This window comes from Lolium perenne, chromosome 3 (assembly GCF_019359855.2).
Source record: "Lolium perenne isolate Kyuss_39 chromosome 3, Kyuss_2.0, whole genome shotgun sequence".
Classification (NCBI taxonomy): domain Eukaryota; kingdom Viridiplantae; phylum Streptophyta; class Magnoliopsida; order Poales; family Poaceae; genus Lolium; species Lolium perenne.
In genome coordinates this window covers 319,729,532-319,801,162 of record NC_067246.2, presented here as the reverse complement: position 1 = coordinate 319,801,162, position 71,631 = coordinate 319,729,532, and the positions used below count along the sequence as shown (strand labels likewise).

At 44.7% G+C, this 71,631-nt stretch overlaps 4 protein-coding genes and 2 long non-coding RNA genes across 7 annotated transcripts in view; all 6 read left to right on the top strand.

Annotated features, from left to right (window-relative positions):
- Positions 1 to 5,988, top strand: part of LOC127345615 (poly [ADP-ribose] polymerase 1) — a 14,153-nt gene extending 8,165 nt beyond the window's left edge. The window contains exons 8-20 of the mRNA XM_051372104.2: positions 214 to 274; positions 927 to 990; positions 1,103 to 1,360; positions 2,428 to 2,665; positions 2,753 to 2,865; positions 2,955 to 3,031; positions 3,122 to 3,285; positions 3,945 to 4,136; positions 4,264 to 4,372; positions 4,665 to 4,747; positions 4,838 to 4,975; positions 5,419 to 5,601; positions 5,694 to 5,988. Coding sequence (XP_051228064.1) covers positions 214 to 274; positions 927 to 990; positions 1,103 to 1,360; positions 2,428 to 2,665; positions 2,753 to 2,865; positions 2,955 to 3,031; positions 3,122 to 3,285; positions 3,945 to 4,136; positions 4,264 to 4,372; positions 4,665 to 4,747; positions 4,838 to 4,975; positions 5,419 to 5,601; positions 5,694 to 5,741 — 1,728 coding nt within the window. The 3' untranslated portion in view covers positions 5,742 to 5,988. The remainder of the gene's footprint in view (positions 1 to 213; positions 275 to 926; positions 991 to 1,102; positions 1,361 to 2,427; positions 2,666 to 2,752; positions 2,866 to 2,954; positions 3,032 to 3,121; positions 3,286 to 3,944; positions 4,137 to 4,263; positions 4,373 to 4,664; positions 4,748 to 4,837; positions 4,976 to 5,418; positions 5,602 to 5,693) is intronic.
- A 1,548-nt stretch (positions 5,989 to 7,536) lies between these two features.
- On the top strand, positions 7,537 to 9,108 carry LOC127345617 (chitinase CLP-like). The gene is made up of 2 exons (XM_051372106.2): positions 7,537 to 8,484; positions 8,558 to 9,108. The coding sequence occupies exons 1-2, from the start codon at positions 7,547 to 7,549 to the stop codon at positions 8,940 to 8,942; spliced, it is 1,323 nt and encodes a 440-aa protein (XP_051228066.1). The 5' UTR covers positions 7,537 to 7,546; the 3' UTR covers positions 8,943 to 9,108.
- Positions 9,109 to 31,687: 22,579 nt separating this feature from the next.
- On the top strand, positions 31,688 to 33,066 carry LOC127345618 (chitinase CLP-like). The gene has a single exon (XM_051372107.2). It carries the CDS (start codon positions 31,745 to 31,747, stop codon positions 33,020 to 33,022), a length of 1,278 nt encoding a protein of 425 aa, XP_051228067.1. The 5' UTR covers positions 31,688 to 31,744; the 3' UTR covers positions 33,023 to 33,066.
- Positions 33,067 to 35,139: 2,073 nt separating this feature from the next.
- Positions 35,140 to 36,741, top strand: LOC139838265 (uncharacterized). The gene is made up of 3 exons (XM_071827659.1): positions 35,140 to 35,802; positions 36,571 to 36,626; positions 36,730 to 36,741. The coding sequence occupies exons 1-3, from the start codon at positions 35,304 to 35,306 to the stop codon at positions 36,739 to 36,741; spliced, it is 567 nt and encodes a 188-aa protein (XP_071683760.1). The 5' UTR covers positions 35,140 to 35,303.
- A 1,883-nt stretch (positions 36,742 to 38,624) lies between these two features.
- Positions 38,625 to 51,834, top strand: LOC139837718 (uncharacterized). Its single transcript, XR_011754360.1, has 3 exons — positions 38,625 to 38,658; positions 51,361 to 51,504; positions 51,617 to 51,834. It is a non-coding gene; the product is annotated as an uncharacterized lncRNA (long non-coding RNA).
- Positions 51,835 to 58,799: 6,965 nt separating this feature from the next.
- Positions 58,800 to 60,039, top strand: LOC139837717 (uncharacterized). Of its 2 annotated transcripts, none has more exons than XR_011754359.1 (2): positions 58,800 to 58,942; positions 59,504 to 60,039. It is a non-coding gene; the product is annotated as an uncharacterized lncRNA (long non-coding RNA). The 2 variants fall into 2 exon arrangements; XR_011754358.1 differs by having other exon boundaries at positions 58,800 to 58,947.
- The last annotated feature ends 11,592 nt before the right edge of the window (positions 60,040 to 71,631 follow it).

The window sequence follows — 71,631 nt, the reverse complement described above, 5'->3', positions numbered from 1 at the left end:
GCTCTTTTATTTTGGACCAGATTGCTATCAGAGGTTCAGATCCACATGTAATATCCTGTTTTTCTGTTTTATTCTCTGCGACTCTGCGTACATTTTATAATATGTAGTTAGGTAATTAGTGCTTGACTGCTTGTTTCAAATGTTGAGAATCCATGCAACTTTTCCCCTCCTTTTGTAAGTTTTATATTCATTTGACCAACTTAACTCTTGTAGGATGAGTGGAAAGAAAAGCTTAAACTTGCCGGTGCCATCTTCAATGCGAGGGTTACCAAAGGTTTTTGTTTTGTACTCTAGAACTGTTTTATTTTCTGCTCGCGTATTTGAACTTCTTGTACAATTTTTGTATAGCATTGGAACCTAGATAACCTTTGTGTACATATATCAGTAACTGAGGTAATTGTTTTATGGAGTAGCAGTAAAGGGAAGATGGTATCTTAGTTTTTCTTGTTATGGAATTATGATGCCGCCCTGTCTGCTGTACCACCCTTAGGATCTAACGTCGGTTCCTGCCTTGAGATTTGCAATTTTCTTCATCTTCACTGTTGCACACCCTCATTTCACACCTTAATAAAGATAATTCTACATTATGGTCTTGGTTTGGCACTTTAAATACCATTTATTCATTAGTTCATTTTCAGTGCCTAGCATGAATAGAGATGGATAGTATAAACTAAATATGGATTAGTTCATCACGGAGTAGAATGCTTTTGCGAAATAAAATATGCAAACCTCAGAGCACAAAGTCAGGGTCTGGGTCCAACTACCGCTTAATTCCCAGTCCATTTCAGTACCTAGCATGCATAGTACAAGCTATGGATTGGTTCATCACAGAGAGTACAATGATGTATCTTGTGTAGACATAAAATGACTTGCGAACCTTAAAGCACGATGTTATTGCACTATGCTTATTTTCACCTGCATTGCAGATATTAATTGTCTAGTTTCTTGTGGTGGGCTTGATAATGAGAATCCTGAAGTCAGGAAAGCAAGGTATCATATTTTCCACTTTCTACTGATTTCGAGTATAATTTGAATTAATTATTTTTGCTATGTATTATTGATGTTGAATTATCACTTTATATACATATGAATTTGTTTGCAGGAGGCTGAAGATACCAATCGTAAGAGGAGATTACCTTGGAGAATGCATTAGGAAAAATAGAGTGCTTCCATTTGATTTATATAAAGTAGAGACTACCTTGGAATCATCAAAAGGTAGCACAGTTACTGTTAAAGTTAAGGGCCGAAGTGCTGTTCATGAGGCCTCCGGTTTGCAAGATACGGGCCATATTCTGGAAGATGCTAAAAGCATATACAATACAACCCTAAACATGTCTGACATGACTCAAGGAGTTAACAGGCAAGGATTTTGCTCACTATCTTTTGTGAAATTCGTGACATACATTGTGAGTTAGAGTAATGGTGTATAGTGTCTACTAGTTACATGTTACGGCGCATTTCATTTTTTTCGATAAAGGGAATATATTAATATCGCGAAAATACGGCACATTTCATTAACAGTTTTAGTAAGTCATGCAGGTAGTTTTTTCTTATCGTTTACCCCCTATGAGCCCATTCCAAATATCCTCCTTTGACTGTATTATTACTTTCCATTCCAACTTCCGGATTTCTACCTGAACTTTATTTGTTAGGAGAAAATATATGGTACAGTGAAGCAATGATCTAATTTGCTGGTGTCTAGGCTAATTTAGATGCCATTAATGTAAAAAGGGCAATCATTTTGGTTACTATTCACATTCTTTTTGTTTCTCAGACTCGATTTGGGTTTATCTAAAATTTATAAGGATGGTTTAATACTCTACTCCCTACACTATCTCCTTCGTCTATTGAGGGTTAATCGTAGAGGGGTCAATTTAGTAGGACAGACTAACTGAGCCTGAACAAGCTCAAAATCAGACTGGAGGCGCATCCAAGTCAAAGATGCAATATGTATGCGCACGGCAGCGAGAGCTTGTACATAACTACATCGTACATAGTTATGGCATGTTTTGACATCCATTGGATCAAGCTGGCACCAGATGGTATAGAATTTATGGCAGAAAATATCCACTGAGGCATCATGTTGCTGGAGCATTAGGTGCTGCGACATGGAGCAGCTAATCTCAGTTTATTAATAATTAAAATAGAAAAAGGATACTTTCCTGCCGTATCTGACATTGCGTGCAGAAAATCCCTACAAATTAACTAAACCAAATATATGAGTGTAATACTAGCAATTTCCAGAATGAAACAAATGCGTGAATTTTACCTTGTTTTGTTTTCTTTCCTGTCGGAGATTGATTGTCAGGAACAGAAGCACTATTGCAGTGGGGAAATAACTAGAACACTAATTCTTCTATTGCTTAGTTACACAGGTTATTGCTCACCCTACTCTATCTCTTACAGTTTTTGTTTTTGTTTGCGAAGCTACTATATACTTCAGGTAATCGAAGAGGATGATGGAAGTGAATGCTATGTATTTCGAAAGTGGGGACGAGTTGGCAGCGAAAAAATTGGTGGAACAAAACTGGAGGAGATGTCAAAAACTGACGCAATACAACAATTTAAAAGATTATTTCTTGAAAAGACTGGAAACCCCTGGGAAGCATGGATACAAAAAACAAATTTCCAGAAGCAGCCTGGGAGATTTTATCCGCTTGATATTGTAAGTTGTTGGAAAAAAGTTTATTCACATAGTTTTATTCCTCCATTTTTTTTATTCTACCGGATGTTCGAATATACATTGGTGTAGGATTATGGTGTTAGGCAAGCACCAAAACGTAAAGACATCAGCAAAGCAAAAAGTTCACTTGCTCCTCAGTTGCTGGAACTCATGATGATGCTTTTCAATGTTGAAACATATAGGTAATGCCTTGCTTTTCTTATTCAAGGAATTGCTTCCATGTATGCCTTTTTTTTAAAAAATCAAGTCGTTACTCACTATTTTGTTCCAGGGCTGCTATGATGGAATTTGAAATCAATATGTCAGAAATGCCCCTTGGGAAATTAAGCAAGGACAATATACAGAAAGGTGTGCTATTTTGATCCTTGTGGCAGCTATTTATTTGTGTTATGTACAAACAAATTATGACTTGAAGATTCTTACCTGCATTTTGTGCAGGATTTGAAGCCTTAACTGAGATACAGAATCTATTGGATAACACTGGCAACCAAGAACTGGCTCTTAGAGAGAGCTTGATTATTGCTGCAAGCAATCGTTTTTTCACTCTCATTCCTTCTGTTCATCCACATATCATACGTGATAAGGATGATTTGACGATGAAAGTATGTGCCTATTGCCTTGCATTTTATTCTGTCAGTTTGCAAAAGTATCCTATGCATAGTCACACTTTCTACGTTGTGCCGACTTATTCATATGTATTTGATGTATAATTGTTTGTGTTTGCAAAAAAACTCCTATGATAGCAATGCAACGAGGAGTTGATTGCTGAATAGTCAGACTTGTTCCTTGAGGGCTTGTTCAGTTTGGTGGGGATTGAAAAGTCAAAATCCCCCCAAATCCACTCCGGTCCTCTTCGACCCACCTGAAGAGGGGATTAACCAAACAAGCCCTGAAAAATAGATGAAGTAAAACAAACAAAATATGGTGCTGACAGAGCCAGAAATAAAGCACAACTCTTTTAGGTGAAAAACTGAAAACAAAACTGACGCTCATATGGTGCTGCTACTCATGGTGCAAATTCTCAACATTTCTCACGGTTTGCTTGATCTCTGGCTCACACTTGCAAGGAAATTATAACATGCTATAGTACAATGCAGAATCTTTTTTCCTTTTACACATTTCTTCTTTGGCCTTAAAGTTTTCGTTGGATTTTACCAATTTTATCTGTGATCTTGATTCTTGAGGTTCTTCTGATGTCCATGTTTTTCTTGATTATAATTTTAGTTATGTTATACCTAGCTGATTTGTAGGTTTTGTACAGGTGAAAATGCTTGAAGCTCTGCAAGATATTGAAATTGCTTCTAGACTTGTAGGCTTCGATGGTGACAATGATGAATCTCTTGATGAGAAGTACAAGAAACTTCACTGTGACATTACCCCGCTAGCTCATGACAGTGAAGATTACAAGCTAGTCAAGAAATATCTCCTCAACACGCATGCTCCCACTCACAAGGTACGGTGCAAATTCTTATTCATAGAAAATAATTTGTTTATGTGTAGATTGAACTATACAGATGATTTACTTTGTGTCTTGGCTTTCATATACATGTTGACCCATGTTTTGTTTTGCTATTTTGAAGGATTGGTCATTAGAATTAGAGGAAGTTTATGTGCTCGATCGGGATGGAGAATCCAACAAGTACTCGAAATATAGAAACAATCTCCATAACAAGATGCTATTGTGGCATGGTAAGCAATACTTACAATTCCGCGATCATATTAGTTATAGCAGTATGTCAAAAGGTATCTTTCAAAAGTCAGAAGGTTCTGTCCCTGCTGCTTTTCTGCTCATAAGTGAACTGGGAAAGTTGGGATTCTTGTCAGTGTGCAGTGTAGCGTGGTTGTGCCTTTTTTATTTTATTTTGAGCAGTTCACTTATCTGACTGCGTTGTCTCAGGTGTTCAATTTGTTTGCTTGCCTTCTCAGAATTCCTTTTTTTTTTCTCCTCTACCATTTCATGACTTTAAAACTCAATTTGTAGGTTCAAGGTTGACAAATTTTATTGGAATTCTTAGCCAAGGACTAAGAATAGCACCTCCTGAAGCTCCTGTGACAGGCTATATGGTTTGCTCTTTAATCATTTTATACATGCTCTAACTGAGCTAAATTATTTGTTGAATATTTTAAGGTGATGTTTCTTTCACATGTTGACAGTTTGGCAAAGGACTCTACTTTGCAGATTTAGTAAGCAAGAGTGCACAGTATTGCTATGTGGATAAAAACAATCCAACTGGTTTGATGCTTCTTTCCGAGGTTGCTCTAGGAGACATGCATGAACTAAAAAAAGCCACGGTGAGATATAAAATATCTTGGTATTGAAAGGGCAAATCTAATTGCCAATGTTAATTTTTATCATTGCATTTTATGCACCAGATGAAACCTGTGTGATTTGGTTTGCCCTGTCAGCTATTTTTCTAGAACTTGTTAATCAAGCTTTCTATTTTATTTCTCATTGCGGTGCTATATTTCAGTGCTTGTCAACAATTCTAGCAAAAGGTCCAATGAGATAGCAGTTAGGTCTACATTGTTCCACTATTGTCCACAGCGCTCAACCTAAAAGATTTCCTAATCTTGCACCTTCCGTGAAGTGGTAGTCATGCTTTTACACTTTTAGATGTTCACATCTTCATGAGCATGTATCCAAATGTGTGTCTTCCAGTACTCAACTTTAGTGTTGCCATTAGTTTTTCATTTCTCATGTTTATCCTGGCTTAGCACCCATACTTATCCTGCAGCCGATGGACAAACCTCCAAGAGGGAAGCATTCAACCAAGGGCTTAGGAAAAACTGTGCCGCAGGAGTCGGAATTTGTGAAATGGAGGGAGGATGTGGTAGTGCCTTGCGGTAAGCCAGTTCCAGCATCTGTCAGGGCATCTGAGCTTCTGTACAACGAGTATATAGTCTACAATACATCCCAGGTTCGGACACGTTATTGGACATACTTACTGTTTCGCTATTGCAGCTACTGAAAATTGCTTCTGATCTTGCAATGAAACCTTCTCTTTGGCAGGTAAAGATGCAGTTCTTGTTGAAGGTCAGATTCCATCACAAGAGGTGACTGGAATACTAGGGAGAAATTAGTTAGATTCCAACTAAGGTTATGTCGCGACCACATCTGATCCATTTTGGGAAATATAGCATGGGCATCAGTGTGATTGGCGCAAGTAATCCCCAGCATTGTCTTCTGTTGATGATGATTGCTAAATCGTTTGAAACTACTTTGTCTGTTGTTGTCTTTGACATGTCAATTGTGCTGCATTACACTTGCACGTATTTAGATTTGAACCTGATGTAGTGAATTTGAAGTACCAGCGTGCTATGTGCCTTGTCCTCCAAAGTATATGCAAAACTGAGGTAGGTATCTCCCTCGACCAGGGAGCATGCGTAGAAGAAGTTTCTCTTCCACTGTGCTCCCTTCTAGGGAAGAATTCTGCAGAAAAAGCTCTCCTGGATGAAAGTCGCATGTACGGCTTTGACCCTACAAAAGAGATGCACAAAAAACCTTGACCCTTAACAAAAGAAAGCAGATTCTTGATCCTCTAATTCCCGTATCTCCCATCTCATTTGCCGCTTGGTAGACTGGCATGTATTATTCCCAATTTCATCTAAAAAATGTATTATCCCCCATTTGCTCTGTTTGGTGCTGTTGGACGGAGCCGATGTGTTGATTCGGTGCTGGCGGTTCCCATCTCACCACCTGCTGAGGTGTACTGAAAGAATCTCTAGATATGTAGCCAGAGTTGAGGTAATTACATAGAATTACAATCTCAAGGACACTTGTTACACACTTGCACATCAATAATTTTGTGTCCTCATTGGGAGCTCGGAGGTATTGGGCACCAAAAAGCGGGATCAAACAAGTGCACACACTTGATTGTGGTATCTTTGCCAATGCACTTTTGCAAACAAGCCCACACACTTGATCGAGGTATCTTGCGAAGATACTCATCAGTGTAATCATCCGGAATTATGTATACTAACATGTTGCATGCAAGTATGCAACATCCAGGAGTGTTGTATGCTAGTATGCTCATTGCGCTGGATTACACCGATGATTACAATTTGATTTACTACTGATCTACTGACATTTTACTACCAATGGTATGCAAGAACATAAGGCATATTAAGTATGTTAGTATGCAATGTATTGTCAGTGGTATGCAACAACACTGACATCCATCTCTAACGGGTATTAAGTAGTCGCTTGTCGGAGATGACGACCGTCAGAGAAGGCTTGCTCAATGGGCCACAAGAAGGTTTATGTTGACGCGAAAAGAAGGACCTATTAGTCCTGACACCGCAAACGGATTTCTTAGAGTCCGTCAAAGACAGCCCTCAGCGACAATGATTTTCGTGCTAGTGGCACTCCATTATTTTCTTGGTATTGAAGTCAAGAAGGTGCATGATGGTATCATTCTATCTCGGAGAAATATGCCAATGACTTGCTTAGCCGTGTGAATATTTAGATATGCAAAACTGTTGATACTCCTTCGATAGTGTCCGACATGCAAAACTGGTGAAGCCTTGGGTAGTGAAGACCCTACCGCATTTTGCCATAATATCACGATATCAGCACATAGTATCACGATACGAAGAGCGAGCCAAGGTTTAGAAATCTTGACTTTCCGCATTGTCAACTCTTCGGTATCAGTAAACAACTGCCACTTCGACTCTACAAAAATGGATGATCTGCGAGTGCCAATCCACGCCGCGCAAATCCAAAAGTACTCCGTAGTATAAATACATTGGTCACCTGAGCCATTTCTGTAACCATCCAAAGTTCCAAACCATCTTAATTTCCAAATCCCAAGCAATTAGAGATGTCTGCCCAAGCCAAGCCTAGCCACAACGCTCGCACGAACTATGTGTTCCACCGTGTCATCCTCTCGTCACTCGTCTTGCTGCTGTCATGCTCATGCACGGTGGCGAACAGTGACCGGCAACCACCAAATGATCTCAAAGATCGCCAAGGACCCCGTCACCTCCCTCTACACCATCTCCATCAAGGCCGATCAGTCGCCGCTCGTCGTCGACCTCGCCGGCTCGCTCGTTTGGTCGACGTGCCCGCCGTCAGCGGCAGCGCATAGCACCGTTCAGTGCGAGTCCGCCACCTGCGCCATGGCCAAAGAGCAGTCCCCGCCTCGCTGCCGGTACGTGGACGGCGGCCGGTTCTGGGAAAACCGGCAGCCGGGGTCGACGGAGTGCGCGTGCACCGTCCACCCGCTCAACCCGGTCACTGGCGAGTGCTCCACCGGCGACCTCACGAGCCTCGCCATGTCGGCCAACACCACCAACGGGACCATGGAGCTGCGTCCGGAGGAGTCATTTGCGGTCCTCGGCGCGTGCGCACCGAGCCGCCTGCTGACGTCGCTCCCCGTGGGCGCCACCGGCGTCGCGGGGCTCTCCCGCGGGCCGCTTTCGCTACCGTCGCAGCTCACCGCGCAGCGCGGTTTCGGCAACAAGTTCGCGCTGTGCCTCCCCGACTTCGCGATCTTCGGCGACACGCCGGTGTACCTGTCGGTGCCGGACCCTCGGATCTACATCGACTACACGACAACCATTCCATACACCCCGCTCGTCACCAACCCGGCGAACACCGGCGGGCACTACATCCCTGTGAAGGGCATCTCCGTGTCGTGGCACGCGGCAGACGCGACGGCGGCCCTGCCCCGCGGCGGGCTCGACATCGACGTCCGAACTGGCCGCGGCGGCGTCGTGCTCAGCACCACCACGCCGTACACGATCATGCGGCCCGACGTGTTCCGCGCATTTGCCATGGCCTTCGACGACGCCATAATGAGGTACACATGTATGCTTTCGCCATGAACCATGCCACGGCATCACCTGCGAAACTAAGCTCGATCGGCCGTGCAGAGGGAAGATTCCGATGACCACCATGCGGAGGGTACAGGCAACGAAGCCGTTCGAGCTGTGCTACAACGGCGCGTTCCCGATGCTGAAGCGGAGCGGCTACGACATGCCGTACATCAAGCTTGAGCTGGGCAACGGCGCCACGCGGAACTGGACTCTGTTCAACAGCAACTACATGGTGCAGGTGGAAGGGGCAATGTGTGTCGGGATACTGCCGATGGGGCCACGCGGCATGCCGGTGGCCGGCGAGCCGGCGGTAGTGATCGGCGGGAAGCAGCTGGAGGACAACCTGCTGGTGTTCGACCTGGAGAAGCAGCGGCTCGGGTTCAGCATGCTGCTCCCCTACCAGTTGTCCAGTTGCAGAAGCAGCAATTTCTTCAGAAACTGAACATCGGTGCACTTGACGGCCGCCGGCTCCATGGCATTAATAAACCGAGAGTTAGTTCTTTTCACTTGTAATTTGTACCGGCTAGAACTTTCACTATGACTGTGCAGTTGTAATAAACCTACTCCGTACTTCTTTTGTATTTCAAGTTATCTCTGCTCGTTCTAAGCCATCCTATTAAACACTGACATTTTAATATACTCCTAGTTCATTTGTCATGACGCCTAACATATATTACGTTCGACACATTTTACAATATGACAACATCATCAAAATAAAGTTAGGGCAACCACGGAGGATAAAAAAAAGATGAGAATTTAACCTCTCTAAATAAGACAAGCCAAAAAACCTCCAAAATCAAAACCACAATATCTTGAGCATGCAAATTCAGATTAAGTGAAACAATTTTGTTGAAAAGATAATGACAACTAGTATCCAAACAAAAGGTAACCGGAATGGAAGAAAATACCAAGTAGAGAGGTCTGCAGCCTCCCTCACCGAAGAACTGATAAAAACTCCAACATAAAAATGCAACAAGAATTTCATACAAAATCTGTTCTTGAATAACTAGAGTTTGTCATGAAAATAACCATGAGCTCTAAAACACCATGTGGATAAAACCAAATAACAACCAAGAAATATGATGCCAAATATGTAAATATTTGAGCTCTGTACAACATGTATGATCAGTTTACTCATATCAAAGCTCCTTTTGGTAGTATGGCTATCTATCGTATAACTCGGTCTTCAGAAAATAACATGATACAAGTAAAATGAAAACCTTTCAAGGTTATATTCTGCCTTGCGTATGTTCAACTTGAGTTTGATGATGATGATATTATCCATCTTAAGATGGAATGTCTTTCTTGATTACACTTGCTTGGTGAAGTCTTGCGAATAGCTAGCCATACTCCACTATGTGAGAGCCTTTCCTTAGGAAAATATTCACATGTCCATTATCACTAAATAGAGGGAACACTTCAACCATATTATCTCGTATACATGATCATCTTGAGCTTTCACTTCAAAATTGATCAACCTCTAACCATTTCTTCTCTCTTCATAATGATGATGTCTTGAAGGTACACATGAAATGCTCACATCTTCTTCAAGTTATGCTTGTCATTGTCTCAAGTCTCACATAGACAATCTTTGGATCCCTACTAATATAACACCTTGGCCATCATTTGATCTTCCTCACTTTATTCTGCTTTCAACCATGAAGAAAATCAATGATTCAAGCATTGTCTATGGATAAAAAACCTCAAATATCTTAATGCAAACATTTGGTTCATAGGGGTTGCTGTCAATTACCAAGGCCACACATGTGATCTCCATGCACTTTTATGGAGTACGTATGGGCAAGGTTTAACATTCCTTTTTCATATTATTTTTGGCATCTCACAGAGATTCGTTGTTCTTTCGAGAGTTAGTAGAAAATCTCAACATTTTGGCAAAATTTCAAATCTAGAATTCAACTTTTTTTAAATAGAATAAAATTAGGAGATGAGAGTCAAACTCACGAGCTATCAAATAAGCCCACAACCAATCCACTCCAGCCAAGCTAATTTCATGAACATGCTCTATTTCATTTAGAAGGATAAATGTGTCAGATTTATTTAACTTTGAAATAAATTCTGGACAGAGATTATTTTTTTCTAGTCCTTACAGAAAGTCGCTTATTTCGTGACATGCCTTAGAAATTTCAACAATATTTCCATGGGTATGGGAGCCCACCACCACTAACCACTAAGCCTAGAACCTGGCGTATCGACTAAGAAAAACTCATAAAAGGAAGAAACTAATCTGTATATGACTCGAATAACGTGGTACCTGAGACTTGGCCTCCTATACAAAAGCCAGGAGGGGCCTCCGAGTAAGGACTAAGCAATCTAGAAACTCGTACACACTAGGCACCAAACCCTAGCTACTCCACCATAGCCAATCTTGACGGCTCTTGTAATCTCATCAATTGATACAAGAACAAGCGTAACGTAGGGTTTCTCCTTCGGAAGCCTGAAGCTGGGTAAATCGTGTGTGTTCTCTATGTGTTGCGCTTGGCTGCAGTCGAAAACCACTACCACGTCTTCTTCCCTAAACCCAAGTCCATAAAGTATGGGCATTGTCGTGGTTACCCCACGTCACTGCCACCTTAAGAACCGGTACTACTGTCCAGAGGCTAGCACTGAGAGTCTCGTCCACGCCAACCAATGGACACCCCGTACTACCAGACCTCAACTCCCGTACTATCGCTACCAGCCTACCACTCGAGGGCCGGTACTATCGGACCTAACTCCAGCACCGGAAGATGCCACTCAAATCTCACCAATGCCTTATTATGCGCGACGCCGACCGGACACATCGGGACTAATGACCGATACTACTGAGCCGCTACCAGGCAAGTCTAGTACGGAGATTGAAAGAGTTTTGTGGAGTTGGCTAAAATTTTCTTAGGACGTGGCATGAACCTGATAGGAACAATATTTTTTTTGACGGTTAAAGACAGGAGCTCTGTCATTTCATTTCAGTAGAGGGAAAACTGTACAAGACAGAAAAAACTGCCTAGGAGAGAAACACACGGCAAGGCTACACCTTACTGCCTAACTCAAAGAATTTTATTAAATCCAGAGGTGCCACAACACGTGACCCTTGGTCATCTTACCCGAGCTCAGCAGCTTTCCACTTCTAGGATTGTTCTTCGCTGACACGGTATCAAGCCGCGGCAACAACCGGCGAGGTTGTCGACTGAGATCTGGTTGCTTGTCGAGGCCTGGTAACCTAAACTAGCTCCTCCACCGCTTGGACGAAGGCCAAAGGAATTGGCTTCTTGTAAACCTGCCTGTACTTGCTCAACCCGCTGATGCTAGTTGGCTCCTCCTTCAGAATTGCACCGCTCTTCTTCAGCATCACCATCTTGGCTTTCTCTAATGCAGTCAACCCTGAGGAGGACTTCGCCGCAAGGCGCCTACTAGAGCGCGCAACCTCGTCCTTGGCACTATGGCTGGAGATGGTGCAGTCCGGCGGAGCAGCACGGGTATCACTAGAGTGAAGCGGCGCAGCAACCTGAAGTAGAGGAGGGCAGGGGCTGGTGAAGACAGAGGCGAGGAACCTGTCTTGGCCACCCAATGCCTCATCACACGCTTGGTCATCAGCAAACAAAGTGTCATCCTGGGCCAGATCCAACACCGGTCCAGAACCACCATTGAGCCGACCTGAGCCCACCTGGCCTAATTCCTCGCTTGTCCCGACCCCCTCGGGGGTAGAGGCCACATCCTTCAAACTTGCCTCCAGCAGGTCCATTTCCTCAACACCATCCTTATCCTGATCCACCAACACGTGTGATGTCTACGGGTGCTTCTATTCTTGTAGACAGTGTTGGGCCTCCAAGAGCAGAGGTTTGTAGAACAGCAGCAAGTTTCCCTTAAGTGGATCACCCAAGGTTTATCGAACTCAGGGAGGAAGAGGTCAAAGATATCCCTCTCATGCAACCCTGCAACCACAAAGCAAGAAGTCTCTTGTGTCCCCAACACACCTAATAGGTGCACTAGTTCGGCGAAGAGATAGTGAAATACAAGTGGTATGAATGAATATGAGCAGTAGTAACGGCGCTTTAAAAGTGCTTGTCATGCGTGCAGTTGATGGTAGTAATATTGCAGGAAGTAAAGATGCAGTAAAACAGTAAACAAGCAGCGATAGCAGTATTTAGGAACAAGGCCTAGGGATCATACTTTCACTAGTGGACACTCTCAATATTGATCACATAATAGAATAAATAGATAGATGCTAGACTCTACACCCTCTTGTTGGATGATGAACACCACTAACTGTGTAGGATTACACGAACCCTCAATGCCGGAGTTAATAAGCTCCACAATATTCAATGTTCATATTTAAGTAACCTTAGAGTGCATGACAGATCAACATAACCAAACCAAGTACTAACATAGCATGCACACTGTCACCTTCACACTACGAAAGGAGGAATAGATCACATCAATACTATCATAGCAATAGTTAACTTCATAATCTACAAGAGATCACAATCATAGCCTACGCCAAGTACTACACGATGCACACACTGTCACCATTACACCGTGCAGGAGGAATAAACTACTTTAATAACATCACTAGAGTAGCACGCAGATATATTGTGATACAAAACACATTGCAATCATAAAGAGATATAAATAAGCACTTCACTATGCCATTCATAACAGTGAATAAGTATTCTGTGAAATATAGCCTAAGAGACCCACACGGTGCATACACTGTCACCTTTACACACGTGGGACAAGGAGTCTCTGAAGGAGATATGCCCTAGAGGCAATAATAAAGTGGTTATTATTTATCTTTATGTTTATGATAAATGTTTATATATCATGCTATAATTGTATTAACCGAAACATTAGTACATGTGTGATATGTAGACAAACAAGAAGTCCCTAGTATGCCTCTTAAACTAGCTTGTTGATTAATGGATGATTAGTTTCATAATCATGAACATTGGATGTTATTAATAACAAGGTTATATCATTATATGAATGATGTAATGGACACACCCAATTAAGCGTAGCATAAGATCTCGTCATTAAGTTATTTGCTATAAGCTTTCGATACATAGTTACCTAGTCCTTATGACCATGAGATCATATAAATCACTTATACCGGAAAGGTACTTTGATTACATCAAACACCACTGCGTAAATGAGTGGCTATAAAGGTGGGATTAAGTATCCGGAAAGTATGAGTTGAAGCATATGGATCAACAGTGGGATTTGTCCATCCCGATGACGGATAGATATACTCTGGGCCCTCTCGGTAGAATGTCGTCTAATGTCTTGCAAGCATATGAATAAGTTCATAAGAGACCACATACCACGGTACGAGTAAAGAGTACTTGTCAGAGACGAGGTTGAACAAAGTATAAAGTGATACCGAAGATCAAACCTCGGACAAGTAAAATATCGCGTGACAAAGGGAATTGGTATTATATGTGAATGGTTCATTCGATCACTAAAGTCATCGTTGAATATGTGGGAGCCATTATGGATCTCCAGATCCCGCTATTGGTTATTGGTCGGAGTGAGTACTCAACCATGTCCGCATAGTTCACGAACCGTAGGGTGACACACTTAAAGTTGGATGTTGAAATGGTAGAAATTGAATATGGAATGGAGTTCGAATATTTGTTCGGAGTCCCGGATGAGATCCAGGACATCACGAGGAGTTCCGGAATGGTCCGGAGAATAAGATTCATATATAGGATGTCATTTTATGTGAATTAAAATGTCGCGGAAGGTTCTATGGAAGGTTCTAGAAGGTTCTAGAAAAGTCCGGAAGAAACCACCAAGGAAGGTGCAGTCCACATGGGACTCCACCTCCATGGCCGGCCAACCCTAGTGGGGGAGGAGTCCCAAGTGGACTCCCCCTTAGGGGGCCGGCCACACCCCCATATGGGAGGTGGAAATCCCACCTTTGGTGGGAGTCCTAGCTTGGCTAGGTTTCCCCTTCTTATGGGAAGTTTTTTGGTTCGGGTCTTATTCGAAGACTTGGAGACCAACTCTTGGGAATCCACCTATATAATGAGGGGCCAAGGGAGGGGGCCGGCCACCCCCAAGACCACAAGCTGGCCGCCCCCCGTGAAGTGGCCGGCCCCCCCCGCCCCAACCCAAGCCCCCCTCTCCTCCATATCTCCCGCGTAGCTTAGCGAAGCTCCGCCGGACTTCTCCACCGCCACCGACACCACGCCGTCGTGCTGTCGGATTCAAGAGGAGCTACTACTTCCGCTGCCCGCTGGAACGGGGAGGTGGACGTCGTCTTCATCAACAACCGAACGTGTGACCGAGTACGGAGGTGCTGCCCGTTCATGGCGCCGGAACCGATCGTGATCAAGATCTTCTACGCGCTTTTGCAAGCGGCAAGTGAACGTCTACCGCAGCAACAAGAGCCTCCTCTTGTAGGCTTTGGAATCTCTTCAAGGGTGAGACTCGATAATCCCCTCGTTGCTACCGTCTTCTAGATTGCATCTTGGCTTGGATTTCGTGTTCGCGGTAGGAAATTTTTTGTTTTCTATGCTACGTTATGCTACAGTGGTATCAGAGCCGTGTCTATGCATAGATGGTTGCACGAGTAGAACACAATGGTTTGTGGGCGTTGATGCTTTTGTTATCTTTAGTTGAGTACTTTGCATCTTTGTGGCATAGTGGGATGAAGCGGCTCGGGCTAACTTTACATGACCGCGTTCATGAGATTTGCTCCACGCTCGACATGCAACTTGTATTGCATAAGTGGCTTTGCGGGTGTCTGTCTCTCCTACTATAGTGAAGATTCAATTTACTCTTCTATTGACAACACTAGTATCACCGTTGTGGTTCATGTTCGTAGGTAGATTGGATCTTACTCGAAAACCCTAAACCACGTAAAATATGCAAACCAAATTAGAGAACGTCTAACTTGTTTTTGCAGGGTTTGGTGATGTGATATGGCCATAATGTGATGATGACTATGTATGAGATGATCATTATTGTATTGTGGCAACCGGCAGGAGCCTTATGGTTGTCTTTAAATTTCATGTTGAGTAGTATTTCAAAGTAGTTGTAATAGTTGCTACATGGAGGACAATCATGAGACGGCGCCATTGACCTTGGTGCTTCGCCGACGATGATGGAGATCATGCCCGTTGATGATGGAGATCATGTCCGTGCTTTGGAGATGAAGATCAAAGGCGCAAAGACAAAAAAAAGGGCCATATCATATCACATATGAACTGCATGCGATGTTAATCCTTTTATGCATCTTATTTTGCTTAGATCGCGACGGTAGCATTATAAGATGACCCCTCTCACTAAAATCTCAAGATAATAAAGTGTTCATCCTTAGTAGCACCGTTGCCAAGACTTGTCGTTTCGAAGCATCCCGTGATGATCGGGTGTGATAGAATCAACAAGTGCAAACAACGGGTGCAAGCCAGTTTTGCACATGCGGATACTAAGGTGGCCTTGACGAGCCTAGCATGTACAGACATGGTCTCGGAACACGTGATACCGAAAGGTAGAGCATGAATCATATGATTGATATGATGAACACTTTGAATGTTCGCCATTGAAATCACACCTTGTCTCGTGATGATCGGACTTAGGTGCGGTGGATTTGGTTCATGTGATCACTAAGACAATGCGAGGGATATTGTTTTGAGTGGGAGTTCACCTAGTTTTTAATTAAGTTGAATTAAAATTTGAACTCAATTTGTCATAAACTTAGTCTAAACTATTGCAAATATATGTTGTAGATATGGCGTCCTCAATCAATTTTAACCAGTTCCTAGAGAAAGAAAAGCTTAAGAGCAACGGTAGCAACTTCACCGACTGGTTCCGTCATGTGAGGATTTTCCTCAATGGCGGAAATCTGCAATATGTGCTTGATGCACCGCTAGGTGACCCTCCTGCAGAAACTGAAACCGATGAAGTAAAAGCTGTTTACGCAACTCGGAAAACTCGGTACTCTCAAGTTCAGTGTGCCATCTTATGCAGTCTGGAAGCCGATCTTCAAAAACGTTTTGAGCACCACGATCCACATGAGTTGATAAATGAGTTGAAGACTATATTTGAGACTCATGCGGCCGTGGAATGCTATGAAGCATCGAAACACTTCTTCAGCTGCATGATGGAAGAAGGCAGCTCCGTTAGTGAGCACATGCTCTCCATGACCGGGCATGCGAAGAAACTCAGTGACTTGGGAATAGTGATTCCTAATAGATCGGGATTAATCGTGTCCTTCAATCACCGCCACCTAGTTACAAGAACTTTGTGATGAACTACAATATGCGTAACATGAACAAAGAGTTACCCGAACTCTTCTCCATGCTAAAATCACTGAGATTGAGATCAAGAAAGAGCACCAAGTGTTGATGGTCAACAAGACCACCAAATTCAAGAAACAGGGCAAGTCTAAAGGCAAGAACAGGAAGAGTGGCAAGAAAGCTGCCACGCCTCCCGTGAAACCTAAGACCGGCCCTAAGCCCGATGCTGAGTGCTATTACCGCAAGGAGAAGGGACACCGGAAGCGTAATTGCTCCAAGTATTTGGCGGATCTCGAAGAGCGGCCTTGTCAAGAAGAAGAAAGAAGGTATATCTGATATACATGTTATAGATGTTTATCTTACCGGTTCTCGTACTAGTACCTGGTATTTGATACCGGTTCGGTTGCTCATATTTGTAACTCGAAACAGAACTAAAGAATAAACGAAGACTACTAAAGGATGAAGTGACCATGCGCGTTGGAAATGGATCCAAAGTCGATGTGATCATTGTCGGCACACTTCCTCTACATCTACCTTCGGGATTAGTTTTAAGCCTCAATAATTGTTATTTTGTACCCGCGTTGAGCATGAACATTATATCTGGATCTTGTTTAATGCAAGACGGTTATTCATTCAAGTCTGAGAATAATGGTTGTTCTATTTTTATGAATAATATCTTTTATGGTCGAGCACCCGAAAAGAATGGCTTATTTCTCGTTAGATCTCGATAGTAGTGATACACATATACATAACATTGATGCTAAGCGAATTAAATTGAATGATAATTCCACTTATATGTGGCACTCGCTGCCTTGGTCATATTGGAGTGAAACGCATGAAGAAACTCCATATCGATGGATTACTTGAATCACTTGACTTTGAGTCACTTGATAGATGCGAAGCATGTCTAATGGGAAAAATGACTAAGACTCCATTCTCTGGTATTATGGAGAGAGCTACTGACTTATTGGAAATCATACATACCGATGTGTGCGGACCAATGAGTGTAGCATCGCGCGGTGGTTATCGTTATGTTCTAACCTTCACAGATGATCTGAGTAGATATGGGTATATCTATTTCATGAAACATAAATCCGAGACTTTTGAGAAGTTTAAGGAATTCCAAAGTGAAGTAGAAAATCAACGTAACAAGAAGATTAAATTTCTACGATCTGATCGCGGAGGTGAATATCTGAGTTATGAGTTTGGCATGCATTTAAAGAAATGCGGAATACTTTCACAATTGACACCGCCGGGAACACCACAACGTAACGGTGTGTCCGAACGTCGTAATCGAACTCTCTTAGATATGGTTCGTTCTATGATGTCTCTACCGATTTGCCGTTATCATTTTGGAGTTATGCATTAGAGACAGCCGCATTCACTTTAAATAGAGCACCATCAAAATCCGTAGAAACGACACCGTATGAATTATGGTTTAATAAGAAACCTAAGCTGTCGTTCCTGAAAGTTTGGGGTTGCGAAGCCTATGTAAAGAAGTTACAACCAGACAAGCTAGAACCCAAAGCGGAGAAATGCGTCTTCATAGGATACCCTAAGGAAACTATAGGGTACACTTTCTATCACAGATCCGAAGGCAAAATCTTTGTTGCTAAGAATGGAACCTTTCTTGAGAAAGAATTTCTCACTAAAGATGTGACTGGAAGAAAAGTAGAACTCGATGAGATTGATGAATCTATACTCGTTGATCAGAGTAGCACAGTACCGGAAGTTGTACCAGTACCGCCTACACCGACAACAGAGGAAGCTAATGATAATGATCATGAAACTTCGAACGAGGAAACTACTGAACCTCGCAGATCGACAAGGTAACGTGCCACTCCTGATTGGTATGATCCTTGTCTAAATGTCATGATTGTGGATAACAATGATGAGGACCCTGTGACGTATGAAGAAGCGATGATGAGCCCAGATTCCAACAAATGGCAAGAAGCCATGAAATCCGAAATGGGATCCATGTATGATAACAAAGTATGGACTTTGGTAGACTTACCTGATAGCCGAAAGGCTGTTGAGAATAAATGGATCTTCAAGAGAAAAACAGATGCTGATGGTAATATTACTGTCTATAAAGCTCGACTTGTCGCAAAGGGTTTCCGACAAATTCAAGGAGTTGACTACGATGAGACTTTCTCACCTGTAGCGAAGCTAAAATCTGTGAGGATTTTGTTAGCAATAGCTGCATTTTTCGATTATGAGATTTGGCAGATGGATGTCAAAACGGCGTTCCTTAATGGAGACATTGAGGAAGAGTTGTATATGGTACAACCCAAAGGTTTTGTCGATCCTAAAAATGCTGACAAAGTATGCAAACTTCAGCGTTCAATTTATGGACTGAAGCAAGCATCGAGAAGTTGGAACCGATGCTTTGATAAGGTGATCAAAGACTTCGGGTTTATACAAAGGTCATAGAGAGGCCCGTATTTACAAGAAAGTGAGTGGTAGCTCAGTATCATTCCTGAAATTATATCTTGATGACATATTATTGATTGGTAATGATATAGAACTATTAAGCAGTGTAAAGGGTTATTTGAATAATAGTTTTTCAATGAAAGACCTTGGTGAAGCATCATATATATTAGGCATCAAGATTTATAGAGATAGATCAAGACATCTAATAGGGCTACCACAGAGTACATACCTGGACAAAATTCTAAAGAAGTTTAGAATGGACGAAAGTAAGAAAGGATTCTTACCTATGTTACCAGGCAAGGTCTTGAGTAAAACTCAAGGTCCAGCTACGGCAGAAGAAAGAGAAAGGATGAGTCAGATCCCCTATGCCTCGGCAGTAGGCTCTATCATGTATGCCATGCTATGTACAAGACCGGATATAGCACATGCTGTTAGTTTGACTAGCAGATATCAAAGTGATCCAGGAATGGAACACTGGACAGCGGTCAAGAATATCCTGAAGTACTTGAAAAGGACTAAGGATATGTTTCTTTGTTATGGAGGTGACCAAGAGCTCGTTGTAACAAGTTACACCGATGCAAGTTGGAACACTGATCCTGATGACTCTAAGTCACAATCTGGGTACGTGTTTATATTGAATGGTGCTGCAGTAAGCTGGGCAAGCTCGAAGCAGTGCACGGTGGCGAAATCCTCAACGGAATCGGAGTACATAGCGGCTTCGTAGGCTTCATCAGAAGCGGTATGGATGAAGAGGTTCATTATAGAGCTCGGTGTGGTTCCTAGTGCATTGGACCCACTAGTCATATATTGTGACAACATGGGTGCCATCGCCAATGCACAAGAACCAAGGTCACACAAGAGGCTGAAGCATATCAAGCTGCGTTACCACTCGATTCGCGAGTACATCGAAGATGGAGAAGTAAAGATTTGCAAAGTACACACTGATCTGAATGTAGCAGATCCGTTGACTAAAGCTCTCCCTAGGGCAAAGCATGACCAACACCAGAATGCCATGGGTGTTAGGTATATTACAATGTAATCTAGATTATTGACTCTAGTGCAAGTGGGAGACTGAAGGAGATATGCCCTAGAGGCAATAATAAAGTGGTTATTATTTATCTTTATGTTTATGATAAATGTTTATATATCATGCTATAATTGTATTAACCGAAACATTAGTACATGTGTGATATGTAGACAAACAAGAAGTCCCTAGTATGCCTCTTAAACTAGCTTGTTGATTAATGGATGATTAGTTTCATAATCATGAACATTGGATGTTATTAATAACAAGGTTATATCATTATATGAATGATGTAATGGACACACCCAATTAAGCGTAGCATAAGATCTTGTCATTAAGTTATTTGCTATAAGCTTTCGATACATAGTTACCTAGTCCTTATGACCATGAGATCATATAAATCACTTATACCTGAAAGGTACTTTGATTACATCAAACACCACTGCGTAAATGGGTGGCTATAAAGGTGGGATTAAGTATCCTAAAGTATGAGTTGAAGCATATGGATCAACAGTGGGATTTGTCCATCCCGATGACGGATAGATATACTCTGGGCCCTCTCGGTGGAATGTCGTCTAATGTCTTGCAAGCATATGAATAAGTTCATAAGAGACCACATACCACGGTACGAGTAAATAGTACTTGTCAGAGACGAGGTTGAACAAGGTATAAAGTGATACCGAAGATCAAACCTCGGACAAGTAAAATATCGCGTGACAAAGGGAATTGGTATTATATGTGAATGGTTCATTCGATCACTAAAGTCATCGTTGAATATGTGGGAGCCATTATGGATCTCCAGATCCCGCTATTGGTTATTGGTCGGAGTGAGTACTCAACCATGTCCGCATAGTTCACGAACCGTAGGGTGACACACTTAAAGTTGGATGTTGAAATGGTAGAAATTGAATATGGAATGGAGTTCGAATATTTGTTCGGAGTCCCGGATGAGATCCAGGACATCACGAGGAGTTCCGGAATGGTCCGGAGAATAAGATTCATATATAGGATGTCATTTTATGTGAATTAAAATGTCGCGGAAGGTTCTATGGAAGGTTCTAGAAGGTTCTAGAAAAGTCCGGAAGAAACCACCAAGGAAGGTGGAGTCCACATGGGACTCCACCTCCATGGCCGGCCAACCCTAGTGGGGGAGGAGTCCCACGTGGACTCCCCCTTAGGGGGCCGGCCACACCCCCATATGGGAGGTGGAAATCCCACCTTTGGTGGGAGTCCTAGCTTGGCTAGGTTTCCCCTTCTTATGGGAAGTTTTTTGGTTCGGGTCTTATTCGAAGACTTGGAGACCAACTCTTGGGAATCCACCTATATAATGAGGGGCCAAGGGAGGGGGCCAGCCACCCCCAAGACCACAAGCTGGCCACCCCCCTTGAAGTGGCCGGCCACCCCCTCCCAAACCCTAGCCGCCCCCCTCTCCTCCATATCTCCCGCGTAGCTTAGCGAAGCTCCGCCGGACTTCTCCACCGCCACCGACACCACGCCGTCGTGCTGTCGGATTCAAGAGGAGCTACTACTTCCGCTGCCCGCTGGAACGGGGAGGTGGACGTCGTCTTCATCAACAACCGAACGTGTGACCGAGTACGGAGGTGCTGCCCGTTCGTGGCGCCGGAACCGATCGTGATCAAGATCTTCTACGCGCTTTTGCAAGCGGCAAGTGAACGTCTACCGCAGCAACAAGAGCCTCCTCTTGTAGGCTTTGGAATCTCTTCAAGGGTGAGACTCGATAATCCCCTCGTTGCTACCGTCTTCTAGATTGCATCTTGGCTTGGATTTCGTGTTCGCGGTAGGAAATTTTTTGTTTTCTATGCTACGTTATCCTACAGTCTCCGGAGATCACATAAGTAAAATCCACTTGACTAGCATAATGACATCTAGATTACAAGCATCATCATATGAATCTCAATCATGTAAGGCAGCTCATGAGATTATTGTATTGAAGTACATAGGAGAGAGATGAACCACATAGCTACCGGTACAGCCCCGAGCCTCGATGGAGAACTACTCCCTCCTCATGGGAGACATCAGCGTTGATGAAGATGGCGGTGGTGTCGATGGAGAAGCCTTCCGGGGGCACTTCCCCGTCCCGGCGGCGTGCCGGAACAGAGACTCTCGTCCCCGCATCTTGGCTTCGCGATGGCGGCGGCTCTGGAAGGTTTTCTCTGGTTTCGTCGAACGTGGTAGGGTTTTCGCGACGGAGACTTTAAGTAGGCGGAAGGGCAAGGTCGGTGGAGTCCTGGTGGGGCCACACACTAGGCCGGCGCGGCCAGGGCTTGGGCCGCGCCGCCCTACTGTGTCCCCACCTCGTGGCCCCACTTCGTTTCCTCTTCGGACTTCTGGAAGCTTCGTGGAAAAATAGGACCTTGGGCGTTGATTTCGTCCAATTCCGAGAATATTTCCTTACTAGGATTTCTGAAACCAAAAACAGCAGAAAACAGGAACTGGCACTTCGGCATCTCGTCAATAGGTTAGTTCCGGAAAACGCATAATAATGACATATAATGTGTATAAAACATGTGAGTATCATCATAAAAGTAGCATGGAACATAAGAAATTATAGATACGTTTGGGACGTATCAAGCATCCCCAAGCTTAGTTCCTGCTCGTCCCGAGCAGGTAAACGATAACAAAGATAATTTCTGGAGTGACATGCCATCATAACCTTGATCATACTATTGTAAGCATATGTAATGAATGCAGCGATCAAAACAATGGTAATGACATGAGTAAACAAATGAATCATAAAGCAAAGACTTTTCATGAATAGTACTTTCAAGACAAGCATCAATAAGTCTTGCATAAGAGTTAACTCATAAAGCAATAATTCAAAGTAGAGGGTATTGAAGCAACACAAAGGATGATTAAGTTTCAGCAATTGCTTTCAAATTGTAACATGTATATCTCATGGATATTGTCAATGTAAAATAATATAACATGTGCAATATGCAAGTATGTAGGAATCAATGCACAGTTCACACAAGTGTTTACTTCTTGAGGTGGAGAGAAATAGGTGAACTGACTCAACATAAAAGTAAAAGAAGGCCCTTCGCAGAGGGAAGCATTGATTGCTATATTTGTGCTAGAGCTTTGGTTTTGAAAACAAGAAACAATTTTGTCAACGGTAGTAATAAAGCATATGTGTTATGTAAATTATATCTTACAAGTTGCAAGCCTCATGCATAGTGTACTAATAGTGCCCGCACCTTGTCCTAATTAGCTTGGATTACCGGGATTATCATCGCAATACACATGTTTTAACCAAGTGTCACAAAGGGGTACCTCTATGCCGCCTGTACAAAGGTCTAAGGAGAAAGCTCGCATTTCGATTTCTCGCTTTTGATTATTCTCAACTTAGACATCCATACCGGGACAACATAGACAACAGATAATGGACTCCTCTTTAATGCATAAGCATGTAGCAACAATTAATGTTCTCATATGAGATTGAGGATGTATGTCCAAAACTGAAACTTCCACCATGGATCATGGCTTTAGTTAGCGGCCCAATGTTCTTCTCTAACATTATGCATGCTCTAACCATTAAATGAGTGGTAAATCTCCCTTACTTCAGACAAGACGAACATGCATAGCAACTCACATGATATTCAACAAAGTGTTGATGGCGTCCCCAGGAGCATGGTTATCACACAACAAGCAACTTAATAAGAGATAAAGTGCATAAGTACATATTCAATACCACAATAGTTTTTAAGGCTATTTTGTCCCATGAGCTATATATTGCAAAGGTAAAGAATGGAAATTTTAAAGGTAGCACTCAAGCAATTTACTTTGGAATGGCGGAGAAATACCATGTAGTAGGTAGGTATGGTGGACACAAATGGCATAGTGGTTGGCTCAAGGATTTTGGATGCATGAGAAGTATTCCCTCTCGATACAAGGTTTAGGGTAGCAAGGTTATTTGAAACAAACACAAGGATGAACCGGTGCAGCAAAACTCATATAAAAGACATATTGTAAATATTATAAGACTCTACACCATCTTCCTTGTTGTTCAAAACTAAATACTAGAAATTATCTAGACTTTAGAGAGACCAAACATGCAAACCAAATTTTAGCAAGCTCTATGTATTTCTTCATTAATAGGTGCAAAGTATATGATGTAAGAGCTTAAACATGAGCACAACAATTGCCAAGTATCAAATTATTCAAGACATTTTAGAATTACTACATGTAGCATTTCCCGATTCCAACCATATAACAATTAACGAAGCAGTTTCAACCTTCGCCATGAACATTAAAAGCTAAGAACACATGTGTTCATATGAACCAGCGGAGCGTGTCTCTCTCCCACACAAGCATTTATTCAAACAAAAACACAAACAAAAGCACACAGACGCTCCAAGTAAAGTACATAAGATGTGACCGAATAAAAATATAGTTTCAAGAGAAGGAACCTGATAATTTGTTGATGAAGAAGGGGATGCCTTGGGCATCCCCAAGCTTAGATGCTTGAGTCTTCTTGAAATATGCAGGGATGAACCACGGGGGTATCCCCAAGCTTAGATTTTTCACTCTTCTTGATCACATTATATCATCCTCCTCTTTTGACCCTTGAAAACTTCCTCCACACCAAACTCGAAACAAACTCATTAGAGGGTTAGTGCATAATCAAAAACTCACATGTTCAGAGGTGACACAATCATTCCTAACACTTCTGGACATTGCCCAAAGCTATTGGAAGTTAATGGAACAAAGAAATCCATCCCACATAGCAAAAGAGGCAATGCGAAATAAAAGGCAGAATCTGTCAAAACAGAACAGTCCGTAAAGACGAATTTTAAAATGGCACCAGACTTGCTCAGATGAAAATGCCCAAATTGAATGAAAGCTGCGTACATATCTGAGGATCACGCACGTAAATTGGCAGATTTTTCTGAGTTACCTACAGAGAATTCTGCCCAGATTCGTGACAGCAAGAAATCTGTTTCTGCGCAGTAATCCAAATCTAGTATCAACCTTGCTATCAAAGACTTTACTTGGCACAACAATGCAATAAAATAAGATAAGGAGAGGTTGCTACAGTAGTAACAACTTCCAAGACACAAATATAAAACGAAAGTACTGTAGTAAAATAAAAACATGGGTTATCTCCCAAGAAGTGCTTTCTTTATAGCCATTAAGATGGGCTCAGCAATTTCAATGATGCACTCCCAAGAAATAAGAGTTGAAGCAAAAAAAAAAGAGCATCAAAAAGCAAATTCAGAACACATTTAAGTCTAACATGCTTCCTATGCATAGGAATCTTGTAAATAAACAAGTTCATGAAGAGCAAAGTAACAAGCATAGGAAGATAAAACAAGAGTAACTTAAAAAATTTCAGCATATAGAGAGGTGTTTTAGTAACATGAAAATTTCTACAACCATATTTTCCTCTCTCATAATAACTTTCAGAGGCATCATGAACAAATTCAACGATGTAACTATCACATAAAGCGTTCTTATTCACATGCATAAAAGTATCATTACTCTCCACATAAGCATAATCAATTTTATTAGTTGTAGTGGGAGCAAATTCAACAAAGTAGCTATCATTATTATTCTCATCATCAAATATAGGAGGCATATTGTAATCATAATCAAATTTATCCTCCATAACAGGCGGTACTAAAATACCAATATCATTATAATCATCATAAATAGGAGGCAAAGTATCATCAAAGTAAATTTTCTCCTCAATGCTTGGGGGACTAAAAATATCATGCTCATCAAAGCCAGCTTCCCCAAGCTTAGAATTTTTCATATCATTAGCAACAATGGTGTTCAAAGCGTTCATACTAATATGTTCCATAGGTTTTTTTAATTTTCGCATCAAACCATCCATGTCTTAAATCAGGAAATAGAATAAGAAGCTCATTGTTGTCCATTATGCCTAACTAGTGTAAACAAGAAATAAAAAGATGCAATTGCAGGATCTAAAGGAAATATCTTCGAGCACACACACAACGGCAACAGAAAAGTACTTAGTTACCTGGGACCGAAGTATGAATGCCTTTTACCTTTCCTCCCCGGCAACGGCGCCAGAAAAGTGCCTCGTTGCCGGGATCCGGTGTGTGAGTGCCGTTTACCTTTCCTCCCCGGCAACGGCGCCAGAAAAATGCTTGATGTCTACGGGTGCTTCTATTCTTGTAGACAGTGTTGGACCTCCAAGAGCAGAGGTTTGTAGAACAGCAACAAGTTTCCCTTAAGTGGATCACCCAAGGTTTATCGAACTCAGGGAGGAAGAGGTCAAAGATATCCCTCTCATGCAACCCTGCAACCACAAAGCAAGAAGTCTCTTGTGTCCCCAACACACCTAATAGGTGCACTAGTTCGGCGAAGAGATAGTGAAATACAAGTGGTATGAATGAATATGAGCAGTAGTAAAGGCGTCAGAAAAGTGCTTGTCAGCGTGCGCTTGATGGTAGTAATATTGCAGAAGTAAAGATGCAGAAAACAAGAAACAAGCAGCGATAGCAGTATTTAGGAACAAGGCCTAGGGATCATACTTTCACTAGTGGACACTCTCAACATTGATCACATAACAGAATAAATAGATAGATGCTAGACTCTATACCCTCTTGTTGGATGATGAACACCACTAACTGTGTAGGATTACACGAACCCTCAATGCCGGAGTTAACAAGCTCCACAATATTCAATGTTCATATTTAAGTAACCTTAGAGTGCATGACAGATCAACATAACCAAACCAAGTACTAACATAGCATGCACACTGTCACCTTCACACTACGAAAGGAGGAATAGATCACATCAATACTATCATAGCAATATTTAACTTCATAATCTACAAGAGATCACAATCATAGCCTACGCCAAGTACTACACGATGCACACACTGTCACCATTACACCGTGCAGGAGGAATAAACTACTTTAATAAAATCACTAGAGTAGCACGCAGATATATTGTGATACAAAACACATTGCAATCATAAAGAGATATAAATAAGCACTTCACTATGCCATTCATAACAGTGAATAAGTATTCTATGAAATATAGCCTAAGAGACCCACACGGTGCACACACTGTCACCTTTACACACGTGGGACAAGGAGTCTCCGGAGATCACATAAGTAAAATCCACTTGACTAGCATAATGACATCTAGATTACAAGCATCATCATATGAATCTCAATCATGTAAGGCAGCTCATGAGATTATTGTATTGAAGTACATAGGAGAGAGATGAACCACATAGCTACCGGTGCAGCCCCGAGCCTCGATGGAGAACTACTCCCTCCTCATGGGAGACATCAGCGTTGATGAAGATGGCGGTGGTGTCGATGAAGAAGCCTTCCGGGGGCACTTCCCCGTCCCGGCGGCGTGCCAAGGTTTTCTCTGGTTTCGTCGAACGTGGTAGGGTTTTCGCGACGGAGACTTTAAGTAGGCGGAAGGGCAAGGTCGGTGGAGTCCTGGTGGGGCCACACACTAGGCCGGCGCGGCCAGGGCTTCGGCCGCGCCGCCCTACTGTGTCCCCACCTCGTGGCCCCACTTCGTTTCCTCTTCGGACTTCTGGAAGCTTCGTGGAAAAATAGGACCCTGGGCGTTGATTTCGTCCAATTCCGAGAATATTTCCTTACTAGGATTTCTGAAACCAAAAACAGCAGAAAACAGAAACTGGCACTTCGGCATCTCGTCAATAGGTTAGTTCCGGAAAACGCATAATAATGACATATAATGTGTATAAAACATGTGAGTATCATCATAAAAGTAGCATGGAACATAAGAAATTATAGATACGTTTGGGACGTATCAACGTGCTCCAGCTCACACAAGGACGCGGCCCCTACCGCAGGAACAAACTGCTGCAGTTGTCCCTCCATCGAGGCGCTCTCATGGTCGCAGCCCATGCCGCTGGCCAGGCCGTTGCATATCCCGTCGCAAATGTCTTTGCTAGCCTGCAGGGAAGTAACGTCAGGGTTAGGGTCACTTGGCGTCTTCACGAGGTTGCCCATCTGCATAAGAAGCCGCGTCGCCTTGGCATTCCAGTCGTGCAATGCCGCAGCCTCAGCAAGGAGCGGCGCCATTGCTCCTCGAACGATTTCGTTTAGCTCGGAGCGGATCGCCGCTGCTTGGGTAGTGCCGAAAGCATGCACGAGCGGATCGCCAGAGGCGGACGACTCGGCAGAAGGCAGGCTCGGGGCAGCGACCTCAGCCCAAGAGCGTGCGCCCGGAGCGAGAGGAGACGAGACGGTTGAAGCAGGGGCCGTGCGCTGGACAGGAGGCCGCTTTTGGGAGTTACAATTCTTGCGGCGAAGATGGCAATCGCGCTCCTGGTGGCCGGAGAGGTTGCAGGTGAGGCAACGGATATCGTTCTTGCAGTCGGCAGCACGGTGCTTGGGAGCAAGACAACGAGAGCAGAGACCGGCGGTCCTCTTCATGAAGCGAATCAAGCTAGCCTCCTCCCGGGCGGATCACCGAGGCATGTCACGCGCCGCACAGACGCCCTGTCCCCGTGAAGACCTGGCCCGTCCCGAGCGGCGCTTCCAGGATGGCTCGAGCCAATCCTCAACCTCCCGAGCAGGGGACGCCGCGCCAGGAGGCGAGCCGCATGGCCCCTCCCCACCCCGCTGGCCGCGCAGGTCGACGATGATGGAGCACAGCTGGCCAGCAGTGCGGGCGCCCTCCAAACTGGCGGATATTTCATAAAATATTTATGTGTGACACGTACCTACAAGTATGAATCATCGACCAAAATCTCTTTAGTAGTGTTAGCAGTGGTGCTACTTATTTTTTATCATTGCATCTTTTTTCTTGAAAAATGATAGCTTTTTATTGATTTAGTTCAATTACAGGGTATGTTTGATTCAAAGGATTTCAAAAGCACAAGAATAGGAAAAATGCAGCAATAGTATGGCATGACATGTGAAATCCTACGGGAATAAAAAACACAGGAATTAGTCACATAAGTTGTTTGATTGCACCATAGGAAAAACGCGGGAATTTTATTTAGAGATTGTGTACATGTCATAGTTGTCATAGACACGTAGAATTTTTTTCAAGAGGTCTAACCTCTTGCTTGAAATCCTATGGAATTGTAATATAGGAAAGCAAACCATAACAATTTTGGAGGTTTCAATCCTTTGAATGAAATGGTTTCTATAGGAAAAAATCCTATGGGTAAGAATCCTACAAAATCCTTTGTGAATCCCTTGTATCAAACAAGCCCTATAATGTTTGTAGGGATACATAAATCCTCGGGTGGCTGAAGGAACCAAACCCGATGACCGGTTCTAAGTTTATAGAGCTTCGGGCTAGTTTATGAGCTTCACCATTGGAGCTTCGGGATTCAAGTTTAAACATCACTGTTCTTGATGGGTTGGCACTTTGAAGAAAAGAGGAGTCTCTGGGACACCTGTCCACCGCATCATACTCCTTCCTTCTTAAATTAGGATGCATATTAGTTTAGGTCAAAGTCAAACTTTATAAAGTTTGACTAACTATATATGAAAATATATTAGCTTTCATAATATCAAATGCATATAATATGGAAACATATTTCATCATGATTATAATAACATTGAGTTATTGTTGTAGATGTTGATATTATTTTCTATACATTTTGATCAAAATTTACAAAGTTTAACTTTGACTAAAACTAATATGCATTTTTTTGACAGTGACTAAAACTAATATGCATTCTTTTTGAGAGAAGGGGGAGTACTCTCTATTTTGTGTCAGTGCCCGAGCCGCTGCCGACAGAATGGATATGAGTCTGCAGGCGCGCCGTACCAGGCTGAGATCCCCGTAGCAGACTAGCGCAGCCCATTATCCGAAAAGGCCAATATCCCCAACAGACACGCCCAAGGTTGCTTCACGCGCACGCCTGCAGGCTGTGTGATTCTGCATTACAGATACCAGGATGAGAAAGCTAAGCAAGCCACACACTACTTTCAAAAGGTGAAAACCACGAGAGCTTTCTTGGTTACAACACGACGTCTGCCAGGACAGATCTCGATGCAAGCAGAGTCGTCTCTTCCACAGACAGACAGAGTGATGTATTCAGTTGACTAATCACGATGACACAGAAAAGCCGCCTCGGTACGTGCCACCCCCGCGCGGCCGCGCCATCAGCTTGCTAGATCCGGCGTGTATGCAATAAACTAGTGCATCCTTTCGTGGACTCGCCGCTCGCTACTCATGGCTCCATCGTGCAATGTAATGAGATTGCAGGCACACACCTGGAAAATAAAGAAAAGGTCTAAAACAAACCCTGAATTTGTTGGCCAAAGATAAATCAAACCTCGAACTTCCAAAACCCGAAACCAGACACTGAACTCTGAAACTCCCGGTCTATTTTAGACCGTAGACCTATTTTGAGTGAAAGAAATCAAATAAAAAAATCCTAAACTAAATAACTTGTTCTCTCACCGACAAAGTGGCCCCACATGTTATATTCATCATCTACCTCCAATGCAAGACTAGTTGGAAGAATGCGTCCTTAGATCCTGCACGGGGAACAAACCTCGCCTTCGTGGCGTCGATAGCCAACAGCCCATTAGCGGCGCGGCTCGTCACGAGTACCTTGATATCTCGTTCATATAACTCGAGTGTAGCCAATTCAGCGGAGTTGCTCCATGCGCTGAGAGCCCGTGTTGTCGACCGGGCGTACACGAGCTGAGCGTTGTCCTCCCGCACCCAGGCGCACCATGAACCTTGACCACGGAGTAGGGGGCAACATCTAGGGGAGAACACGAGAGGTGACCATTAGGAACAGTCGAGGATGAGCTTGGCGATTTTATGACTCTGAAAATTATGATCCTAGGGTGTGCAATTCTACCATAGAGGTTTCAATGTGATTCATAATCACGATTCTAACAACTTTGTTGCATCGTAGCCGACGTGCGCCTACCGGAGGCGAGGCAGGGCATGTCGTGCCTACCGCGGCGCTGCATGCAAGCCCAGACGGTATGCGTCTCGATTACCAGCCCGGCTGATTGAAGGATTTCAAAAAAGACAGAGGAGGAGGATGGATATGATAGGTAGGCCCGCATTGTATGTGAGACTAGAAAGTTATTCTGGTCGGGATTGCTGCTTTTCAGGTGCATCAAACAGATACAGGGTTCAAAATTGACCGGAATTCAATAGTTTCAGTGTGCTGATTTTAGGAATTGGAAGTTTAGGGTTTGATTTATCTTTCATCTATACGTTGTTTCGAACTTTTTCCAGTGTAGAAGCACATCACTGACAGCTCAGCCATGCATCTTACCTCATGGCTCATCAAGTTAATGTTACCATGTGGCATGTGATCGATCACCAGAGGAGCCATAATTATTCAGTAGCGCCGGCCTGGGCTTGAACGAGAATCCCGGCACGCTGATCGGGTCTCCTCTCCCAGTGAAAACTTAAAAAAGAGCAAGCCGGCCATCCAATACTAGCTTCCAGCGCGCAAACATTATCTATCACGTATACACCATCTAATCTCGCGTATAACTACCAGTAGCAATGTCACTGTCACCCCGATCGTACGTACGCTAGCTAATTTGTCGATCAGAGAGGTACCGTGGCCGGTCGAGAATGTCGAAACCTAGACGTCTCCTCCTCGCCGCTGCTGTCTCGACGCTCTGCGTACTGGCGTGGACGGTGGCCGGCGACGGTGGGAAGCCGCTGGTCACGGCCATCACCAAGGACGCGGCCACCTTCCTCTACAGCGCCCCCGTCATAAGGAACGGGCAGCCGAGCCACCAGCTGGTCCTCGACCTCTCCGGCCCCATCATCTGGTCCACCTGCGCGGCTGACCACCGCACGCTGGACTGCAACAGCGTCGCCTGCATGCGCGCGCACCGCTTCCACCCGCCCGGCTGCCCGCACACCGGCTACGGCAAGCCCGACGACGACAACCCGTACCGCTGCAAGTGCACGGCGCACCCGCACAACCCCGTCTGCGGCGCCACCGTCTCGGGGGACGTGACGCGCAAGGCGCTCTCCGCCAACGCCACCGACGGCAGGAACCCGCTGCGCCCGGTGTCGTTCGTCGCCGTCACGTCCTGCGCGCCGGAATCCCTCCTGGCGAAGCTGCCGGTTGGTGCCGTCGGCGTCGCCGGGCTGGCGCGCTCCGGCCTGTCGTTCCCGGCGCAGGTCGCCGGCACGCAGAAGGTGGCGAAAACGTTCGCGCTCTGCCTCCTGAGATCCGGCACCGGCGTGGCCATCTTCGGCGGGGGCCCTCTCTTCCTCATCCCGGCGGAGCGGCCGGCCATCACGGATATGCTGGCCGGCGACACGCCGCTCCGCGCGTACAGGGGGTCACCCGGCTACTTCATCTCGGCCAACAAGGGCATCGCCGTGAACCAGGCGCAGGTTTCCCTCCCCGACCACGCGTCCCTCACCATTGGGTTCTCCTCCACGATCCGGTACACGGAGCTCCGCCGCGACGTGTACCGTCCGTTCATCAAGGCGTTTGACCAGGCCATGGGCCAGAACGCGAGGGTCACCGCGCCTGCGTCGGCGGCGCCGTTTGAGCTCTGCTACGACTCGTCCAAGCTGTCATCGACGCGGCTCGGCTACTTCGTGCCGCAGGTCGACCTCATGCTGGACGGCGGGAAGAACTGGACGGTGTTCGGCGGCAACTCCATGGCGCAGGTGGACCGCCACACGGCGTGCTTCGCGTTCGTGGAGATGAAGGAGGGCAAGACGGGGTACGGCGGCCGCGCGGCGCCGGCGGTGGTGATCGGAGGGTTCCAGATGGAGGACAACCTTGTGGTGTTCGACGAGGAGAAGCAGCAGCTCGGCTTCAGCGGATTGCTCACTGGCAGGGGGTTCTCGTGCAGTAACTTCAATTTCACCATGCCTGCCTAGTGCCATAATTACTTCTCTGTCAGCTTGAGCTGATTGAAGGATATTTTTTTGTCAAAAGTACTGTAGTTGAGATATGGATCTGCAAGTCGGAAATGATAGTACTTACTTCGTTCACGAGCTTTCTTTCTGCGCTAAGTTTTTTTTTGAAACGAACCAACTTATATTCATATGAAAAAGAGTACAGAGTTCAACCAAGAACACACAAAGAGAGAAAACAAAGAACAACAAAGCTTGCACACTCCATCTTCAACCTCAAGATCGCCACCGAGGACGACCACCACTGGAGCAGCAGAACCCCTAGCCCTGAGGCGTTGACGAGCCGCAGCGACCACCAACTCCGAGGAGCTGGAACTGGAGATCTGCGCTAAGTTCATTTCGGCCCAACTCCATTCAGCCGCGACGAGAACTCGTGGAGGCGAAGCGGCTTCCGCGGTGTCGCGTGGTGCCAGCCTGTTTCCAGCGAGCGACACGTACGTCGTACGGCACGCCAAGGTAATTAATTAGGAAGGGGCATGCATCACCCACGCGGATGCATCCATTGTTAAATGAATGATGAGGAGGATTTATTCCTGCACCTGCGTCCGTGCGCGCGCGTGAGAAAAGGACTCAGCAGGCATGTCGACCGAGGTTTTCTACTGTGTTTTTAAAGTTCCTTGCGAGGAAATCAAATATGCAAACAAAAACTAATTTCCATTTGTTGACTGAGGTGCAGATTCGTCATCGTCCAATACTTCCACGTGTGTTTTCCCTTTGAGAACTCAAACGGTGCAAAACCGATTAAACCGACAAACCAGCCCGCACCGTCCTGGCAAATGAGCTCGACCGTGAACTGTCCAAACCAGGCCAACCCAAATTAAACTGTGATACACGATCTGGTTTGAGAAACCCGTGGAAACCAGCTTAAACCGGGAATGCCGAGGCTTAGCGGGGCCCACGGATGAACATTGCATGGCTCAAATTTCGATTGCCCCCATTTTGACTCTCATGGATGCATATCTGGGGTATGGTAGTTTATTGACCGTAATTTTTCCAGATGAAGAAGTAGCTGCTTGGAGGTCGTGTTTTTGAGCCGGGTGGCCGCGGCTCGGCGTAGGTGAAGCGCGCGCTCGGAGACCTCGCCTGAGAGGCACGACGTGTCTTGGACCAAGCGCTCCGCCGCTAAGCGTTGTCCAAGTGGAACGGCATCCCTCCGGCAGGCGGGGGACGTCGTGGGTGTTACAGTTAGTGGTGCGCTAGACTCCTCCGCCTCCCCAAATCGAGCTTTAAGCGGTCGAGCTCGACGATAGCACCGATGAGGACGAGGATGACGCGGCACGGGAGAGGCACCACCTGAAACTCACCCGGTGCAACTCCCTTGTGACAGTCATCGATGACGTTTGGGACCGAGCCAAACGACGTCATGATGCTGCCTTGGCACATGCGCAAGGCCCGCATGGCCTCCGTCTGGTCGGAGATGACGAGGCGCGGCTTCGTCATCGTCGAATACTTCAACAGCTCTGATGGTCCGCGTGAAGCTCCACGTACCACCGTCCCCCCAAGTCCCGGTGATGTACCCAAGCTAGCTTAATCTAGGTTCAGAAGGTATTTATACTAGTTCCTCCTTTTAGGTCGTTTCAAATAGTTTGTAAAGTAACTTGAAATGGATGAACTCGTTTAAAAATCTAGCGCGAACTAGTTCTTCGATCAATTTGCAATTCGTGTTTGCCGTATTTGTTCCGCCGTGAAGTTTTTTGACCCACAAAACAGGGTGATTGTTTGGTCATTTGCGGTAGCAGCTAGAGATGCTCATAGTGCTGCATAAAGAATCATTGAAAAATGAAATACAAGTAAAATACGTCACATGAATTGGAGCAACTAGTTTGTCACGATGGATCCTAAACATTTCATACCCAATTCTAAAGGCGTTGAACCACTCAGCTCCACAATACTGCAAGTTCCGAGACTATGAAAGGTTATTATCGGATTTGGGAACAAAATAAATTGAGCAATTAAAAACAAGATCTAACCGGGTGGGCGTGGCCCATAAATCGAGCTGAAGTCCATTCAGCTGCCCAATAACAAATGGGGGAACTAATGTCGAGTTTAAGCACTGGGTTTTCAATGTGGTCGATTCATCTTCAACAAATGAAATGAAATTTGCTCTCGCGGATCGCGCCGCCACGCCCCCATCCAAACAGTCTGAACAACTTCCAAAAAAACACGAAGCCGCATCCCGCACAGGAAAATTTCCCCTTTTCATCCCAAGAACCACCTCTTCCCCGCCGCTCGCCGCTCGCCGCTCATGGCACGCGCCGGCCACCCCTGCCTCGCGGCCGCCGCCAAAGCTCAGGATCTGCACCCCGGACGATTCCCTCTCTGCCGCCGCATCCCCGATTCCCCAAATTGCAGATTTTTGCTAACCCTAGCAACGGGCCTGCCTGCCGGCGTCGGCGACGACGGAGCATGGTTTGCCTCCTCGCTGGGCATTGCCATGATTCAACAGCCGTTTCAGCTGTTCCTCGCCTGCGGCATCAAGCGCGTCGAGGGCCGCCGCCGCGCGAGCTCCGAGACCCTCGTCGTACGCTGCTCCGCCGGCGTGTTTCTCGGGGTCGCCCGACGGCAGCCTGGCCGTGGGTTCGCGCGCCACCTCCATGCGCCCCATTTGAAGATGTCGTTCACCCCCAACCCCAAGCCCCACAGCCGACGCCGCCCTTCAGGTGCACCTCACCCGGCGGGGAAGCCATGGACACGGCCGGCTCTCAAGCCTCAACGCCGACGCGACAGTTCAGCAGGACACCAAGGTGAAATTTTTCTCATGCTTTGTGCCGGTGTGTTCATGTTGGGGCAGTGGAAATATTGGGATAGGCTCAGGTATATGGGTGGGTAGATTGTGATGCTGCGAGGACTTTGTTTAGTGAGATTTTCTGCATGAATTTTTCACTTGTGTCGGTGGAGTTCCTCGAGCATATGGTGTTGTGAGTCTTAAATTGGCATAGATCAGTTGTCAACTTATCTCAAATGATGCTGCTACTCAGCTGGGCTGACTTACTGCAATGGATATGTCGAGGAGAAGGAGCTAGAGTGAATCTAAATTGTACAAATGGTCTGTTGAGAAGGAAACGAGTACTAGTTTTGTTCGTCCTAGCACATCACTTGGTTTGTTTGGGTGGTGTCAATCTTGGTTCCTATTTATATTGGAATAGTCTCCATTGTACTAAACCAGCCTGGTGCGGTCTAAATCTCTTCTCTGTTTCTGATTATTAGGGCTAGTGCTTGTCCTTTACCATTTTCCAAGAGTCAATTTTTCCTTAAAACTTGATTGTCCAGTGCTTCTTCAACTCCAAGCGCTTGTCTTTATATGTTTAGTGGGTAGGATATACTTGTATTTATACTTAGCGGGGCTACATCAATTCCGTATCACAGTTCATGGGGATAAAAAACACCTTTCACCTCTTACCATCTGCTCAGTACACTCAAACCTTGGTTTTACAAGCTCAACATTTTCACTTGTAATATTATTGCGTATGACTGATGGAGTTAAAATCCTGTCAAATGTCGTATTCTTTTAGGTTTGCATGCCAGTTTTGACGAGGATGTTGACTCCTGGACTGTTCTCATGACAAATGTATGTAAAAAAGATTATCAATTATTTTTCATGTTTTCCGCATCAATTTGTTCTTTAATGTGTTACCCTAAAATTTTAGCCAATTTTTTTCTTTATTATCCAGGCACCATGTTGACATCGATGGTTACATTTTGTTCACTCTATGAGGAATTATGTCTCAAGTTCTTTGAGCACAAACCTTACGATGGAAGAGCTGCTATGGGATTTGGCATGCTCATTGGCATCTCAATTGGGCTCCTCAATCTGAGTCTAGGTTTCGCTTATGTTGGTTTCCCCAAGCCCCATCTCTCGACGCTCGATAGCACCTCGTCGACATCTCTCAAGCGGCAGTGTACGTGGTATGTGCTTAACACTCCCAACTTAATTTAGCTTGATCATGTCGTTCTTCTTGCCTAACATAATTTAATGGTTGAGCATGTGATTGGTTCCCTGGTGATGCAAAGTATCATTCCTTGGACTCGAATGTTGAACATCCTGTTCATGTACAATCTTGCTAATGACATCAATATACACTTGCTAAAGATAACACGTAGTACTGTCCTCAAGAATTGATAAATTAGAGGTAATGCCGGTCTTGTTTACTTCTTGCGGAAGGTTGTCATCATCTCTCCGAGTTTGATTCTTTGTCACAAGATCTCGTTGATAATTGTTTGTCGGGTCAACAAGCTAGCAACTAGTATGTTACATCCATGGATTGCGGGCGGGGTTGCATATTCATGGATTTTACAAATGAGGTTGCATGAGATAGTTGTAGTAGTAGTATTAAAAATCGTGGCTAGAAGTTAGTACATCTGGTCGGTTAGTACTGCATCTTGGACACATAATGAATGTTGTCGGTATGTGATCGTTTATCCATCTTGTGGTAATGTTCAATCAGTTCAAATGCGTAAATTATACAAGTATGCATTGTAAGAGATAAGCAGGCACAAATGGAGCGACTAATCGCAAGGCGTTGCAAAGAAATAGGAGGCGAGATGAAGAGGAAGGGGCTCCTTTTCCGCACCTCTAATTCGGCAGGAATGATGACTCAATTGGTTGGTGTCGCCGCAGTTGAAGGTGGCTCTAGTATTGTGCCCTCTGACCGTCGTTGGCAACCACAACGCCGTCGATGTGGCTGCCCATTGCTCAAAGAAGGGACGAAAGGTGTATGAACAATTTTCCGCACTCTCCTCTAATTTAGAGTCACACACTAGCTAATTTTGATTTTTAGTTGATACTAGATGCTTTAGCATATTTTGCTCTATTGGATTAGTTTCTTTGAAAAATATTTCATCTCTTTGGAAGGGGGATTTGTACTTGTGCACCCACATATTGATGTGTATCCCATGCAACCGTTTTGTTTCGTATTGGTTGAGATTGGTTGCATAGTAGTTCGACTAGCCTAATAATGTGATACTTGTTAATTTAGGAACATATCTTGATTTGTAGTATTGTTTTTTTTTGCTTGAAAGATCTACATGTCAAGCTTATACTTTTCATGTAAATCAAATTGCTATGTGTAACTCAAATGCTTATGTGTAAATCAAATTTCTTAGGTATTCATCTCATGTTGATGCTTTCGTATATTTAAGCATACAAACATATCGCACTTTGTAACCATGGTCGATCGTCATGCTTATACTTTTCATAAACACATCTCGTATCATTTATTTTATTGTACTAAGTCGTACGTAATGCCAATTTTTGCCGCAGTTGATCCATTGGTTGTGCTAGAACGCACGTGTTTCGCCCTCGCCGATATCACAGTATGTCGATCCTAGATAGTTCGCGCCGCAGCGTGGCTCCCGCCACGATGGCGTCGATCGCGACCCGTGGCCCGTAGGCGGGGCTTGCCGCGTCACAAGGATGGTGGTGGGGAGGAATGGAGGACGAGCTTGTGGATGCTTGCCCTAGATGCCGATGCCGGGAAGTCGAGCGGAGCTTCGTAAGGGTGACAATTCCCCCTAGCATCTACCGCCGACCACTTTGCTCCCGCCTCCGTCCACATTCCCGAGTGTCGCCGAGGACCACCAATTTGAGTTGTTGTTGCCAGGTAGGTCTCTCTTCTCCAGATATTCTTTCTAAATACTGTATCTTTTCTCCATCAATCTCTGAAATTGATATGCTACATTCTTCATAAGCAAACTCATATTTGGGTGCATAGATAAACTCTCCTCTTTTTTTCTTTGATCTCCAATTGTAGTTCAACAATGAATTTTTTCAAAGATTCCAGCTCATTATTTTTCACAATTGAATATGTTCTTCAAGTTGGACATAACCCTTCTGATCAAATGAAAAAAACATGCTCATCAATATTCTTTCGAGATCATTGCAGTCATTTACACAATCGAGATCTGACATGGCATGCAACCAAAGAAGATGATGCAAAATCCGACTTCCATCAAGATCATCCACTACGAATTCCAACAGAGAGTTGGAAATAAAAGCTTTTTGTGAAGCCCAAATTAAAACCAATTGATTAGTGATCTCAAAGCAATAAGACCCGAACTCTAATATAACTCATTAGCACCAACAATTTTTATTGTTTGAGCATAGGGCACATCATCGTCATCTTACCCGAGCTCAGCAGCTTTCCACTTCTAGGATTGTTCTGCGCTGACACGGTATCAAGCCGCGGCAACAACCGGCGAGGTTGTCGACTGAGATCTGGTTGCTTGTCGAGGCCTGGTAACCTGAACTAGCTCCTCCACCGCTTGGACGAAGGCCAAAGGAATTGGCTTCTTGTAAACCTGCCTGTACTTGCTCAACCCGCTGATGCTAGTTGGCTCCTCCTTCAGAATTGCACCGCTCTTCTTGACATCACCATCTTGGCTTTCTCTAATGCGATCAACCCCGAGGAGGACTTCGCCGCAAGGCGCCTACTAGAGCGCGCAACCTCGTCCTTGGCACTATGGCCGGAGATGGTGCAGCCCGGCGTGAGCAAAGACGGTATCACTAGAGTGAAGCGGCGCGGCAACCCGAAGTAGAGGAGGGGGGCCGGTGAAGACAGAGGCGAGGAACCCGTCTTGGCCACCCAATGCCTCATCACACGCTTGGTCATCAAGAACAAAGTGTCATCCTGGGCCGGATCCAACACCGGTCCGTAACCACCATTGAGCCGACTCCGAGCCCACCGGCCTAATTCCTCGCTTGTCCCGACTCCCTCGGGGGTAGAGGCCACATCCTTCAAACTTGCCTCCAACAGTCCATTTCCTCAACATCATCCTTATCCCGATCCACCAACACGTGTGATGTCTACGGTGCTTCTATTCTTGTAGACAGTGTTGGGCCTCCAAGAGCAGAGGTTTGTAGAACAAGACAAGTTTCCTTTAAGTGGATCACCCAAGGTTTATCGAACTCAGGGAGGAAGAGGTCAAAGATATCCCTCTCATGCAACCCTGCAACCACAAAGCAAGAAGTCTCTTGTGTCCCCAACACACCTAATAGGTGCACTAGTTCGGCGAAGAGATAGTGAAATACAAGTGGTATGAATGAATATGAGCAAGAGTAACGGCGCTTGAAAAGTGCTTGTCAAGCGTGCGATTGATGGTAGTAATATTGCAGAAGTAAAGATGCAAAGAAACAAGAAACAAGCAAATGATAGCGATATTTAGGAACAAGGCCTAGGGATCATACTTTCACTAGTGGACACTCTCAACATTGATCACATAATGAATAAATAGATAGATGCTAGACTCTACACCCTCTTGTTGGATGATGAACACCACTAATCGTGTAGGATTACACGAACCCTCAATGCCGGAGTTAACAAACTCCACAATATTCAATGTTCATATTTAAGTAACCTTAGAGTGCATGACAGATCAACATAACCAAACCAAGTACTAACATAGCATGCACACTGTCACCTTCACACTACGAAAGGAGGAATAGATCACATCAATACTATCCTAGCAATAGTTAACTTCATAATCTACAAGAGATCACAATCATAGCCTACGCCAAGTACTACACGATGCACACACTGTCACCATGACAGCGTGGGGGAGGAATAAACTACTTTAATAACATCACTAGAGCAAAGACGCAGATATATTGTGATACAAAACACATTGCAATCATAAAGAGATATAAATAAGCACTTCACTATGCCATTCATAACGGTGAATAAGTATTACGTGAAATATAGCCTAAGAGACCCACACGGTGCACACACTATCACCTTTACACACGTGGGACAAGGAGTCTCCGGAGATCACATAAGTAAAATCCACTTGACTAGCATAATGACATCTAGATTACAAGCATCATCATATGAATCTCAATCATGTAAGGCAAATTTCATGAGATTATTGTATTGAAGTACATAGGAGAGAGATGAACCACATAGCTACCGATGTACCCCGAGCCTCGATGGAGAACTACTCCCTCCTCATGGGAGACAACAGCGTTGATGAAGATGGCGGTGGTGTCGATGGAGAAGCCTTCCGGGCACTTCCCCGTCCCGGCGGCGTGCCGAACAGAGACTCCCGTCCCCGGATCTTGGCTTCGCGATGGCGGCGGCTCGGAAGGTTTTCTCGGTTTCGTCGAACGTGGTAGGGTTTTCGCGACGGAGACTTTAAGTAGGCGGAAGGGCAAGGTCGGTGGAGTCTGGTGGGGCCACACACTAGGCCGGCGCGGCCAGGGCTTGGGCCGCGCCGCCCTACCGTGTCCCCACTCGTGGCCCCACTTCGTTTCCTCTTCGGACTTCTCGGAAGCTTCGTGGAAAAATAGGACCCCGGGCGTTGATTTCGTCCAATTCCGAGAATATTTCCTTACTAGGATTTCGAAACCAAAAACAAGCAGAAACAGAACCGGCACTTCGGCATCTCGTCAATAGGTTAGTTCCTAAACGCATAATAATGATATATAATGTGTATAAAACATGTGAGTATCATCATAAAAGTAGCATGGAACATAAGAAATTATAGATACGTTTGGGACGTATCAACGTGCTCCACTCACACAAGGACGCGGCCCCGGGCAGAAGGAACAAAGCCGCAGCTTGTCCCTCCATCGAGGCGCTCTCATGGTCGCAGCCCCATGCCGCCGGCCGTGCCGTTGCATATCCCGTCGCAAATGTCTTTGCTAGCCCGCAGGAAGTAACGTCGTGGTTAGGGTCACTTGGCGTCTTCACGAGGTTGCCCATCTCGCATAAGAAGCCGCGTCGCCTTGGCATTCCGGTCGTGCAACGCCGCAGCCTCGGCAAGGAGCGGCGCCATTGCTCCTCGAACGATTTCGTTTAGCTCGAGCGGATCGCCGCCGCTGGGTAGTGCCGAAAGCATGCACGAGCGGATCGCCGCAGGCGGACGGCTCTGCGAGAAGGCGCGTGCTCGGGCGCGACCTCGGCCCCAAGAGTGTGCGCCGGAGCGAGAGGAGACGAGACGGTTGAAGCGAGGGGCCGTGCGCCGGACAGAGGCCGCTTCGGGAGTTACAATTCTTGCGGCGAAGATGGCAATCGCGCTCCCGGTGGCCGGAGAGGTTGCGAGGTGAGGCAACGGATATCGTTCTTGCGGTCGGCGGCACGGTGCTTGGGAGCAAGACAACGAGAGCGAGAGACCGGTGGTCCTCTTCATGAAGCGAATCAAGCTAGCCTCCTCCCGGCGGATCGCCGAGGCATGTCACACGCCGCACGTACGCCCGTCCCCGTGAAGACTGGCCCGTCCCGAGCGGCGCTTCCAGGATGGCTCGAGCCAATCCTCAACCTCCCGAGCAGGGGACGCCGCGCCAGGAGGCGAGCCGCAGGCCCCTCCCCACCCCGCCGGGCCGCGCAGTCGACGATGATGGAGCACACGGCGCCAGCTGCGGGCGCCCTCCAAATCGCGGATATTTCATAAAATATTTATGTGTGACACGTACCTACAAGTATGAATCATCGACCAAAATCTCTTTAGTAGTGTTAGCGGTGGTGCTACTTATTTTTTATCATTGCATCTTTTTTCTTGAAAAATGATAGCTTTTTATTGATTTAGTTCAATTACAGGGTATGTTTGATTCAAAGGATTTCAAAAGCACAAGAATAGGAAAAATGCAGCAATAGTATGGCATGACATGTGAAATCCTACGGGAATAAAAAACACAGGAACTAGTCACGGAAGTTGTTTGATTGCACCATAGGAAAAGGCGGGAATTTTATTTAGAGATTGTGTACATGTCATAGTTGTCATAGACACGTAGAAAATTTTCCAAGAGGTCTAACCTCTTGCTTGAAATCCTATGGAATTGTAATATAGGAAAGCAAACCATAACAATTTTGGAGGTTTCAATCCTTTGAATGAAATGGTTTCTATAGGAAAAAATCCTATGGGTAAGAATCCTACAAAATTCCTTTGTGAATCCCTTGTATCAAACAAGCCCTATAATGTTTGTAGGGATACATAAATCCTCGGGTGGCTGAAGGAACCAAACCCGCTGACCGGTTCTAAGTTTATAGAGCTTCAGGCTAGTTTATGAGCTTCGCCATTGGAGCTTCGGGATTCAAGTTTAAACATCACTGTTCTTGATGGGTTGGCACTTTGAAGAAAAGAGGAGTCTCTGGGACACCTGTCCACCGCATCATACTCCTTCCTTCTTAAATTAGGATGCATATTAGTTTAGGTCAAAGTCAAACTTTATAAAGTTTGACTAACTATATATGAAAATATATTAGCTTTCATAATATCAAATGCATATAATATGGAAACATATTTCATCATGATTATAATAACATTGAGTTATTGTTGTAGATGTTGATATTATTTTCTATACATTTTGATCAAAATTTACAAAGTTTAACTTTGACTAAAACTAATATGCATTTTTTTGACAGTGACTAAAACTAATATGCATTCTTTTTGAGAGAAGGGGGAGTACTCTCTATTTTGTGTCGCGTTCGAGCCGCCGACGTAATGGATATGAGTCCTGGCAGCGCGCCTGCACAGTGCCGAGATCCCCGTAGTGCACTAGCGTGCACCCATTATCCGAAAAGGCCAATATCCCCAACAGACACGCCCAAGGTTGCTTCACGCGCACGCTCGCAGCAGGCTGTGTGATTACACATTACGGAATCGGGAATCAAGCAAGCCGCACACTACTTTCAAAATCGGGCAACCCGAAACCACGAGAGCTTTCTTGGTTACAAAGACGACGTCCGCGTGACAGATCTCCATGCAAGTAGAGTCGTCTCTTCCACAAACAAACAGAGTGATATATTCAGTTGACTAATCACGATGACACGGAGAAGCCGCCTCGGTGCGTGCCACACATGACACACCCGCGCCATCAGCTAGCTAGATCCGGCGTGTATGCAATAAATTAGTGCATCCCCCGTGGACTCGCCGCTCGCTACTTATGGCTCCATCGTGCAGCGTAATGAGAATGCACGCACACCTGGAAAGTGGAAAAACTTTTAAAAAACTTCTAAATTTGTAGGCGAAAGATAAATTAAACCAGGAATTATCAAAACCTGAAAGCACACTGAACTCTTAAAATCCCAGTCTATTTTGGACCGTAGACCTATTTAGCGTGAAAGAAAAAAAATCCTAAACTAAATAACTTGTTCTCTCATCGACAAAGTGGCCCCACATGTTATATTCATCCTCTACCTCCAATGCAAGACCAGTTGGAAGAATGCGTCCTTAGATCCAACACGGGGAACACACCTCGCCTTCATGGCGTCGATCGCCAGTAGCCCATCAATGGTGCGGCTCGTCACGAGCACCTTGCTATCTCGTTCATATAACTCGAGCGCCAAAAACAGCGGAGCTGCTCCATGCGCTGAGAGCCCGTGTTATCGACCAGGCGTACACGAGCTGAGTGTTGTCTTCCTGCACCCATGCGCGCTATGGATCCCGACCACGAGTAGGGGCAACATCTCGGGGAGAACATGAGAAGCGGCCAAGGGGAACAGTCACTGCTGAGCTTGGCGTGTCAAGCGTGCGCCATCCCGGCTTCGTCCAGGCCAACATGCATGCGCGGGTCGCACCGAGACAGTGGTGTAGCATGATGCATGCGTTCATAGTTGTCGAATCGTGATTCTACTATTCGATTCTATAACTTTACAACTCAATTTGAGTGAAACGATTGTACGATTCTACAAAGTAGATGTAAGATTTTATGACTCTGAAATTTCAATCCATGGTGTGCAATCCTACCATAGAGGATTTGATGCGATTCGTAATCACGATTCTAACAACTTTTTGCATCTTAGCCCACGTGTGGCTACCGGAGGCGAGGAAGGGGAACTCATGCCTACCGCGATCACGAGCCCGCTTGATTGAAGGATTTCAAAAGGACATGGAAGGAGGATGGATATGACAGGTAGGCCCGCATTGTAAGTGACACAGTGACACTAGAAAGTTATCATGATCGGGATTGCTGCCTTTTGGTGCACCAAACAGATCCAGGGTTCAAAATTGACCGGGATTCAAGAGTTTCAGTGTGCTGATTTTAGGAATTGGAAGTTTAGGGTTTGATCCCTCCTCTGGAGTACCGTCGAATAGGCAACGACAGATATGCGCCTTGATCACCACCAGCCCGGTTGATTGAAGGATTTCAAAAAAAAAAAGACAAGGGAGGAGGATGGATTTGACAGGTAGGCTCGCATTGTATGTGAGACTAGAAAGTTCTTCCGGTCGGGATTGTTGCTTTTCGTGTGCATCAAACAGACATGTGGTTCAAAATTGACCGGAATTCAATAGTTTCAGTGTGCTGATTTTAGGAATTGGAAGTTTAGGGTTTGATTTATCTTTCATCTATACGTTGTTTCGAACTTTTTCCAGTGTAGAAGCACATCACTGACAGCTCAGCCATGCATCTTACCTCATGGCTCATCAAGTTAATGGTACCATGTGGCATGTGATCGATCACCAGAGGAGCCATAATTATTCAGTAGCGCCGGCCTGGGCTTGAACGAGAATCCCGGCACGCTGATCGGGTCTCCTCTCCCAGTGAAAACTTAAAAAAGAGCAAGCCGGCCATCCAATACTAGCTTCCAGCGCGCAAACATTATCTATCACGTATACACCATCTAATCTCGCGTATAACTACCAGTAGCAATGTCACTGTCACCCCGATCGTACGTACGCTAGCTAATTTGTCGATCAGAGAGGTACCGTGGCCGGTCGAGAATGTCGAAACCTAGACGTCTCCTCCTCGCCGCTGCTGTCTCGACGCTCTGCGTACTGGCGTGGACGGTGGCCGGCGACGGTGGGAAGCCGCTGGTCACGGCCATCACCAAGGACGCGGCCACGTTCCTCTACAGCGCCCCCGTCATAAGGAACGGGCAGCCGGGCCACCAGCTCGTCCTCGACCTCTCCGGCCCCATGATCTGGTCCACCTGCGCGGCTGACCACCGCACGCTGGAGTGCAACAGCGTCGCCTGCATGCGCGCACACCGCTTCCACCCGCCCGGCTGCCCGCACACCGGCTACGGCAAGCCCGACGACGACAACCCCTACCGCTGCAAGTGCACGGCGCACCCGCACAACCCCGTCTGCGGCGACACCGTCTCGGGGGACGTGACGCGCACCGCGCTCTCCGCCAACGCCACCGATGGCAGGAACCCGCTGCGCCCGGTGTCATTCGTCGCCGTCACGTCCTGCGCGCCGGACTCCCTCCTCGCGAGGTGCCGTCCAGCTGCACCTGCTGGCTTGCGCCCCGTCGCCTGAAGGCTCTTCTTCTGCAGTATCATGTGACTAGTGAGTAGGGACCTCTTTCTGCGCTAAAGCCAGCCCAAGTTCATTTCGACCCAATTCCATTCAGCACACGAGCGGCAGGCAACTCGTGACCGGACCCGGGAAGAGCGACGAGAATGCCGCAGCAGTTGAGGCGAAGCGGCTCCGCGTGGTGCCAGCCTGTTTCCAGCGAAGCAAAGGGACGTGCCGGTGGGCGTTGGCTCAATTTTCTCGTCCTTGTCTCGCGCGCGTATACCGTCGCCTCGATTGCATCGGTCGATCATGCATGCCTCCACGGGCGAACCAAGGAATTAACAAGGACGAAAAAAGTCGATCAAGCCGGAACCAATCAAGCACGTACGTACTCGTATTACTTACTCGATCCATTCCGGCCGCGTCTACCTTCTTGTACGCACCTACGCTTGATGATCGATAGATCAGGCTGCCATTAAGGAATACGATGCCACTCACGCGTGTTGTACTACTCCATCCGCCAAGATTTATGAATTTGTCATGATTTATTCCTGGACCTGCAGCCGCGCGCGAGAAAATGTCGGGGCAGGTGTGTTCATGTCGGGGCAGTGGAAATATTGGGATAGCATCAGGTATATGGGTGGGTAGATTGTGATGCTGCGAGGACTTTGTTTAGTGAGATTTTCTGCATGAATTTTTTACTTGTGTCGCTGGAGTTCCTCGAGCATATGGTGTTGTGAGTCTTAAAATGGCATAGATCAGTTGTCAACTTATCTCAAATGCTGCTGCTACTCAGCTGGGCTGACTTACTGCAATGGATATGTCGAGGAGAAGGAGCTAGAGTGAATCTAAATTGTACAAATGGTCTGTTGAGAAGGAAACGAGTACTAGTTTTGTTCGTCCTAGCACATCACTTGGTTTGTTTGGGTGGTGTCAATCTTGGTTCCTATTTATATTGGAATAGTCTCCATTGTACTAAACCAGCCTGGTGCGGTCTAAATCTCTTCTCTGTTTCTGATTATTAGGGCTAGTGCTTGTCCTTTACCATTTTCCAAGAGTCAATTTTTCCTTAAAACTTGATTGTCCAGTGCTTCTTCAACTCCAAGCGCTTGTCTTTATATGTTTAGTGGGTAGGATATACTTGTATTTATACTTAGCGGGGCTACATCAATTCCGTATCACAGTTCATGGGGATAAAAAACACCTTTCACCTCTTACCATCTGCTCAGTACACTCAAACCTTGGTTTTACAAGCTCAACATTTTCACTTGTAATATTATTGCGTATGACTGATGGAGTTAAAATCCTGTCAAATGTCGTATTCTTTTAGGTTTGCATGCCAGTTTTGACGAGGATGTTGACTCCTGGACTGTTCTCATGACAAATGTATGTAAAAAAGATTATCAATTATTTTTCATGTTTTCCGGCATCACTGTTCTTTAATGTGTTACCCTAAAATTTTAGCCAATTTTTTTCTTTATTATCCAGGCACCATGTTGACATCAGATGGTTACATTTTGTTCACTCTATGAGGAATTATGTCTGAAGTTCTTTGAGCACAAACCTTACGATGGAAGAGCTGCTATGGGATTTGGCATGCTCATTGGCATCTCAATTGGGCTCCTCAATCTGAGTCTAGGTTTCAGTTATGTTGGTTTCCCCAAGCCCCATCTCTCGACGCTGCTCGATAGCACCTCGTCGACATCTCTCAAGCAGCAGTGTACGTGGTATGTGCTTAACACTCCCAACTTAATTTAGCTTGATCATGTCGTTCTTCTTGCCTAACATAATTTAATGGTTGAGCATGTGATTGGTTCCCAGGTGATGCAAGTATCATTCCTTGGACCTGAATGTTGAACATCTGTTCATGTACAATCTTGCTAATGACATCAATATACACTTGCTAAAGATAACACGTAGTACCTGTCCTCAAGAATTGATAAATTAGAGGTAATGCTGGTCTTGTTTACTTCTTGCGGAAGGTTGTCATCATCTCTCCGAGTTTGATTCTTTGTCACAAGATCTGTTGATAATTGTTTGTCGGGTCAACAAGCTAGCAACTAGTATGTTACATCCATGGATTGCGGGCGGGGTTGCATATTCATGGATTTTACAGCGAGGTTGCATGAGATAGTTGTAGTAGTAGTATTAAAAATCAGGGCTAGAAGTTAGTACATCTGGTCGGTTAGTACCGTCATCGACACATAATGAATGTTGTCGTATGTGATCGTTTATCCATCTTGTGGTAATGTTCAATCAGTTCAAATGCAGAAATTATACAAGTATGCATTGTAAGAGATAAGCGAGGCACAAATGGAGCGACTAACCGCAAGGCGTTGCAAAGAAATAGGAGGCGAGATGAAGAGGAAGGGGGCTCCTTTTCCGCACCTCTAATTCGGGCAGGAATGATGACTCAATTGGTTGGTGCTGCTGCAGTTGAAGGTGGCTCTAGTATTGTGCCCTCTGACCGTCGTTGGCAACCACAACGCTGCTGATGTGGCTGCCCCATTGTTCACAGCTGGACGAGCAGGTATGAACAATTTTCCGCACTCTCCTCTAATTTAGAGTCACACACTAGCTAATTTTGATTTTTAGTTGATACTAGATGCTTTAGCATATTTTGCTCTATTGGATTAGTTTTTTGAAAAATATTTCATCTCTTTGGAAGGGGGATTTGTACTTGTGCACCCACATATTGATGTGTATCCCATGCAACTGTTTTGTTTCGTATTGGTTGAGATTGGTTGCATAGTAGTTCGACTAGCCTAATAATGTGATACTTGTTAATTTAGGAACATATACCGATTTGTAGTATTGTTTTTTTTTGCTTGAAAGATCTACATGTCAAGCTTATACTTTTCATGTAAATCAAATTGCTATGTGTAACTCAAATGCTTATGTGTAAATCAAATTTCTTAGGTATTCATCTCATGTTGATGCTTGCGTATATTTAAGCCTACAAACATATCGCACTTTGTAACCATGGTCGACTGTCATGCTTATACTTTTCATAAACACATCTCAGATCATTTATTTTATTGTACTAAGTCATACGTAATGCCAATTTTTGCCGCAGTTGATCCATTGGTTGTGCTAGAACGCACGTGTTTACGCCTCGCCGATATCACGTATGTCGATCCTAGATAGTTCGCGCCGCAGCGTGGCTCCCGCCAGCGATGGCGTCGATCATGACCCGTGGCCCGTAGGCGGGGCTTGCCGCGTCACAAGGATGGTGGTGGGGAGGAATGGAGGACGAGCTTGTGGATGCTTGCCCTAGATGCCGATGCCGGAAGTCGAGCCGAGCTTCGTAAGGGTGACAATTCCCCCTAGCATCTACTCGCCGACCACTTTGCTCCCGCCTCCGTCCACATTCCCGAGTGCCGCCGAGGACCACCAATTTGAGTTGTTGTTGCCAGTGTAGGTCTCTCTTCTCCGGATATTCTTTCTAAATACCGTATCTTTTCTCCATCAATCTCTCGAAATTGATATGCTACATTCTTCATAAGCAAACTCATATTTGGGTGCATAGATAAACTCTCCTCTTTTTTCTTTGATCTCCAATTGTAGTTCAACAATGAATTTTTTCAAAGATTCCAGCTCATTATTTTTCACAATTGAATATGTTCTTCAAGTTGGACATAACCCTTCCGATCAAATGAAAAAAACATGCTCATCAATATTCTTTCTGAGATCATTGCAGTCATTTACACAATCGGATACAGCATGGCATGCAACCAGCAAGATGATGCAAAATCCGACTTCCATCGCATCATCCACTACGAATTCCAGCGTAGAGTTGGAAATAAAAGCTTTTTGTGAAGCCCAAATTAAAACCAATTGATTAGTGATCTCAAAGCAATAAGACCCGAACTCTAATATAACTCATTAGCACCAACAATTTTTATTGTTTGAGCATAGGGCACATCATCGTCATCTCGAGTTCCATCCTTTATAGAAATATCATATTTAAACAAACCCATTGATCGCTTATGGTGAATGAGATGCTTTACTTTCTTTTCTTGTTTACTTAATTGTGGGACAAGTTGAATGTGCTTGTATGCATGGGAGATATTGTAGCTTTAGTTCTTTATTGATCTAAAGTAGTAATATCCATAGTCTTCCTACTGTTACGAACTCTAGGTATGTTTTTTCCATCTCTGCTTGAATGGAGGGGCTACATTTACAATTTTCGTGCTGCCAAGCAAAATCTTGGAATGTTGTTAGTCCGAAAGTATCAGAATGGAGTTGTGTACAAACCATGCTGTTTCTGTTGGAGGTTTCATTGCCTTCTATTTCAGATTTCACCATGCACTTATTATCAGCTGGTGTAACATTAGATGTTATTGTTTTTCTCCTAATAAAATAATTTGTAATTCAGATATCATCTTCGGACCCCCACTTCAATCACTTTATAATTTATAATTTGTAGCACTTTTTAAACAGTGTGGCTCTTAGATGGTTCTGGATTGCCTTGTCATATTATTTCCTTGTTTGGTGTATTTTGTTTTAGTCTATAATAGGATGTTATTGTTCTTTATGTATGGAAACATGAAGCCCGAGATCTTCTAAGGCGTGTGGATTAGCTCTATGATCAAATATCTAGATTATTGCAAAGCAGTGATACCCCTTGGCTTCTCATGCTATCGATGCTTTGATTCATATACCCGTTAGAGGTGCTTCAAAGGTTCCCAAGCTCGCTAATTTCTTCAAAATTAATGTATTCAAACAATCAAGATCATGATGACACCACTGATTCTTAACATGTGTAATTGACACCACTAATTTGTAGTAAGCGTATGATTGTTTTTTTTTCTCCCCTGGTTTCTAGTCTGCATTGTTGATTCTTCATGGACCACTAATCATGACTAGCTGTGACTGATCTACATGTGAGTACTCTGGTGACTTGAATTGAGTGTACTCCTTAAATAGTATTGGTTTGCGCTCGCTGTTTTATTAGACCGTGAGTGTGATTTCTTGCAACTCCAAGATGCCATATAAAGAACCTTGCGTACGACTAGTGACTTGTTGCACTTTACAAACTAGTGTATTATGACAGCAATTTAACTTTACCCAAAAGAAATTCCAGATGAACCACTATGTGTACTAAGCTTCTTCTTTTCTGGCTATAGGAGATGGCTGAAAATGCATTCAGTTTTCAAAAATTATACCCCTGAACTTTTTGATGCTATACCTGAAAGGCTGAACTCATTGAGCGATCCCAAACTGATGGCGACCACATCGCAGCTCTTGACGGCATCGACCTGAATTGCTTGGTAGATCTTTATTTTTACTGCGTGTTTTATGTTCAGTACTAGGTTGGTGCATTTAATGATAAGTAATGATTTATATGCCTGGTCTGGAGTTGATTTTGAATTCATCTTGTAGGAGAAGCATGAGGCTGTGGTTGAACAGAGCACAAGATGGAGGAGAAAATCACGGCACTATCCACTTCCTTATTGTCTCTGAAGGTATTGACCAATGCACCAGTTGCATGGTTAATATCTGAGCTCTGTGATAGTTTATCATTGTGTAATTACTCCAGATTACATGCCCTGAATACATGCTAGCGTAATTGAAGGACCAAGTCTGACTATTTATTTTCACACACATTCATATATTTTTTATTTATACTTTTGTGTCATAAATGTACGGCTTGTCTGGGCAACCACTAGTCTCTTTTCTGCTAGTCTTCCTGACAGCCTAAAACAATTGTTTTCGTTTTTGTTTCTTTTCGAGAAAAGTCTTTGTGTTTATTTCGTTGAAAAGGGAGAGAGTTTGTTGTTACACACCTCCTAAGAGGCGAAAGAGCCAAACAGAAGATACAATTCAGTGGATGTCCCAGGCCTGTGGTAGAAGGACATGCATGCCTGGCGCTCCAGCTCTTTCCCATAGGACAGCTTCTTCCTTGATGTTCGTGATGATGTTGTTATGGAGGGTTGAGCTCCACCATTGTGGTGCTTCTAAATCAGCTAAGGGTCAGTAGTGTGATGTAGGCGAGTCATTTGCGCAGGTTTTTGGGTGTTGCATGTTTGGTGTGGCACCACCATCCCTTGAGTGTGTCGTCCCGCTCCGGTGGCCTGCAGATTGCCCGCTGCTAGGAGAGGACATCGAACCAGACCTGACAAGAGAAGAAGCATTCCGTCATCAGGTGTTGGATTGTTTTCCATCAACTTGTCACAAAGCAGGTAACAAGGGTGGTGTTGAAGTTCCCGATGTTTCATGCGGGCTCAGTCCAGCAGCGATCGAGGTTGGCTAACTAGTAGAAAAACTTGACGTGTTGTGTGGCCTAGGTTTCCATATGAGGCGCCATGTGTTGTTGTAGGTAGAACCCTGGAACGTGACCTTGTAGAACGGGTAAGTGCCATTGCTGCTCCACTTCCAAACCATTGTGTCGGCTTGATTGTGGCCTTGTTGTATTCATAGAAAATGTCTACCGTTTGCTTCTCTGGGACAATGCTATAAATATCCAATTTCTTGATATACCCTATATTTTAACAAATTTAGCAGTTGGTTTTTCTGTAGCTAAGATATCCGTAGTAGAAAAAAACTTGATTTTACACATGTACAGGATCAATTATAGTTGAAGGGCCTAAGCGGCTATTTATTTTCACACAAATCATATATTTGTATCCGGTACTTATGCTTACAGTTGGAATTGCTATCTTTTCTAGAAGAGCGAAACTGTATTTACACCGGAGACAGATCTCTATTCCTCTTTTCACTCCTCTCGCCCCCCGCGCGGGCGAGCAGGGGCGAACCCTAGCCGCCGCGCCTCCCAGCCCGGTTCTTTCCCCTCCCTCTCTGCGCCGCCGCCGGCGCGGGCCGCCGGGCGTTGCTCGTGCGGTGCCGGCGGCGGCGGGCGGCCTTTCCCCGCGAGCGCGAGCCCTCGGCGCGGCGCAGGCGGCCCGTGGCGGTGCACCTCGGCCTTTGGCGGACCGATGCGGCGGCGTGAGATCCGCGTGTCGGGTGGAAGGAGGCGCAGCGGCGCCGTCGTTGGCGGCGGAGCGGCGGTCGGGAGGGGTGGTGGCGGCGTCCGTTCGGCCAAGATCCGGCCCCTTTCGGGCCCGATCCGGGCTTGGCGGGCCGTAGGCCCCCGGTCCGACCTTGCGGTTCCCTCGGTGGCGGAAGAGGCTCGTCGGCGGTGGCAGGGTGGTGGCGACGCCACGGCCGGATCGCCGCAACTTGGCGGCGAGGACTTCACGGGCCTGGTTGGGTTCGGCCGGCCGTGAGGGGCCTGGTTTGTCCTTGCCGCTTCGTCCGGTCGGCTGCCGTGAAGACCGCAGTGGTGGTCGTCCGGTGGAGGTTGTTCCCTCCCGCCGGTAGTGGTGTGCTACCCCGGGCCCTGCTGTCTCCCTCTTCTTCCTCTAGGCCTTGCGCCGGTGTCCACGGCGAGACAGCGATGAGGACTTCAAGACCGTGGGGGCGTGTGTTGGTGGGCGGTAGGTTGGGGGGAGCTCATCGAATCGTCCAGGATGGTGGATTTGGGGTTGGGAGAAATCCATGTCGGCTCATCCGACTCTGACGCGGTGGCGCCCGAGGGTGCCGCCTTGCCTTCTTGGAGGGCGTCGGATGTACCCCCTTTCCATTTCCTTCCGTGTACCGGGGGAAACCCCAGGAGTTCTCCGGACAGCAGCGGCGTCGCTGCCGCTCTCCTTGTTGAAGGTGCTGTTTTGGTATGCGGCGGTTCGAGGTGCTAGGAGTGTGGTGGGAATCCTCCGGAGGACGCAGCGGTTGCGGGGTCGTCATCGTTCTTGTCGAGCTACCGGTGTCGGCATTTGTTTCCTTTTCTCTTTCTCTTCCGTTTCTTTTGGGCCTGGTTGTGCTGCGGTCCCAGCATGCTTGTATCGTGTGGTTGCTATATTAATATAGCGGGGCGAAAGCCTATTTCGAGGAGGAAACTGTATTTACACCAAGATGTATATTGAAGCAACATGCTCGTTAGTATGTTTCTTCCTGGTTTTCTAACTTGTGTCAAAAACTTCCAGCATGCCGTCGAAATGGTACCTTGTATCGATGTCTGGAAAGCATGCATTCTAAGACTAGTCACAATGGGAGTATCATAGGTAGTATCATGCATGCCATGTTGGCAAAAATCTGATGTGGCACACCATTTAATAAGGTGAGAGATGAGAGTAGTATCATAATATATATGATACCGTATCATAGCACGTAAAACTAGAAAACTTAATGGCAAACACATCTTGTACACATATTTGCATTGAGATTCTACAAAACATTAAATACAATGATACTATGATATTATCTTATGATACTATGCATCATGGGGGTAGTATCATAAACTAGTATCATGTGCATGATACTAGTGTATGATACTTCACATTGTGACTAGTCTAAAGGGTAAGCATAAATATCTATTTAGATATGTTTAATGCAGTGGGGCCATTTTTTTTTCTCTTTCTCATGAAGCTTCTATTTTTTCATTCAGATATGTACATGGAGTTTCAAACCCGAGAACTTCCTTCTCAGTCAACCTGGCCCAGGAACAATGGTGTCGTGGCTGGCTTGCTCGCTGGGCCATGCCTGCCTGCATCAGTAGCATGATGCGTGCGCTCTATCAAGCTCGCCAAATATCGTGCGCGCTGCTAAGGTAAAGTGCTACACGCTGGTGAGGGGTGTCGGCCATCGCATGCAGCAGCAATGCGAGCCACGGAAGCTGTTGTCCGCCACTCGCTGCAAGGAGCGCCATGAAATGGTAGAGAGAGCACAAAGCGGCTATCGTAGGGAGTGCGCTCCTTCACCGTGCAATCCGTGAGGCCACTCCACCGTAGCAGGCCCGCGAAGCGCCCTGGCTTCATGCTGTTATTCTTGTCGGAGGTGCTCGCTAGGAAAACGTCACTCCCGCCGCAGCTGGTGAGACACCTCTTGTCTTCTATCTCTGCCACCTATCTTGTACAGAGCGCTACCCTGAGTATAATTTTTCTATCTTGCCCCGTTTATACGGATATATCCTCGAAGCTTCCCTTTGTAGGTTCATCAGTCATTTACTGTGTGATTGCAATAACTTAGTGCAGATTGGTCCAACCAGAAACTTACACATTTTTTTGAATCCAAGGTTGAATAGTAGTTTGAGCTAACCAGTAGCCTCTCGTTTTGAGAACTCCTCTAATTTGAGCACATTGGATGCATCAAAATTTCTATTTGTACTGATCATATCATCTCAACCTTTGTTAGAACCATCCATGGATGTGCTTACAAGCTTAAGTCTTATGGTAGTATTTTTTTGCATTAGTTTGTTGCTGCCTTGAATGACACTTGGTTTCTGTCGTATCTGAAACATGATTGCAATTTTTGTTTTTGTCTTATGATCAGATGTTCTGGAACCTAACCTGAGAGAAGAACTTGGTTGTAGGCTTGTACTCCCTCCTTGTACAAAATTTGAGTCAATTAAAAAGGACCGGAGGGAGTAGCATTTAGTTCTTGTGGAACCTACGAAAAACAAGTACTAAAGTTCTGTTACTACACATATACACTTTCAGGACATGATTTCTACTATCTACAATAAACTATGTGTGCTCAATTATGTCTATTTGTTTTCATTAGTGTGATCTATTATGAACTGATAATTATATGATTATAATTAGTTCAAAGCGTCCTGTTGTCAAGCTGCTTGCCCCAAAGGCCACCACCACGACCTTGCCGCCCCTGTTCAGGAGTCTAACAGTACATCCTTGTCTGCGCTCCAATCGACTTGATTACTTTCTAAATTATGTTGTGCTTGTTGCATCGTTTGTATATGCCTGTGTGGTTGCTCTTACTCCTTGTATTGCCCACCAAGAACTGTTGCAAGTGGTGGCAAATTAATTCGAGTACGCTTTTCTTGTAGGATCATATCAAGAGGCTAAAAACGGTAACAGTGGCCTTCTCACTCTTTGATGAAATAGTAGATATGTATGCTAGTATGGCGGTAGTTATGTGCCTGATAAGATCTTGGAAATGCAATGGAGTGAATATTTGGTAAGACCATCCAAAGAAGTTTGAACCCAGGGCCAGGTAGCCTTCGAATTATCTCTCCTATGCATGATGTAACTTGCAATCCTTGTGTTGAAAGTGTCCTTAGCATCTATCAATCGTTTCTTAAGAATGTGCTCTACTGTGATATTAAAGGTTATTACATAGTGCTATATTGTTTTGATGGTTCTGAGAGTTTATCATATACCAGATTCCTTATATTGGCTTGGTTGTGTATTGATTGAATTTTGCTGTGACACCTCTTATCAGTAGTTGGGAGGGACCATGCCAAGAATGTCGCATGATGATGGAGACCTCTACCCCAAGACACAAGAGCAGTAACAAGGAGCTCACGGTGCTAGGTTTAAAAAAGGAGCTCACCGTGCTTCCCGACACACCAAGGTATCATGACCAATAACAACAGGATAAAGTTGGCTTGCTAAATGGAAAACCGTCCTGGCCCCCGTGATGCCACTTCGCTGCCTTGCTCATCCCAGGTTTCTTGCTCTTGTTTTGTCGTTGTCTTTGATATGAGGCTGCTGGTATTCGAAGTGAAGGATCATGATAGTGCTAGTATGGTTTCTAACTAAATGATGTTGTCATCTCCCGTCAAGCTCCTCATAAACATCCCGTGGCTTTGCGGGCGTCGACTTCGTCGCCGACGGAGTGCCTCCGCCGACGGCTCACTCGCATCTCTGATTTGCGCCTCGTCGTGCATCCGTGCCGTGACGGCGATCGAGGCCGGGCCGCTGCGTGCGCCCTTCCGCCGTCCACGTTGTGGCGACGACCGAGGCCGGGCCACCGCGTGCGCCGTGCCGCTGTTCGCGCCGTGGCGGCGACGGAGGCCGGGCCTCCGCGTGCGTCCTTCCGCCCGTCCGCGCCGTGATGGGCACTTCATTAATGCACTTTGATGCATGGATGGTTGCAATGTTTATTCACCAATCACTAATGGAAGGATTATCAATTAAAGCAAAATGGAAAATTCTCTATTTAATTCACCTCTTTTTGGGTGGAAAAGTACGGCTTCACTTGGAAAAGAAGTTGACACAGATTCATCGCTCAAAGAAATCTAACATTTCTCTATAGGTGGTGATAGGAAACAAATATTTATATTCCGGAGTAAAAAGTCTCCATCAGTCAAAACAAAGAAAAACCGTTCATGGGCAAGCAAATCTTGTAAAAAAATAAATATTACTCTCTCTACCTGATGCAAAAAATCCATTGAACCGAAGTAAACATTCTCGCCATCGGTTGAAAGAAACAAAAAAAGCTGGAGAAATTCATGCATGGCTAATAAAATCCTGCCGAGCCGCATATCATACCGTACCTTGCATTAGTTTGTTGATGCCTTGAATGACACATGATTTCTGTCATATTTGAAACACGATTGCAAATTTTGTTTTTGACTTATGATTAGATATTCTGGAACCACCTAACCAGAGAGAAGAACTTGGTTGTAGCATTTAGTTCTTGTGGAACCTATGAAAAAACAAGTACCGAAGTTTTGTTACTACACATATAAACTTTTAGGACATGTTTTTTTTACTATCTACAATAAACTATGTGTGCTCAATTATATCTATTCGTTTTCATTAGTGTGCACTGTTCTGAACTGTTAATTATATGCTTTTAATTAGTTCCAAGTGTCTTGTTGTCAACCTGCTTGCCCCAAAGGCCACCGCCACAACATTGCCGCCGTTGTTCAGGAGTCTAACGGTACATCCTTGTCTGCGCTCCAATCGACTTGTATTACTGTGTAAATTATGTTGTGCTTGTTGCATCGTTTGTACATGCATGTGTGGTAGCTCTGACTCCCTCAGATTGCGCACGAAAAACTGTTTCAAGTGGTGGAAAATTAATTCAAATATGCTTTGCATGTAACAAACAAGTAGGATCATGTCAGGAGGCTAAAAACGGTAGCAATGGCCTTCTCACTCTTTTATATAATTAGTAGATATATATGCTAGTATGGTGGTAGTTATGGGCCTGATAAGATCCAGGATAAGATCATCCAAAGTGAAGTTTGAACCTGTGGCTTTCTCCTGTACAGTTTGTATTCCCTTTAATACAAAAATCTACATCGTAGGGACTTCCCCTATGGTCAAGTTGTCAAAAAAAAGAAGTTTGAACCTAGGGCCAGTTATCCTTCATATTATCTTCCCTATGCATGATGTAACTTGCAATCCTAGTGTTGAAATTGTCCTTAGCATGAATCCTTTCTTAAGAATATCCTCTACTGTGATCTTAAACGTTATTATGTAGTGCTATATTGTTTTTGATGCTTATGAGATTTTATCATATACTGTATTCCTTGTATTGGCTTGGTTGTGTATTGATTGATTTTTGCTGTGACACCTCTTACCAGTGATTGGGAGGGACCATACCAGTAATGCCGCATGATGATGAAGACGAACATGTGTTCCTCGCGGATGCCTCTGCCCTGGTACACAAGAGCAGCAACATGAAGCGCACACTGCTAGGTTTCAAAAGGAAGGAGCTCACGGTGCTTCCTGACACACCAAGGTATTATCACCGGTAACAACTGGATAAAGTCGGTTTGCTAGATGAAAAACCGTCCTCGGGCGCCAGCGGTGCCATTTCTGTTGCCTTGCTCATCCCAAGTGTGTTGCTCTTGTTTTGTTGTTATCTCTGAGATGGGGCTGCTAGTATTCATCGTGAAGGATCATCAGGAGGTGGCGTTGCTCTGCCATGGCAAGTTTTCTTGACCGAATTACAATGCTAGTAAGGTTTCTAACTAAATGTTGTTGTCATCACCTATCAAGCTGTTCACTAATAAGGTTAGCTTAATTGGTGCTTATACTTGTTGACATGTGGACTCTAATCTTTTAATCACATAGTAGCAAAGGTGTGGGTTTGATGTATATAGATGATTTGATTTGCACTTGTTTGGTATGAGATGCCCCCTTAAATTATCAGTATGAAGGTTGGAAGTTGTTTGTTGATGTGAAGCCAGAGCTGTCTTAGTTTGATGGTAATACCCTGTTGTAGAATTCTGCTGAACATAGGAAGTATTTCTTTGTAGGAAGTATTAATTATGTGCCCCATTCCTCAAATGTGTAATCCTATTGGAAATGGCAGATATAAGAAAGCATCAGACCCACTTTAGAGTTGCAAAATGAGTTTGCAGTTGGGTATTTTGGTGGCATAACCTTTCATGATCTCATTTTTGTGTTACCTCGAGTTAGTTCTATGATTTCCACATCAGACCCACTTTATAGCTGCCAAATTTTGTCTATATTTCTAATTATAGAATTGAGATTCTAACAAGGCATGTGGTTCTAGTTTCATCACCAGCAAAGAGATCTCCTTGAGATGACAGAAGAAGAATCCTTTGGGAAGCCTGAAATGCAGCCATCTTGTTTCAGATATGTGCTTCTGTTTCATTGTCATAGACAGTTAGGATTCCAGTTGCCTTGTAAATTAGAATTCCAGTTGTTTATACATGCTGCGTGCCCTTGATCATGTGGTAGTTGTTGTTGTCGCTGACAGATGGAGGATGCTAACAGGCTTGACATGGTCTTGGTCGCCTGAAGCAACAGGCGTCACATGATGTGGAGGGCTAAATGGCAGCGTTGAGAGAGTTGTTGATTTTGCTGCAGCTTATAGCGAAGCTGCTCCTGCTGTTGTGGCAGAGGATCTTGGTGCGGATGTTCTGTTGTAACTTGGGTGTCAATTTTAGAAATAAACATCATGTGGCTCTTCTATTTGCTTTTGTTTGATTGGTTTAGGTTAGCAGTTTTGAACATGGATCACTTTCTGTACGGATGCAATGTTTTATGCATCAATCATTAATGGAAGGATTATCAATTAAAGCAAAATGGAAAGTTCTCTTTAATTCAGCTCTTTTTTGGGTCGAAAAGTACCGCTTCACTTGGAAAAGAAGTTGATACAAATTCATCGCTGAAAGAAAATGAGCACTTTTCCATAAGTGGTGACAGGAAACAAATATTTATATTCCGGAGTAAAAAGTATCCACGAGTCAAAACAAAGACAGAAAAATCATCCATAGGCAAGCAAATCTTGCATGAAGTAAAACAAATATTATTCTCTCTAGCTGATGGAAAAAAATTCTCTCCATTGAACCGAAGTAAAAATTATTGCCATCGGTTGAAAGAAACAAAAAAAAAATAGCTGGAGAAATTCATGCATGCTAATACAATCCTGCCGAGCCTCATATCATACGGTACCTTGGATAAAAACACAACCAAAAACCTACAAGGGAGAGTGGAGACGTACTCAGTTTGCTAGTAGTCTCCTTGGAATACGGAGCAATTTACTTTGGTACGTGGGAGCGTGGGAAGAGAAGGAGGTGTTATTATGAAACATAGTAATTAGTGGAAGAAATGAATACACTAATCCAGGTCATCAATCCATGGCACCACTCTTTTTTAGCCGTACATCACTCCTCTACTCCCAACGAACAGCCAAGATCTTCTCGCACCAAGCAACAGTCTGGAATCGGCATCCATCTTCTAGCTTTCCTCCACCCACATGCCCCTATTTATACAAGGCCATGGTCACACTGCCGCGTGTCGGCTAGCGCGTGACTTGTGACTTAGACTTTGATCTTTGTCGAGGAGAGGAGAGGAGAGGAGAGGAGGCACCATGGACTTGCATGAGGTGCGGCGTGGACTCTCTCGCTGGATTCGATTCATCGGAGTGGCGCCCCGGTGAGTAGTCACTCCAGTTGTTTCAGTCGCCGCCGACAGACCCTGAGGCGAGCTTGCCGTCACTCCTCCGGACGTCCTCGTACTCGATTCCCTGACCGGCCGGCAGCGGGTTCTTCGTTTGGCAAGGAATCGAAACGATGTGAGGTAAGCCGCAGCACTATCCATCATTGAGCAGGTTCCCTCCATTCCTATCTAGCATAATTCCTCTGTCGATTTCTTTCATGGATTAGCCAGTGAGCCAGCACTATGGAGAGATACAAGATACTTCAAGGCTTTTGGTTGTTTTATTTTATTTTTCTATTGCAATTTTAGGTTTTCCGGAATAGTAACTATGGATGGCGTTGATCGTGATTGACAGCAGCGCTAGCTTGTTTGGACCAGAGGAGCATCCCAGGTCAGCAACCACCATCTTTGTCCAGTATGTCTATGGTGAAAAATTCGGTGGTAACCACTATCTTTTGGCCCAGTATGTCTATGGTGAAGATCTTTTTTGGCATTGCTAGTAGCCGTCATCATCTGTCTATGGTGAAAAACTCATAAAAGGAAGAAACTAATCTGTATACGACTCGAATAACGTGGTACCCGAGACTTGGCCTCCTATACAAAAGCCAGGAGGGGCCTCCGAGTAAGGACTAAGCAATCTAGAAACTCGTACACACTAGGCACCAAACCCTAGCTACTCCACCATAGCCAATCTTGACGGCTCTTGTAATCTCATCAATTGATACAAGAACAAGCGTAACGTAGGGTTTCTCCTTCTAAGCCCGAAGCTGGGTAAATCATGTGTGTTCTCTATGTGTTGCGCTTGGCTGTAGTCGAAACCACTACCACGTCTTCTTCCTTAAACCCAAGTCCATAAAGTATGGGCATTGTCGTGGTTACCCCACGTCATCGCCACCTTAAGAACCGGTACTACCGTCCGCAGGCTAGCACCGAGAGTCATGTCCACGCCAACCAATGGACACCCCGTACTACCAGACCTCAACTCCCGTACTACCGCTACCAGCCTACCACTCGAGGGCCGGTACTATCGGACCTAACTCTAGCACCGGAAGATGCCACTCAAATCTCACCAATGCCTTATTATGCGCGACGCCGATCGGACACATCGGGACTAATGGCCGATAATACCGAGCCGCTACCGGGCAAGTCTAGTAGGGAGATTGAAAGAGTTTTGTGGAGTTGGCTAAAATTTTCTTAGGACGTGGCATGAACCTGATAGGAACAATATATTTCATAAAATATTTATGTGTGACATGTACCTACAAGTATGAATCATCGACCAATAGCGGGATCTGGAGATCCATAATGGCTCCCACATATTCAACGATGACTTTAGTGATTGAATGAACCATTCACATACAAAACCAATTCCCTTTGTCATGCGATATTTTACTTGTCCGAGGTTTGATCTTCGGTATCACTCTATACCTTGTTCAACCTCGTCTCGACAAGTACTCCGGAGACTCCTCGTCTCCTGACAAGCTGGGTAAATCATGTGTGTTCTCTATGTGTTGCACGCAGATATATTGTGATACAAAACACATTGCAATCATAAAGAGATATAAATAAGCACTTCACTATGCCATTCATAACAGTGAATAAGTATTCTGTGAAATATAGCCTAAGAGACCCACACGGTGCACACACTGTCACCTTTACACACGTGGGACAAGGAGTCTCCGGAGATCACATAAGTAAAATCCACTTGACTAGCATAATGACATCTAGATTACAAGCATCATCATATGAATCTCAATCATGTAAGGCAGCTCATGAGATTATTGTATTGAAGTACATAGGAGAGAGATGAACCACATAGCTACCGGTACAGCCCCGAGCCTCGATGGAGAACTACTCCCTCCTCATGGGAGACAACAGCGTTGATGAAGATGGCGGTGGTGTCGATGGAGAAGCCTTCCGGGGGCACTTCCCCGTCCCGGCGGCGTGCCGGAACAGAGACTCCTGTCCCCCGCATCTTGGCTTCGCGATGGCGGCGGCTCACGGAAGGTTTTCTCTGGTTTCGTCGAACGTGGTAGGGTTTTCGCGACGGAGACTTTAAGTAGGCGGAAGGGCAAGGTCGGTGGAGTCCTGGTGGGGCCACACACTAGGCCGGCGCGGCCAGGGCTTGGGCCGCGCCGCCCTACTGTGTCCCCACCTCGTGGCCCCACTTCGTTTCCTCTTCGGACTTCTGGAAGCTTCGTGGAAAAATAGGACCCTGGGCGTTGATTTCGTCCAATTCCGAGAATATTTCCTTACTAGGATTTCTGAAACCAAAAACAGCAGAAAACAGAACTGGCACTTCGGCATCTCGTCAATAGGTTAGTTCCGGAAAACGCATAATAATGACATATAATGTGTATAAAACATGTGAGTATCATCATAAAAGTAGCATGGAACATAAGAAATTATAGATACGTTTGGGACGTATCAACGTGCTCCAGCTCACACAAGGACGCGGCCCCAGCTGCAGAAGGAACAAACTGCTGCAGCTTGTCCCTCCATCGAGGCGCTCTCATGGTCGCAGCCCATGCCGCTGGCCAGGCCGTTGCATATCCCGTCGCAAATGTCTTTGCTAGCCCGCAGGAAGTAACGTCAGGGTTAGGGTCACTTGGCGTCTTCACGAGGTTGCCCATCTGCATAAGAAGCCGCGTCGCCTTGGCATTCCAGTCGTGCAACGCCGCAGCCTCAGCAAGGAGCGGCGCCATTGCTCCTCGAACGATTTCGTTTAGCTCGGAGCGGATCGCCGCTGCTTGGGTAGTGCCGAAAGCATGCACGAGCGGATCGCCAGAGGCGGACGGCTCGGCAGAAGGCAGGCTCGGGGCAGCGACCTCAGCCCAAGAGCGTGCGCCCGGAGCGAGAGGAGACGAGACGGTTGAAGCAGGGGCCGTGCGCTGGACAGAGGCCGCTTATGGGAGTTACAATTCTTGCGGCGAAGATGGCAATCGCGCTCCTGGTGGCCGGAGAGGTTGCAGGTGAGGCAACGGATATCGTTCTTGCAGTCGGCAGCACGGTGCTTGGGAGCAAGACAACGAGAGCAGAGACCGGCGGTCCTCTTCATGAAGCGAATCAAGCTAGCCTCCTCCCGGGCGGATCGCCGAGGCATGTCACGCGCCGCACAGACGCCCTGTCCCCGTGAAGACCTGGCCCGTCCCGAGCGGCGCTTCCAGGATGGCTCGAGCCAATCCTCAACCTCCCGAGCAGGGGACGCCGCGCCAGGAGGCGAGCCGCAGGGCCCCTCCCCACCCCGCTGGCTGCGCAGGTTGACGATGATGGAGCACAGCTGGCCAGCAGTGCGGGTGCCCTCCAAACTGGCGGATATTTCATAAAATATTTATGTGTGACACGTACCTACAAGTATGAATCATCGACCAAAATCTCTTTAGTAGTGTTAGCGGTGGTGCTACTTATTTTTTATCATTGCATCTTTTTTCTTGAAAAATGATAGCTTTTTATTGATTTAGTTCAATTACAGGGTATGTTTGATTCAAAGGATTTCAAAAGCACAAGAATAGGAAAAATGCAGCAATAGTATGGCATGACATGTGAAATCCTACGGGAATAAAAAACACAGGAACTAGTCACGGAAGTTGTTTGATTGCACCATAGGAAAAGGCGGGAATTTTATTTAGAGATTGTGTACATGTCATAGTTGTCATAGACACGTAGAAAATTTTCCAAGAGGTCTAACCTCTTGCTTGAAATCCTATGGAATTGTAATATAGGAAAGCAAACCATAACAATTTTGGAGGTTTCAATCCTTTGAATGAAATGGATTCTATAGGAAAAAATCCTATGGGTAAGAATCCTACAAAATTCCTTTGTGAATCCCTTGTATCAAACAAGCCCTATAATGTTTGTAGGGATACATAAATCCTCGGGTGGCTGAAGGAACCAAACCCGATGACCGGTTCTAAGTTTATAGAGCTTCAGGCCAGTTTATGAGCTTCGCCATTGGAGCTTCGGGATTCAAGTTTAAACATCACTGTTCTTGATGGGTTGGCACTTTGAAGAAAAGAGGAGTCTCTGGGACACCTGTCCACCGCATCATACTCCTTCCTTCTTAAATTAGGATGCATATTAGTTTAGGTCAAAGTCAAACTTTATAAAGTTTGACTAACTATATATGAAAATATATTAGCTTTCATAATATCAAATGCATATAATATGGAAACATATTTCATCATGATTATAATAACATTGAGTTATTGTTGTAGATGTTGATATTATTTTCTATACATTTTGATCAAAATTTACAAAGTTTAACTTTGACTAAAACTAATATGCATTTTTTTGACAGTGACTAAAACTAATATGCATTCTTTTTTGAGAGAAGGGGCCAAGGGGGAGTACTCTCTATTTTATGTCAGTGCCCGAGCCGCTGCCGACAGAATGGATATGAGTCTGCAGGCGCGCACTGTGCCGAGATCCCCGTAGCAGACTAGCGCAGCCCATTATCCGAAAAGGCCAATATCCCCAACAGACACGCCCAAGGTTGCTTCACGCGCACGTCTGCAGCAGGCTGTGTGATTCTGCATTACAGATACAGAATCAAGCAAGCCGCACACTACTTTCAAAATCGGCTGTGTGACATGTACCTATGATGGCGTGTATTTCACACGTTCGTTGGGCAACCCCAAGAGGAAGGTATGATGCGCACAGCAGCAAGTTTTCCCTCAGAAAGAAACCAAGGTTTATCGAACCAGGAGGAGCCAAGAAGCACGTTGAAGGTTGATGGCGGCGAGATGTAGTGCGACGCAACACCAGGGATTCCGGCGCCAACGTGGAACCTGCACAACACAACCAAGATACTTTGCCCCAACGAAACAGTGAGGTTGTCAATCTCACCGGCTTGCTGTAACAAAGAGTTAACCGTATTGTGTGGAAGATGATTGTTTGCAGAAAACAGTAGAACAAGTATTGCAGAGATTGTATTTCAAGAAAGAGAATTGGACCGGGTCCACAGTTCACTAGAGGTGTCTCTCCCATAAGACGAACATCATGTTGGGTGAACAAATTACAGTTGGGCAATTGACAAATAAAGAGAGCATGACCATGCACATACATATCATGATGAGTATAGTGAGATTTAATTGGGCATTACGACAAAGTACATAGACCGCCATACAACTGCATCTATGCCTAAAAAGTCCACCTTCAGGTTATCATCCGAACCCCTTCCAGTATTAAGTTGCAAAGCAACAGACAATTGCATTAAGTATGGTGCGTAATGTAATCAACAACTACATCCTTAGACATAGCATCAATGTTTTATCCCTAGTGGCAACAGCACAACACAACCTTAGAACTTTCTCACATCGTCCTGTGTCAATGCAGGCATGAACCCACTATCGAGCATAAATACTCCCTCTTGGAGTTACAAGCATCTACTTGGCCAGAGCATCTACTAGTAACGGAAAGCATGCAAGATCATAAACAACACATAGATATAACTTTGATAATCAACATAACAAGTATTCTCTATTCATCGGATCCCAACAAACGCAACATATAGAATTACAGATAGATGATCTTGATCATGTTAGGCAGCTCACAAGATCCGACAATGATAGCACAATGGGGAGAAGACAACCATCTAGCTACTGCTATGGACCCATAGTCCAGGGGTAGACTACTCACACATCACACCGGAGGCGACCATGGCGGTGTAGAGTCCTCCGGGAGATGAATCCCCTCTCCGGCAGGGTGCCGGAGGCGATCTCCTGGATCCCCCGAGATGGGATCGGCGGCGGCGGCGTCTCAGTAAGGTTTTCCGTATCGTGGCTCTCGGTACTGGGGTTTTCGTCACGGAGGCTATTTGTAGGCGGAAGGGCAGAGTCGGGAGGGGGCACAGGGGCCCCACACCATAGGTCGGCGCGGCCAGGGGGTGGGCCGCGCCACCCTAGGGTTTGGGCACCCTGTGGCCCCACTTCGTTGACTCTTCGGTCTTCTGGAAGCTTCGTGGAAAAATAGGCCCCTGGGCGTTGATTTCGTCCAATTCCGAGAATATTTCGTTACTAGGATTTCTGAAACCAAAAACAGCAGAAAACAAGAATCGCACTTCGGCATCTTGTTAATAGGTTAGTTCCAGAAAATGCACGAATATGACATAAAGTGTGCATAAAACATGTAGATAACATCAATAATGTGGCATGGAACATAAGAAATTATCGATACGTTGGAGACGTATCAGCATCCCCAAGCTTAGTTCTGCTCGTCCCGAGTGTAAAACGATAAATACGTATAATTTCTGGAATGACATGCCATCATAATCTTGATCATACTATTTGTAAAGCATATGTAGTGAATGCAGCGATCAAAATAATGTATATGACATGAGTAAACAAGTGAATCATATAGCAAAGACTTTTCATGAATAGCACTTCAAGACAAGCATCAATAAGTCTTGCATAAGAGTTAACTCATAAAGCAATAATTCAAAGTAAAGGCATTGAAGCAACACAAAAGAAGATTAAGTTTCAGCGGTTGCTTTCAACTTGTAACATGTATATCTCATGGATATTGTCAACATAGAGTAATATAATAAGTGCAATAAGCAAGTATGTAGAAATCAATGCACAGTTCACACAAGTGTTTGCTTCTTGAGGTGGAGAGAAATAGGTGAACTGACTCAACATTGAAAGTAAAAGAATGGTCCTCATAGAGGAAAAGCATCGATTGCTATATTTGTGCTAGAGCTTTGATTTTGAAAACATGAAACAATTTTGTCAACGGTAGTAATAAAGCATATGCATCATGTAAATTATATCTTATAAGTTGCAAGCCTCATGCATAGTGTACTAATAGTGCCCGCACCTTGTCCTAATTAGCTTGGACTACCTGGATTATCACCGCAATACATATGCTTTAACCAAGTATCACAAAGGGGTACCTCTATGCCGCCTGTACAAAGGTCTAAGGAGAAAGCTCGCATTTGGATTTCTCGCTTTTGATTATTCTCAACTTAGACATCCATACCGGGACAACATAGACAACAGATAATGGACTCCTCTTTTAATGCTTTAAGCATTCAACAACAATTAATTCTTTTCTCATTAGAGATTTGAGGATGTTTGTCCAAAACTGAAACTTCCACCATGGAACATGGCTTCGGTTAGCGGCCCAATGTTCTTCTCTCACAATATGCATGCTCAAACCATTCAACTCAGAGTAGATCGCCCTTACTTCGTACAAGACGAACATGCATAGCAACTCACATGAAATTCAACAATGAGTTGATGGCGGTCCCCAGGAAACATGGTTATCGCACAACAAGCAACTTAATAAGAGATAAAGTGCATAATTACATATTCAATACCACAATAGTTTTTAAGCTATTTGTCCCATGAGCTATATATTGCAAAGGTGAATGATGGAATTTTAAAGGTAGCACTCAAGCAATTTACTTTGGAATGGCTGGAAAATACCATGTAGTAGGTAGGTATGGTGGACACAAATGGCATAGTGGTTGGCTCAAGTATTTTGGATGCATGAGAAGTATTCCCTCTCGATACAATGGTTTAGGCTAGCAAGGCTTATTTGAAACAAACACAAGGATGAACCGGTGCAGCAAAACTCACATAAAAGACATATTGAAAACATTATAAGACTCTACACCGTCTTCCTTGTTGTTCAAACTCAATACTAGAAATTATCTAGACCTTAGAGAAACCAAATATGCAAACCAAATTTTAGCATGCTCTATGTATTTCTTCATTAATGGGTGCAAAGTATATGATGCAAGAGCTTAATCATGAGCACAACAATTGCCAAGTATCACATTACCCAAGACATTTATAGCAATTACTACATGTATCATTTTCCAATTCCAACCATATAACAATTTAACGAAGGAGAAACTTCGCCATGAATACTATGAGTAGAAACCAAGGACATACTTGTCCATATGCTACAGCGGAGCGTGTCTCTCTCCCATAAAGTGAATGCTAGGATCCATTTTATTCAAACAAAACAAAAAACAAAAACAAACCGACGCTCCAAGAAAAAGCACATAAGATGTGATGGAATAAAAATATAGTTTCAGGGGAGGAACCTGATAATGTTGTCGATGAAGAAGGGGATGCCTTGGGCATCCCCAAGCTTAGACGCTTGAGTCTTCTTGATATATGCAGGGGTGAACCACCGGGTGCATCCCCAAGCTTAGAGCTTTCACTCTCCTTGATCATGTTGCATCATACTCCTCTCTTGACCCTTGAAAACTTCCTCCACACCAAACTCGAAACAACTCATTAGAGGGTTAGTGCACATTATAAATTGACATATTCAGAGGTGACACAATCATTCTTAACACTTCTGGACATTGCATAATGCTACTGGACATTAGTGGATCAAAGAAATTCATCCAACATAGCGAAAGAGGCAATGCGAAATAAAAGGCAGAATCTGTCAAAACAGAACAGTTCGTATTGACGAATTTTAAAATGGCACCAGACTTGCTCAAATGAAAATGCTCAAATTGAATGAAAGTTGCATACATATCTGAGGATCATGCACGTAAATTGGCTTAATTTTCTGAGTTACCTACAGGGAGGTGGACCCAGATTCGTGACAGCAAAGAAATCTGGAACTGTGCAGTAATCCAAATCTAGTACTTACTTTTCTATCAACGGCTTAACTTGGCACAACAAAACACAAAACTAAGATAAGGAGAGGTTGCTACAGTAGTAAACAACTTCCAAGACACAAAATAAAAACAAAGTACTGTAGGTAAAAACATGGGTTGTCTCCCATAAGCGCTTTTCTTTAACGCCTTTCAGCTAGGCGCAGAAAGTGTGTATCAAGTATTATCAAAAGATGGTGCATCAACCCTACCTTGGGCTTTACCCTTACCTTTCTTGTTGTTTTTCTTTCCCTTTGGTTTAGGAAATATATGAGTTTCTCCCGGTATAGAGGTGAATTTCAGAGTGCCTTCTCCGACATCAATGACTGCTCCCAATAGTTTCAGCAGGATCTTCCGAGTGTGAGTTTTCCTGTTTCAACAACAAGATAATCAATGGATATTGTTCTTCCACGAATAGTTGTATGCACACCTGCAGCTATTCCTTTAGGAGTTATGGTAGAGTTGTCAATGAGAGTTATTTCTTCTCCTCCTTCCTCAACTCCCCAAAGTTTCAAAGATTTATAAATACTTTCAGGCATAAGGCAAAATTCATACATAATATAACAGAAGGCATGGAGGGTTCGATCACCGATAACAATTTTAACAGCAGGATCCCACAATGAGAGTTTAGAGTTCACTAAAACTTGTTCAAGACGATTACGAACGTGGCAATAGTTATCATTCAAGCGAGATGTACTTATTTCCAGATTATTTAATCTACTATATATGCTAGTGAGGACTGAATCAAAGTTATTAGCTGAATCATGTGATGCAACCAACTTCTTTATGGCATTAAAAGCTTGATCCCCATTGCAATGAAGGAAATCTCCTCCCACTAAAGTATCCAAAGCATATCTATAGCGAACCATAAGACCAAAATAAAAATTACTAAGGAGCAAACTTAGAGTCATTTGAGGTTCAGTTTTACGATAAGAAGAAAAAATTCTAGACCAAGCATCCTTAAAACTCTCCTCATCCCCTTGTTTAAAAGTGAAGACTAATTCTTCAGGTGAAGAAGTAACAGGTTCAGAGCTAGACATGGTAACTAATTTTTTTGTATTTTTAATATAGAGTGCAAGACAATAAAGCAAACTAGATAAAGTAAATGCAAGTAAACTAATTTTTTTTGTATTTTTGATATAGCAAACAAGATAACAAATAAAGTAAAACTAGCAACTAATTTTTTTGTATTTTGATTTAGTGCAGCAAACAAAGTAGTAAATAAAACTAAGCAAGACAAAAACAAAGTAAAGAGATTGAGAAGTGGAGACTCCCCTTGCAGCGTGTCTTGATCTCCCCGGCAACGGCGCCAGAAAAAGAGCTTGATGGCGTGTATTTCACACGTTCGTTGGGCAACCCCAAGAGGAAGGTATGATGCGCACAGCAGCAAGTTTTCCCTCAGAAAGAAACCAAGGTTTATCGAACCAGGAGGAGCCAAGAAGCACGTTGAAGGTTGATGGCGGCGAGATGTAGTGCGGCGCAACACCAGGGATTCCGGCGCCAACGTGGAACCTGCACAACACAACCAAGATACTTTGCCCCAACGAAACAGTGAGGTTGTCAATCTCACCGGCTTGCTGTAACAAAGAGTTAACCGTATTGTGTGGAAGATGATTGTTTGCAGAAAACAAGAGAACAAGTATTGCAAAAGAGATTGTATTTCAAGAAAGAGAATTGGACCGGGGTCCACAAGCTCACTAGAGGTGTCTCTCCCATAAGACGAACAAAGCATGTTGGGTGAACAAATTACAGTTGGGCAATTGACAAATAAAGAGAGCATGACCATGCACATACATATCATGATGAGTATAGTGAGATTTAATTGGGCATTACGACAAAGTACATAGACCGCCATACAACTGCATCTATGCCTAAAAAGTCCACCTTCAGGTTATCATCCGAACCCCTTCCAGTATTAAGTTGCAAAGCAACAGACAATTGCATTAAGTATGGTGCGTAATGTAATCAACAACTACATCCTTAGACATAGCATCAATGTTTTATCCCTAGTGGCAACAGCACAACACAACCTTAGAACTTTCTGTCACACCGTCCTGTGTGTCAATGCAGGCATGAACCCACTATCGAGCATAAATACTCCCTCTTGGAGTTACAAGCAT

Excerpts from the sequence above, each read along its gene's own strand:
- LOC127345617 (XM_051372106.2), top strand. The coding sequence starts at position 7,547 with ATGTGTTCCACCGTGTCATCCTCTCGTCACTCGTCTTGCTGCTGTCAT. Across the intron at positions 8,485-8,557 it reads TTCGACGACGCCATAATGAG|AGGGAAGATTCCGATGACCA; the intron begins GTACACATGTAT and ends TCGGCCGTGCAG.
- LOC127345618 (XM_051372107.2), top strand. The coding sequence starts at position 31,745 with ATGTCGAAACCTAGACGTCTCCTCCTCGCCGCTGCTGTCTCGACGCTC.
- LOC139838265 (XM_071827659.1), top strand. The coding sequence starts at position 35,304 with ATGGCACGCGCCGGCCACCCCTGCCTCGCGGCCGCCGCCAAAGCTCAG. Across the intron at positions 35,803-36,570 it reads CAGTTCAGCAGGACACCAAG|GTTTGCATGCCAGTTTTGAC; the intron begins GTGAAATTTTTC and ends GTATTCTTTTAG.